At 27.3% G+C, this 72,089-nt stretch overlaps 1 protein-coding gene across 1 annotated transcript; it reads right to left on the bottom strand.

Moving 5' to 3' along the window:
- Positions 1 to 44,019: 44,019 nt before the first annotated feature.
- LOC145937439 (uncharacterized) lies at positions 44,020 to 49,976 on the bottom strand. The gene is made up of 5 exons (XM_083040457.1): positions 49,816 to 49,976; positions 47,316 to 47,570; positions 46,810 to 47,236; positions 44,760 to 44,883; positions 44,020 to 44,177 (listed from the first exon to the last, which is right to left on the bottom strand). Exons 1-5 carry the CDS (start codon positions 49,974 to 49,976, stop codon positions 44,020 to 44,022), a joined length of 1,125 nt encoding a protein of 374 aa, XP_082896583.1.
- Between the last annotated feature and the right edge of the window lie 22,113 nt (positions 49,977 to 72,089).

The following is a 72,089-nucleotide window of genomic DNA, read 5'->3' on the forward strand; positions in this document are numbered from 1 at the left end:
CTTTATATTGCGATGTATTTTGTTTGATTGTAAAAAGACTTCCTCTCAATTCGTTGCGATTTATCGTCACTCCAAGTCTCGAAAGTACCGTGTAATTATTTGCGCAATCATATCATATTATTAGTGATGGGATTAAGTATATATATTTTACAAGTAAGTTTGAATTTGTTTCCAATATTCGGTTTCGAATTTTCTATAATTAGTTCGAAAAAAAACAAAAAAAAACAGTATTTTCAAGTAGACTTGAACCTGATCGAGATAAGTTTGAATCCTTTAGTACTTCAAAAAATAAAAAAACAATACTTTCAAGTACATTCAAACCTGGATCAAGAATGTACCTTGAATTGAACCTTGTAATATGATATTATCAATTATTTATTGCTCAATTTCAATTATATCATCATTATATATTATATGTAAAAAATCAGATTATTCTTTAAGCTATTATTTAACTTCTTTTAGCAAGAAGAGCAAATCTATACTTAATCTAACTTAAGTAAAACTGTTTTTTATCTATTCAAGATACAAAATGAGAATTCAATATTTCTATTAAATTAAATCTGTCGAAATCATGTAGAATTTTCATACACGAAAAAATTGGAATTGAAAATAAGAGCAAAATTGCGACTCGTATCGATTAATTTACCTGATGGGACAGTGCATTCGTGATTTATGTCATCATTAATATTAAGAGGTTGCAACACTCGCTTTCGAGATGTTTTGTTAACGCAAAAAAAAAAAATAATAATAATATGGAAATGTTCGCGAAAATGGACTCGATTATTATTAGCAATGAAATCCGATCTGACCTGCTGATCTTAATGATTGGTCAATATATTGGTCGACTGCTATAAAATATTTATAATTGCGCGATAAAATCGTAATCGTGCGGAAGAGATATGAATTTCTTACGTCAATATTAAACAGCATTACACTTAATACAATAATTGATAAAGTCACACAGTTACTTTTTACATTTTCGATTTAATAACAATTTTAATTATGAATTTAATTATGAATACAGAAATATTACTGCATAATTATATTCAAATACGATATCGAGAAATTAATGAAGTTTACGACTCATAAAGCGGAGAGACATTTCACTTCTTATTTTGGGGAATTTAATATCACGAATAATTTTAATTATGTACTTTGCACATAACATAAAATTTCAAAAGACAAATTTAATATATAAAAAAAATTCTCTTACTTAAGTCTTATTATAGTCCTTTTTTAATATTGTATTCATCAAAATCGTAATAAGACTACGTCGATTTAACAGTGAAAATATATATATCTACGCTCTATAAATACAAACAGCTTCTCGATTGAGAATGTCCTTAAGCTCGATTTCTAAATTCGCAAAAAGATATGCCATGTTTGGTATCATTGTTCAAGATGGTGCAATTATTTGCACATAGTAGAAAGAAGAACAGTTGTAACAGCAACAACAATATTTTATACTATTATATTGCATGTATTTATGAAACTTATATAGAATGCTTTAACACGTATTTTAATTAAGTATATTAAATAATTTTATAAAAATATATTTATTAAAAATATAAATATATATTCTTTCTCTCTCTGAAATAAAACTATCCGATTAAAATAAAAACTAAATTAAAATTAAAAAATTAAAAAATTAAAATTAAAAAATTAAAATTAAAAATTAAAATTAAAAAATTAAAATTAAAATAAAAATTAAAAATTAAATTAAATTTAAATTAAAATAAAAATCTTATATTAAAAACACTAATAATTTACATCTTTTCTCTTATAATAATACTATCAATTAAATAAATGTATTGTAGATTTTTTGTCGCTGAGAAATAATTGTTAATTGTTTACGAGAAAAAAGAGATTTTCTTCCAACTTATGTAAAAATGCTAATTTATTGAAAGTATTGTCCCAATAAATACATAGATATTGACAATTATGGGTATTATACAATTCATATCGCGAATAAGTATACAACGTTGACAATTGCAAATAATCGTTCAGTATTTCCGATCGCGTCTCGTTCAGAGAAGAAACACCTCCTACGTCGTTTCTCTTTTTTATGCCGCTATCGAGCATGCTCGAGGATCGTGAAACCGATCGCTTGTAAAGACGAAATTACTTGCAGTCGTCGACTTTGTTGCGTATTAAGTGCAATGGCGTAGATTTTTCTTAAGTTGAACAGATCGGAATGGAAAATGATGATAAAAATACGAAATTTTCACGCGATTTAAAAGTAAAAAAAATTCTTTGCTGATATAACACTAATGTTAAAAATAAATTATTATTTTATCATTATTAACAATTTTTAAATTAGTATATTATGTAATCATTTTTCAAAATATTTCATTATCTGCATGTTTCATCGAATCTTTGTGTTTTTACTTTTGATGAACATCTTTTAAATATATAGCACTTTTTAATGTGTTTATTAATGCATTTTTTAAGAAAATCGGATTTTTCTTACACGGAAAATATGCAGCTACGCCATTGATTTAAATATGCTTTAGCGGAAGAAGAACATAAAACGCTACCGACCTCGTTGCGTCAATAAAATGTTTTTCAACATAGCAAGAAAAACCGCGACTATTAAATATATAACTCGTACGCGAAGAATAATAATGAATGCAACGTTGATTTTAATATTATCGCGTCAATCTATCGATTATTTCTAATAAAAACTTCTTTAATTGTTAATTTACACTGTTTATATTACAACGAACAGCACATGCCGTTATTTAACTTATTTTATGATCGACTATCAAGTTGACATTTCCGACAATTCAAGAATTTTTAGTATTTTTCCGGATTTTCATCAACATTCGTTTCATCATTGATGCAAAATAAAATTACGTTACAAAAATTATGTCTTATTTAAAAATTTCTAACTTATTTTCAGAATACCGTTTTAAAATAGGCGGCAAAAGGATGAATTTAAAAAAGGGGAATCTCCTAAAGATTAGTATTAGATATTCCTAATTTATAAAAATGTAGACGATTTTTATAAAATTTTTTTACATTAACAAAAAAGTACATTATTTACAAAATATACAGATCAAGAAAGTATAAATATAGTAGATTGAACATGAGGCATGAGATCTGTGTTCTGAACAATTTTTACAAGTTATGTTACATATCACAAACATTTCTCTTAAGTCGCTCAAGTCTTCTTTTTCAAGCCATTTAATTTCATTCATTTTTCTAATAAACTAAAACCATTCAGTGATAAACACTGCACTGTACTGTAAATTGCAACATTATGTAATATATACATTGCTGTAACAATAATCATATAATGTCCGCATAACTTTTGTTATTAATAAAGAATATTTTCTTAGTTTTAGAAGATATTCTAAAAACACTTAAAATATATTTGCAATATTAAAAGGAATTTTATAGTATATAATCCTCTTACTTTGAGTATATTTTTTTGGTATAGAGATTGTTTTTTTTTTTACAACATCATCGCTTACAACTGGAGTAATAAAGAGCGCAATAAATGTTACGAAAATATAATTCGCGTGTGTAACTTCTTTCGGTATCGCCTTTCCAATAAATTATAGTAGAGAAAAGTCATCGTTCTCGCGTGTCTTGAAAAACTGCGTACGCTTAACGTATCGTAATATAATTGTACACGTGCGAATGGAAAGCATTTTTTTCATATTGCTCGCGATAGCGGTTACACACACTTCTTCTACTTAATTGCAATTAATGACGCGATAATGGCATTATTATTTTGATTATTCGCATCTCAATCTGGTACCGGTATATCGATATTAAGAAACCACCCGATTACGTTGTACTAATATCGCAAGTATATAGTACACACCGAAGCGACATATTGCGCAAGGGAAAGATTTACGCAACGAAATATCTCTATTATAGCATCGCGCGCGCAATCGCGAAAAAAAGAAGAAAAAAAGAATAACGTAACGTATCATGAACGCGCCCCATAAATCACCCGTAAATGCATAATATCGTATTATTATTTGCGGATCGCGAGCAATCGCGTCGCCGCGAGCGCGTTTGTCGACGAGGGGGGTCGAGGGGGGTCGAGGGGGGTCGAGGGGGGTCGAGGGGGGTCGAGGGGGGTCGAAGAAATAGAGGAAGCGCGAGGCTTTTCAGGTCAGGAACATTTTTATCTTCCTGCCCCCCCTTCCCGAAGATGCGAAATTCCTTATCCTTCGAGCCGATTGCTTCCCCCCTCCCCCTCCCCTCCTTTCCCTTCCCCCCTTTCGTTCTCTGCCCCTTCACGCATCTTCGATTCAGATCGCGACTGGTTTTTCGTTGCGCGGCCGCGAGCGAGCGATCGGATGCAATATGCGTGTGTTTGTCCTCGCGGATGTCGGTTAGCAGTTTCCTGGGAGAGTCGAAGTGTCCTTGAAGCCGTTACACTCCCTTGCATTGCGGTTCTTGCAGAGATCTCGGACCTCGGGAGAGGAGGTTCGCCTCACCTCCTCACCGAGAGATACATCGCCGACACACCTCTACCTCGACACGCAAGTTTATAGTCGGGAATATCGGTCTCGTCGGATGTGTCTTGTAACAAGGAGTTTAGAGAGAAGATGTGAAGAGAAGAAGTAGTCTTTTTTTCTTCTTTTTCTTACGTAAACATATTAAATCTTAAACACTGTGAAAATTATTATTATTATATAAAATTATTTTTATTATTAGTAACAAATTATTATATTAATAAATTGTTATAATTATAAATTATTGTTCTTAATGTTAATGATGAAGCAATAATTTTTAAAAAATTATTCTTCAATTTAGCTATAAAATTTTACATAAATATTAAAAATTAATAAAAATTGAAAGAAATTGTAAAATAATAATTTTTTATTAAATAAATCCTTGCTGCTACTAATGTAAATGAATGAAGGAAAACAAAAACAGAAAACAGAAATTGAAACTGCGATAGCTATAGATAATCAAATAAAAGAGAGAATTTGGACTCTTAAATTAAAGTAATTAAAATACTTAATAAAATCAATTTATTATTAGTTAGTATTAATTAAGTAATTAATTAAATAAAAATATATTTTAAATCTATATATAAATATTATCTATTATATATCTATTATATCTATATATAAATATTATCGCAAATTATGCACGATGCTTTAAGATATATCGATTGATTAAAAAAATTTTTGTTTTTTAGGAAGTTTCTTAAATTTATTTTTATCAAAAAAATATTTCTCAATAATTATTTATTAAAGAAGCATTATCCTGTTTATTAAATATATTTGTTATATGTATATTTATCTAACGTCTTACTTATTTGTCGATTCATTTATTAAACTAAATTCCAAAGTATATACGATATGACTTGAACTGAGAGAATATAGGATGGGTTAAAAATTATTTTGTGATATTTTCTCAGATCTCCTTGATATGCATTGATATATATTATATTTAATAAATGTCGGATTTTAACGATTATCTCCAGCCGCGTGCAGTTTCTTCAGTGAAAGCACTAGAAAGAGGAAGAATAAAGTTACGGTGGACATTGCGGTACCGAAGAATGTGAAGAAAATGCGCCATTCTTGGGATTTTTAATGAAACACAAACACGAACAAGCTCGATACAATACGTGGCGAGAAAGAAGAACAAGCCGTACAGAAATGATTAGTATCGGATCATTAGGCAAGTCAGAAGATAAACAGATAATTGGGCAATAACCAAGAAAACGATGATCACGAGTTCGGCATCACATATGGGAGGATCACGATCGGTAACCAAGAAATGAGGTGCTTAAGATAATTATATAATGAACTGTAGAAAAATAAAAAAGGAGAACACAGCAATCTTCAGAAAATTCTATTATATTACATTTGCATCTTATAAACGTTGCAAATAGATTATCGATGAGTCAAAAACATCTCTGTCGTATGAAATTATATTCAATTATAACATCAGAGATACACTATATGAAATATTATTGTTTACCATTTGATATTATCATTTCATATATTCGTAATATTAATTAATAAATAAATTTTCGCAAATTTATAAATGTATATGATGAAACATGTATAAATTAATAATTTCTATATATTTTTCGAGATATTTTGTGTAACGTAATTATGTTAATGTTAACTTTCTGTAATACATATTTAAATTTCATCAGGTAAGTAAGAACCAAATGCAGATGTTAGTGCGTCAGTTTCAAGAAAGAATTAATCTTTATAACGTCTAAATTTCTATATTAATTAAGTTTGCTTTAGATATTCTATAATTTATGATAAAATTTGAAACAGAATTTTATATACATTTTATGTACTTATCTAACATATTGAAAAAAATTGCATTTTTATTTTAAGAATTTTCTACTTATTTTTTATATTTAGATAACTTGAAATAGGCATCTAAAGAATTCTTTACCTTAAGAAGGGAATTCTCTAGAGATTAGTATGTCAGATGTTTTTAATTTATAAAAAGATAGACGAAATGGACCAATATAGACCAGACATAAGGCTAGGATTGGTCCTGAATAATTAAATTAAATTGTAATTATATCCTGAACACTTCTTTTAGGTTGTTCGAGTCTTCTTTTTCAAGCCACTTATTAACTTCATCCATTCTTCTAATAAACTAAAAAAGTATTCAGTGAAAAATATACTGTAAACTGCAATACTATGATTTATAACGTCAAATAAACAGTTCGTAAAAACAAAACTTATGACCGTTTGTTATTAACAAAAAATATCTTCTTAGTTAGAGGAAGTTCTAGAAACATTTAAGAATATCTGTTAAGAAGGATTTTATACACATAGTCCTCTTTTTCGAGAACACAATTTTTTTGATAGAAGCTATTGAAGAAATAGGATTTGAAGAAAATGTATTTGAAAAAAATTAAAAATTAATAAGAAACATATATATTTATTAAAAACAAAATACATATTAGGATACACATCAGGATATGCAGCATGTATAAAATTACAATCAAACTTTTCTGTTTAAAATTTTAAATAATAAATAATTTAAAGTAGACTTTAAATAATTCGTTATAAATAATTTCTTTAAAAAAGAAAAATGTTTAATATATTTTTGTGCATTTTTATATAGTCTTTATCTGCGACGTTTGAATTACAACGAATGACAAGTCAAGACCCACAAAATCTCTGCGAAAGACGCAGCATCTTTCCAGCAAACTTTTGGATTCTTGATGCGATGATGGGACGTCAAATCTACTTTATCTTTTCTTTCCTCTGATTATGAGAGATCTGATTTCCTCCGTACAAATGTACAGCGGATATCGCGTTACAACAGTGCCGTATATTTATTCGCCGCGGTTTATGGCTTATATGGTGTCCCGGCGCGCGCCAAATGACTTCTCTTCGTGTAATATCGTACATCTCACCGACATTGAAAATTATACGGCATCCCTCTTAATGATTTCACCTGACCGCAAAGTCCGACAACAACGTAATCTCGCGTATTCCCGTAAGGACATGTTATTTCGCTGTTTTAAAATGCGCCTATGAAGCACTAAACGAATATATAATGCGCGAGAAAATTGACGATTATTATTCGTCTTAAAAGTTAAAGGCTTTTAACTTTCAGAAGAATAATTGCAAGTATTAAAACTTGGTCGACACTACAGAATTATAATTCCGAGTCGAGTGTTTTCGAACATTTAATTCTTGTTAAGGCTCCTGGCTCCTTGTCGACCATGTCAAAATCGTGACGTCAGAGGCGAGAAAACACACGCTAAAATTTCTTAGATGCAATTTCGAAATAAAAATATATTCGATGAAACAGCACTTCAGATGGCTTTAGCACACTCTTAAAAAACCCCGGAAAACTATCCTTTCCCCTTTATAATCAATCAACAGCTGTAAAATGTAATATTATGAAGCCCAGTCCGTCTGGTCTTTGCACATGCGCAGTCATTCCGCATGTCAAAGTCTGATATCTCGATCATTTTACAACTGTTGATTGATTATAAAGAGAAAAGGATAGTTTTCGGGGTTTTTTAAGAGTGTGCTAAAGCCATCTGAAGTGCTGTTTAATTGAAATATCTTTTCATTAAAAAATGGCATCTAAGAATTTTCAGCGTGTGCTTTCTCGCTTCTGACGTCACAATCCAATATGGCCGCGGTGAGCACCCAGGAGCCTTAATACATCGATTCTTTAAAATTAATTGACGCAAACGAAAAATGTACATATCTATAGAAATAAGTAATGTAAAAAATTTTGCTGTAGATTAGATATATAAAATTAATATTGTTTTATTTGTTAATATATAATTTTATATAAGTGTAATAATAATTATTAAAGCTGTTGATTGATTATAAAGGGAAAAGGATAGTTTTCGGGGTTTTTTAAGAGTGTGCTAAAGCCATCTGAAGTGCTGTTTAATCGAAATATCTTTTCGTTAAAAAATGGCATCTAAGAATTTTCAGCGTGTGCTTTCTCGCTTCTGACGTCACAATCCAATATGGCCGCGGTGAGCACCCAGGAGCCTTAATACATCGATTCTTTAAAATTAATTGACGCAAACGAAAAATGTACATATCTATAGAAATAAGTAATGTAAAAAATTTTGCTGTAGATTAGATATATAAAATTAATATTGTTTTATTTATTAATATATAATTCTATATAAGTGTAATAATAATTATTAAAGCTAATAAACACACATAAAAATTAAATTAAAAAATTAAAAAATAATATTTTGACAAATTTTTACAAGTAATACAAAATGTTCAAAAAAGTTGTTTATGTGACATTTTAGATAAATATTAGATTTGCAAGTAATATTTGCAAAATATATTTTTATAATACTGAAATTATTTACTTTAAAGCTAGAAGCTATATCTAATATTAGTCAACATAATTTTCTATACATTTTAAACAATGTATGTGTCACAACAATGCACTTGGGAACTTGTGTTATGATTAAATTGTCATCGTAGCTAGAAAAAAGAACTACGAACATAATTTACAATTAACATAAAATTATTTTTTATCAAAAATTTAAACCTATATTACACAACAAAATCTTTAAGACAATAATTGTGTTAATATTATATATTAATATTATATTTTTAATAAATTTGCAAAGAATCTTATTTTAATTTACACCTTACATTTAAAATTGTTTATAAATCAATATATCAATATAGGTATATTATGGATATATCGATATAAAAATAAAACGTATGTGTCATTGTATCTAGTAAAAAAGAATAAATGGTAATTAAGAGTTAATAAGAGTTAAAAAGGGTGAAAATTTAGTGACATTTAATAGAAAACACAAAAATTGCGTGTATATAATGCAAAACTAGCGCTCCACCTTTCCTATATATTATGTTTCGTTTTGCGCGATGATGAAGATGCATTTTCAGCATATTTATCAGTTAATAAACTGGAAGAATCAACAAGAGAGAAGGTCTGTGAAAAAAACGCGCTGTTGAGTGTTTTATCGCAAATAGGTCCATGAAATCCTTCTGTACAGGAAAAGAAAGTGCCGTAAACCGCGAAGCAGAAGAATTCCCCCCTATCCCCCTTTCCCCTTCACAGAGGGAGTGCGGAAAATGATCGTCGTTCTCGCATGCAATTAGCCATCGACGAAAAAAATAAAGTTCCGTAATTGCAACCTTATATCAAAGTAAAAAGAAGATTCGCAAAAAATGCAAAATACATTTTACGAGCGGAAGGATATCATCGTTCTCGCTCCATCGTAGAGAAGATTTTCACTTCTCGCGCGACTGCAATAAAAGCCGAGATATCTCATAGTCCTCTTTCCATCTACCATCTCTTCCATTTCCTTATTCAAGTGTGAGAGATTGATTGCGCTTAGTTATACGTTCCATTTATATACTCTCGATCTCATTAATTGTAAAAATATAGATTCACTTTGCTAGATAAACATCATTAGTCTCTTTAAATCATATATAGCATAATTTGAACTATTAAGATGTATTTTTTTATATATAAATATCTATAACACTAAAGTATGAAATAAATATAAATTAATCCGCATCAATAATATAATTTTTATAATTAAAAGATAACATCCTTATTTTCTAAAAAACAAATCTGTAGAATGTCGATTCATAAATGTAATATATATGAAAAGAATAATATTTTGCGATTAAAGAATATACATAGAAAAAAATTATATTCTCGAAGTAAGAGGACTATATACTATAAAATCCCTCTTAATAGATATTCTTAAGTTTCTAGAACATCCTTTTAAAACTAAGCATATATTTGTCATTAAATTTTAATTTATTAGAAGAATGGATGAATAAGTGACCCAAAAAAGACTTGACTTAAAACAAGTGTTTACGAGTAACATGTAACTTATTAATTTAATTGTTCAGGATCCAGGTCTCATATTCTACTTTCTTGTTAATGTAAAAATAAATTCCATTTTATTTACACTTTTTAAATTAAGAATATCTAATATTAATTTTTAGGGGATTCCCCTCTTAAAGTGAGAGAATCCTCTCGACGTCTATTTTAAAACAGGATGTCCTAAAAATAAATGCGAAATTCTTAAAAATAAAGATACAATTTTTTAAGTACATACATAAATAATATAATATAAAAATAATTAGCTTCTGAAAAGACACATATTTAAAATGCATGCTAAGAACATAAATTATCTGCAAATCATATTTCGCTCGATTTATATAATCTTGCGTGCGTGTTCAAACGTTTCTAAGGAAAAGTCTGCGTTTAACGCGCGATGGAAGATTGTAGAAATGAACTCGTAATTATAAATTCATTTGCCTCGCGGAATTTCAATTATAAAAGATCTCTGTATCACGCTCGCTAATTATAAATTATGCCCGATCGTAGCGTGCTATCTTCAATGTATTCGTTTTCCTCATCATACATACACATTCAAACACACACACACACACATATTTAGACTTGACACGTGCATTTATTGCGATCATTATAACGTATCGCCGGTAATAGTAATTACAAATATCTAATTGAATGCACGATATATTTATCATTGTCATATTAATATATCTGTAAGAAGCTAGAATATCATAAATTAACGATTTCAGAAATTGTGAGATACATATATCTGTGTTTAGATATACATTTTTTAAATCAAAGATATCTTCTGTCTTTCTTAAAAATTCTTTAATTAATTTAAAAACTTTTTCTTGGGACACTATTTTTTGTGTTTTATTAAAATAAATTCTCTTGGCCTATTTTCTTGCAATAAAATACAGAAAAAATTATCTTTTATTTTAAACTGTATTAAATTTTAAAATGCGATCATGAGCAAAAATTATGAATCACAATTAATAATTTATAAACAATAAAAATGCGAATATTAAGTATCATTAACGCTATCTATAGATTTAGGTGCGATAAACACAAGAAAAAATACCTAACATATTATAACATACATAAGAAATATATGCAAATGAATATCTATATATAATAATATATACAAATATACATATACCTAAAAATATATATAAATTAAATGTTTATATTCATAATTTGTCAATCTAAAAATAATCTTAAAAGATAGGAACATAGAAAAATTCGAATACAAAGAATATAATCCTCTTTCAATCAAAAGTAAATTATAAAATAAATAATTTTAATAACACAATTCAGTAGCTTATTTGATCTATATTACCTGTCAATCGTGCAACACATTATTTTAATCGTACATTACACGCTTGATTATTTCTTTTCTACGAAACTCTAGTCCACAATAAGACCATTACTTCCAAAAATATCTCACATATGCTCTTACAAATCAACTCCATTTTTAAAGCTAGACTGGCAGATGATGAATTTCGATCGACAGGCCGTATAAAGCGACAAACGATCGTCTTTCGCGGCGTGTTAGAGAGGCCATTAATTAGCCACGTTTAATTTTGGACGGACGTCGCAACAACGTGACGACTAAATGGACTTACTGTACTGTCCTCGTTCCATTCCTTATGGAACCACCTTTTATTCCTACTTCTTTTTTCTTTTAATAGATTTCGATAATTAGAAAACTACTGTATGGCGAAGGCAAGCTTGACATGCTGGAGAAATTGATGCCAATTGAGGTATGTTAATGAACTCCGCGATGTGTATCAATATATCATCTCTCATTGATCATCCTTTTATGTTACTAAAGTCTTAAAATATTTCAAAGCTCTTCACGATAGAAAGAAATATCGCAAACTTGATATATAATTTTTTATCTGTACTGTTTTGAATGAGAAAACATTTTAGTTCTCTCTTTCTTTTTGTATTATCGAACAGAAATTAATATTATTATATTATTAATTAATGTTAATATTATGTTGAAATAAAATTAATTATTAATATTTTTTAAATATTAATTTTATTTTGTATATTAATATTAATATCATAAATATTATAAATATTAATTTAATAATATTAATATTGTATTAATATTAATAATTATAAAAATAATATTAAATATCTTTGCTTTATTTTCATAGTATAAATTAATTTGTAATTGATATATTTAACAAAATATCAATATTACTTATTCATCACATAAAATTAATAAAGTCTTACTTTTTTTTATACAAAAACGCATTTGTATTTTTTTCCTAAACAATCCTAATCTTTCGTAATACTCAAGGAGAGAAATACTAATACTAATAATATTATAGTACAACAGAATTTCATAACGTGTATATGAATCCTGTCTTGTACAAATCCAGGCACCTCCGGAGTCGAACCTCTCCGAGCGCGAGGACGAAGATAAAAAAATAGGCCTTTCTCTCCCCTCCTCCATCTCACTCTTTCTCTCTTTCTCGGCGGGTTTTCGGTTGAAAGCGAGAGGAAGACGACGAGAGATGTGGAAGGAGACCAGGAGAGCCGGTGTTCACCTACTCGCGAGGGTGTGTACCAAGGCGTGTGCGGAGTCCGCAACGAAGAATTCGCTCTACACCAGGACAGCCGGCGCGAGCAGGCCTATCTACTATCCGCTTGTGCAATAGTGAATGTATAACGGATGTCAAACCACCGGCGCATGGATATCGCACACCCCGAGCGACCGCATCGCACATGCATATATGCGTGCGTCTGATGCCTGCGGGTGGACAACTCGCGTGCACAACTCGCGTTTCGTAGTCTTTCGCCACGAAAGTCGCTCCGTGTTCATGCAGGAGAAGCAAAAACTTGGTTTTTTCTCTTTCTTTTTCTTTCGATATCATTAGTGCGCATCTCAATCAATGCGGATTGATGAAGGATATCAATATAAGGATATTCGGCCTGTCGCACAAAAGTACAGCCAATAGGAACAAGGAATAGAAATATATGCATCAATAGGAACAGGGAATATAGAGGAAAATATGCTAAATCGTACCTCTACTACATTTCTTAAACAAAGTTAAAATATTTTAAGGTTAATTTTTGTATGTTAACGCTGTTGTGTCGTAACTAGCCTCACTGGAATGCCGTAATGTTTGTTTCTTTTTCAAACGATCCGTTGATGAGTGACGTTAATAAATTTATTTTGTGTAATTTTCATGTAATATTCGGCACCCCGTGCCTAAGCTATCACATTGAGAAAGATAAGCAATAAAATTGATGATTAAAGCATTTTTCATCTTATTTAATCCTGTATATACAAGCGTTGAAAAATCGGCAAAATGTTTTAAGATTAATTTTTTATTCACAAATTTGACAAAGCAATGGAAGTTCGGTAAAACGTACCACTAACTTTTCGCTATATCGTACTGGTACGATTTACTAAATTAATTGTTTTACTTAGTCATTAGTTTTTTCTCTTTATATTTAGATAGACAAGAAAATCAAGACTGAAGAAAATATTACTAAATTTTATAATTATATTGAGGTAATATTTATTTATATTTTTGTGTGATTTAAAAAGTATTTTTGTTAAATTTTTGAAGAAAATTTATGATTATAAATATGACATTCTTATAGATATGTTTTGTTGCAGACTGAGAACTTTTTTAGAAAATAAAATTTTATTTTTGTTACATTTTTTAAATATTATTAGAGATACGATTTAAAAACTCATGGGTACAATTTAGCAAATCGGTATTGTAAATCGTATCAAATACTACTTATTTTTAATTTACGATATAAAACTATGAAAAATTTGAGTTAATGTTTAGCGTTTATGGTTGACAAAGAACCATAGTTTCAATTGAATAAGAAAAGTTTGTTATTTCTTTGATAATTTTATTGCATTTTTAATATTTACTTTAGGGGGTACGACTTAGCATACTTTTCCCTATAAATATTAATAAAAAAGAATGGACAAAATATATATTATAAAATATATTATAAAATATATTAATTTTATTATAAATATAAATTATAAATAAATTATAAATTATTTACTTTATTTGTTACTTATTATTCAAATTTTATCCATATTATATAAAGATACATATTATAATGATGTAATAAAAACCAAGAATAATTGAACCGCGTTTCTCATTAAGCTGTCCTAGATTGTTCTGTCATTTGTTGCATAGTCGTGTCACATCTCTTACAATCGATGCAACTTGTTGAAAGCGTTCCTGCTGAATCGTATTTGTAATCGTTTTTGTAATCGCGTTTTTGCACAATCGATTTAACGATACTTTTGCTTCTCGCCTCTTGCAATTTACGTTTAGATATTCTATAACATAAAGTTGAGGGAAATGCATGCTCTTGGGAAAGAAAAATAATCCGCACAATGGAATAATATATTTCACGGGTGCAGATCACGAGATCGACCTTGGTCGGGCCGATCAAACATGATCGACATGCCGATCTCACAGTTATAAACGCGATATTATCGCGAACAAACTATCAACATGGCGCCTCGTATTTACAAATGTTATTACAATAAGTGTACGCGCTCCGGCACAAGGACTCATTGTTATATCTAAGCTGACTTGCACTTTATCGAAATTACTGATAGGCTGAGAAGACTCCATTCTCGCGACCTGGATTTCATGAAGGATGACTAAAACGCAATGAATTTCTTGTGCAATGTTTCAGTTATAAACATCAATAGTATGGCGAAAAAAAAAGATTTTTAAGTAAATAAAAGAGATTTCCCAAGTGAAAATTTTCCTCTTATTTTTAATCTTATTTTTTTACGTTTATGGAGATTTTAGAGGATTTTGAAATAGAGAATTTATATAGTAATTAATAATATATAATAATAATAATAATAATAATTTATACAGTAATGAATAATAAATAAAAACACGAACAATAAACTCATTCATGGAAAAAAAATTTCTAACCAATCGCTTTTCACTGTTTTTGAGATTTATGACTTTAGTTTTGTTCCAATGTTATTTCGTCTAAACTGTTGGTCGTTTCGATTGTCAGATTATATGTCTTTCCTTTTTAAAGGTAAATAGCTTTGCATAGGATATTATGAAATCGACAATTTTTTAAAAATATATATGTATATATAGATTTTCTTGAAATATTACATTTTAATTATAACCCTCTGAAATATTTTGCAAATTTTTTTTTTCAATTACTAATTTTTATACTATATTTTAATATATTCTTAATTTTAAGCTGAATCAGAATCAGAGAATGTGTAAAATCAGAGAACGTGTATATGTCAATATAATAATACTTAATTCAGAAAAATACTTAATCAGAATAAATTTTCCAAATTTCTTCCATTTACAGAATATCAAAATTATTTAATTTATAATATTTTTTTCAAAATTTTGCATTATAATTATTTTATTTTTAACTGCATATTAATAAATTATACACAAATTTCTAAAATATAAATCTTCTTCTAATATAGATTTAATCAAATATACAAAAAAAAATATCTTTCTACAATATTGTAAAAGATGTAGTGGAAGCTCAAGTCAATTTATTGATATGTCAGATTTGATTAGTTGTTAATAAATCTTAAAAAAGACCTTATTGCACATGATTTGATATAATTTTACATTTTTAATATTTTATAGTATTTTAATTTTATATTTTTAATTTAATTTTTTATATTACGATCTTATATATTTCTTATACATCTTATACATATATGCTATTTATCTTATATATCTTATTATATTTTTAATTCTGCTATATATTTCTAGAAAACATTATAAAATCTTTATAAATAACAATAAAAAGTTATTTTAATAATATAATTTATTCAATATTCAATTATTGTAATTTTAATACATTTATATTTTAAACTGAGCATTTTACAATGAAATATTAACTATTGATTAAAGAACTTTTGAAGTTGAGAAGTGCTGCGGTATCCTCTGGATATCGTTTTGCTTGGATTTCATTTGGTACGTAATAAGTACCTTCGAATTGAGAAAAATATCGTCCTATTTCTATATTATTGATCAATTTTGGCGAACACATCGATATAAGATCTAAAATAAAAAAACATATAGTTTACATTGTACGGACAAAAAATCTTAAAACATATGTTTATAAGAATGTCATCAATATTCATACCTTGTTTCACATAACATATTCTATTATTTTCAGTAAGAATTATGTAATGCGGTTGATTAAAATTATTTGACAATTTTTCACATTTGCAAAAGTGATAATATTGACGGCATTGACGTAAATATGGAAACATAAGAGTTGTTTGCATTTTATATTGGAAATTAGAATCACATTGAGTTTGCCATCCAACTATTACACCATTTTGATAATTTCTTTGTGTACTCCAAACGGACTCGCATAAATGTGTTACGATCATTCCAACTGCAAACTTAATTCTTTCTGTTCTTCTTTTTGATTGTCTTCTTTCAGATATAGTCTGTGCGTATGTAGAAAATATATTATATAGATAATTATATAATTAAAATAGTTACTTTTTATATTGATATTAATATGAATATTAAAATACATTTTACAATATGTAATGAAGTACCATTATTGTCTTTGTAATATTTCTGCATTCAGTTTCAATATTTATATTTTTTATTTCTTTCCTCATATACATTGGGTTAGAAAATTATTTAAGAAATTGTGGTTCCACTTGTAATATATATCTTAAAATTTTTAAGTCGTACAAGGAAATAACATAACATGTAACGTATTGATGATATCTAAAAAAAAAAGAAAATAAACATATCCCTTTTCTAAAAAAGGCATGTTATTGACATTGTTGTCGCTTTTCCGCGATACTGATTGGCTCTCTGTCGATTCGCGTTGTGTGTCATATATTCGTAGCATCGAAAGGCTGTCATCACGAGGGTTAGCAGTTAGCAGTTTGACAGTTAGTCCAAAATAAAATAAAATAAAATAATAATATGTTTTAAATAATATGTTATAATACTTTAAACTTGATTAATATTTTTGACATTCACGTTGTGTGTTATATTTGTAGCATGAAAATGCTGTCATCATGAGGGTTAGCAGTTAGGAGTTTGACAGTTAGTCCAAAATAAAATTAAATAAAATAATGACATGTTTTAAATAATATGTTATAATACTTTAAATTTTGATTAATATTTTCGCGGACAAGAGGCAACAATACTTGCGAGAATCGACTTAATATGTCTTTTTTAGAAAAAGACTAGAATAACACAAGCGCGTTATGCGCATTCCTCGATTTTATTAAAAAAAGTATGATGTATTTATATAATGATTTTGTTTAAACTCCATTAATATTTTTTGACAGAAATCAGATGATTAAAGCATTACATTGCCAATTAAATTTTAAAATAAAAATATGTTATAAAAATTACAATAATAATGTTATAAATAATATGTTATATTGCCTTATCTGCGATTAATATTTTTTGACAGAAATCAGCTGATAGCTGTTATAAATATTAATCGAGTTTAAGGAATTATATATTACATTATTTAAAACATACTATTTTAAATGTTATAACATATTCTTATTTTAAAAATTAATTAGCAAATAAACGTTTTAACCAGCTGATTTCTGTAACAAAAATATTAATCGAGGATAAGATATTACAACATATTATTTACAATATATTGCTATTTTAATTTTTATAACATATTATTATTTTAAAATTTAATTACCTCGCTATATTAATATCTTTTAATATGTTAATTTAATTAAGAAGTAATATATTTATTAAGTTAAGAATAGAAGTAAGACATGAATACAAATTTACATTTAAGGTTCCGTAGAGATAATTTTTAAAAACAATAATTATATCCTTAATTAGAGTCACAAATATATTTCGTCCGACACTTTTCGATAATCTTGATATAATTCGAATTCCGAATGCGCAATAGAAATGAGTTTCGACATATATTACCGCGATATATGCATATAGTCACGCATAATTCGTAATAATGTGCAGCCAATGTACTGTTAAAATATAACTAAGATTTTTTTTTGCACGTTTTAAAATATTCAAAATTAAAATTTTTAAACCGCAAATCCCATACGGCGCAGATTTATATTACGTATATTAGATCAAAAAAGTAGTACGCTGGTATGCTTATGATACCAAGATAATCTGCAAACAATACACTATTGAAATATATATACGAAATTTTGGCTCGTCTTAAAATATTAGAAATTGATACTTTCTTGCCGCTGACCCTATGCGACGCATCCTTATTTTATGTATATAAAATGAAAAGGTTTGTACGCTGGTGTCTGCGTGGTACAAAAAGATTCTGTAATCAATGTACTATAAAAATGTATAATCGATGAATTTTTGGATCGTCAAAAATATTAGAAATCGATACATTTTTGCTGCTGATCGTATGCAACGCATCCTTATTTTATGGATATCATATTAAAAAATTTGTACGCTGGTGTCTGCATGGTACCAAAAGATTCTGTAATCAATGTACTATTAAAATGTACAATCGATGAATTTTTGGCTCGTCTTTAAATATTAAATATCGATATTTTTTTGACGCGGACCCTGTGCGACGCATCCTTATTTAGTGTATATCAAATTAAAAAATATGTACGCTGGTGTCTGCATGGTACCAAAAGATTCTGTAATCAATGTACTAATAAAATGTATAATCGATGAATTTTTGGCTCGTCTTAAAATATTAATAGAAATCGATACTTTTTTGACGCGGACCCTGTGCGATGCATCCTTATTTTAGGTTTATCAAATTAAAAAATTTGTACGCTGGTGTCTGCTTGATACCAAATAATTCTGTAATCAATGTACTATTAAAATGTATAATCGATGAATTTTTGGCTCGTCTTAAAATATTACAAATTCATACTTTTTTTCAGCTGACCTTATGCGACGCATCCTTATTTAATGTATATCATATTAAAAAATTTGTACGCTGGTGTCTGCATGGTACCAAAAGATTCTGTAATCAATGTACTAATAAAATGTATAATCGATGAATTTTTGGCTCGTCTTAAAATATTAGAAATTGATACTCTTTTGCCGCTGACCCTATGCGACGCATCCTTATTTTATATACATAAAATGAAAAGGTTTGTACGCTGGTGTCTGTTTGGTACCAAAAGATTCTGTAATCAATGTACAATAAAAATGTATAATCGATGAATTTTGGCTGGTCAAAAATATTAGAAATCGATACATTTTTGCCGCTGATCGTATGCAACGCATCCTTATTTTATGTATATCAAATTAAAAAATTTGTACGCTGGTGTCTGCTTGGTACCAAATAATTCTGTAATCAATGTACTATTAAAATGTATAATCGATGAATTTTTGGCTCGTCTTAAAATATTAGAAATTAAAACTTTTTTGCCGCTGACCCTATACGACGCATATTTATTTTATGGATATCATATTAAAAAATTTGTACGCTGGTGTCTGCATGGTACCAATAGATTCTGTAATCAATGTACTATTAAAATATATAATCGATGAATTTTTGGCTCGTTTTAAAATACTAGAAATCTATACTTATTTGACGTGGACCCTATGCGACGCATCATTAGTTTATGTATATAAAATATAAGAGTTTGTACGCTGGTGTCTGCTTGGTACCAAAAGATTCTGTAATCAATGGAATATTGAAATGTATAATCAAAGAATTTTTAACTCGTCTTTAAATATTAATAGAAATCGATACTTCTTTGACGCGGACCCTGTGCGATGCATTCTTATTTTAGGTTTATCAAATTAAAAAATTTGTACGCTGGTGTCTGCTTGATACCAAATAATTCTGTAATCAATGTACTATTAAAATGTATAATCGATGAATTTTTGGCTCGTCTTAAAATATTACAAATTCATACTTTTTTTTAGCTGACCCTATGCGACGCATCCTTATTTAATGTATATCATATTTAAAAATTTGTACGCTGGTGTCTGCATGGTACCAAAAGATTTTGTAATCAATGTACTAATAAAATGTATAATCGATGAATTTTTGGCTCGTCTTAAAATATTAGAAATTAATACTTTTTTGCCGCTGACCCTATGTGACGCATCCTTATTTTATGTATATCAAATGAAAAAGTTTGTACGCTGGTGTCTGCTTGGTACCAAAAGATTCTGTAATCAATGGACTAGTGAAATGTATAATCGATGAATTTTTGGCTCGTCTTAAAATATTAGAATTCGATATGTTTTTGACGCGGACCCTGTGCGACGCATCCTTATTTTATGTATATCATATTAAAAAATTTGTACGCTGGTGTCTGCATGGTACCAAAAGATTCTGTAATCAATGTACTAATAAAATGTATAATCGATGAATTTTTGGCTCTTCTTAAAATATTAGAAATTAATACTTTTTTGCCGCTGACCCTATACGACGCATATTTATTTTGTGGATATCATATTAAAAAATTTGTACGCTGGTGTCTGCATGGTACCAATAGATTCTGTAATCAATGTACTATTAAAATGTATAATCGATGAATTTTTGGCTCGTCTTAAAATACTAGAAATCTATACATTTTTGCCGTTTATCGTATGCAACGCATCCTTATATTATGTATATCAAATTAAAAAATTTGTACGCTGGTGTCTGCTTGGTACCAAATAATTCTGTAATCAATGTACTATTAAAATGTATAATCGATGAATTTTTGGCTCATCTTAAAATATTAGAAATTAATCCTTTTTTTCAGCTGTCCCTATGCGACGCATCCTTATTAAATGTATATCATATTAAAAAATTTGTACGCTGGTGTCTGCATGGTACCAAAAGATTCTGTAATCAATGTACTAATAAAAAGTATAGTCGATGAATTTTTGGCTCGTCTTAAAATATTAGAATTCGATACGTTTTTGACGCAGACCCTGTGCGACGCATCCTTATTTTATGTATATCATATTAAAAAATGTGTACGCTGGTGTCTGCATGGTACCAAAAGATTCTGTAATAAATGTACTAATAAAAAGTATAATCGATGAATTTTTGGCTCGTCTTAAAATATTAGAATTCGATACGTTTTTGACGCGGACCCTGTGCGACGCATCCTTATTTTATGTATATCAAATGAAAAAATTTGTACGCTGGTGTCTGCGTGGTACCAAAAGATTCTGTAATCAATGTACTATTAAAATGTATAATCGATGAATTTTTGGCTCGCCTTTAAATATTAAATATCGATACTTTTTTGACGCGGACCCTGTGCGACGCATCCTTATTTAGTGTATATCAAATTAAAAAATTTGTACGCTGGTGTCTGCTTGGTACCAAATAATTCTGTAATCAATGTACTATTAAAATGTATAATCGATGAATTTTTGGCTCGTCTTAAAATATTACAAATTCATACTTTTTTTCAGCTGACCCTATGCGACGCATCCTTATTTAATGTATATATTATTAAAAAATTTGTACGCTGGTGTGTGCATGGTACCAAAAGATTCTGTAATCAATGTACTAATAAAATGTATAATCGATGAATTTTTGTCTCGTCTTAAAATATTAGAAATTAATACTTTTTTGCCGCTGACCCTATGCGACGCATCCTTATTTTATGTATATCTAATGAAAAAGTTTGTACGCTGGTGTCTGCTTGGTACCAAAAAATTCTGTAATCAATGGACTAGTGAAATGTATAATCGATGAATTTTTGGCTCGCCTTTAAATATTAAAAAACGATACTTTTTTGCCGCTGACCCTATGCGACGCATCCTTATTTTATGTATATCAATTTAAAAAGTTTGTACGCTGGTGTCTGCTTGATACCAAATAATTCTGTAATCAACGTACTATTAAAATGTATAATCGATGAATTTTTGGCTCGTCTTAAAATATTACAAATTCATACTTTTTTTCAGCTGACCCTATGCGACGCATCCTTATTTAATGTATATATTATTAAAAAATTTGTACGCTGGTGTGTGCATGGTACCAAAAGATTCTGTAATCAATGTACTAATAAAATGTATAATCGATGAATTTTTGTCTCGTCTTAAAATATTAGAAATTAATACTTTTTTGCCGCTGACCCTATGCGACGCATCCTTATTTTATGTATATCTAATGAAAAAGTTTGTACGCTGGTGTCTGCTTGGTACCAAAAAATTCTGTAATCAATGGACTAGTGAAATGTATAATCGATGAATTTTTGGCTCGCCTTTAAATATTAAAAAACGATACTTTTTTGCCGCTGACCCTATGCGACGCATCCTTATTTTATGTATATCAATTTAAAAAGTTTGTACGCTGGTGTCTGCTTGGTACCAAAAGATTCTGTAATCAATGTACTATAAAAATGTATAATCGATGAATTTTTGGCTCGTCAAAAATATTAGAAATCGATACATTTTTGCCGCTGATCGTATGCAACGCATCCTTATTTTATGTATATCAAATTAAAAAATTTGTACGCTGGTGTCTGCATGTTACCAAAAGATTCTGTAATCAATGTACTAATAAAATGTATAATCGATGAATTTTTGGCTCGTCTTAAAATATTAGAAATTAATACTTTTTTGCCGCTGACCCTTTGTGACGCATCCTTATTTTATGTATATCAAATGAAAAAGTTTGTACGCTGGTGTCTGCTTGGTACCAAAAGATTCTGTAATAAATGGACTAGTGAAATGTATAATCGATGAATTTTTGGCTCGTCTTAAAATATTAGAATTCGATATGTTTTTGACGCGGACCCTGTGCGACGCATCCTTATTTAGTATATATAAAATTAAAAAATATGTACGCTGGTGTCTGCTTGGTACCAAAAGATTCTGTAATCAATGTACTATAAAAATGTATAATCGATGAATTTTTGGATCGTCAAAAATATTAGAAATCGATACATTTTTGCCGCTAATCGTATGCAACGCATCCTTATTTTATGTATATCATATTAAAAAATTTGTATGCTGGTGTCTGCTTGATACCAAATAATTCTGTAATCAATGTACTATTAAAATGTATAATCGATGAATTTTTGGCTCGTCTTAAATTATTACAAATTGATACTATTTTCAGCTGACCCTATGCGACGCATCCTTATTTAATGTATATCATATTAAAAAATTTGTACGCTGGTGTCTGCATGGTACCAAAAGATTCTGTAATCAATGTACTAATAAAATGTATAATCGATGAATTTTTGGCTCTTCTTAAAATATTAGAAATTAATACTTTTTTGCCGCTGACCCTATACGACGCATATTTATTTTGTGGATATCATATTAAAAAATTTGTACGCTGGTGTCTGCATAGTACCAATAGATTCTGTAATCAATGTACTATTAAAATATATAATCGATGAATTTTTGGCTCGTCTTAAAATACTAGAAATCTATACATTTTTGCCGTTTATCGTATGCAACGCATCCTTATATTATGTATATCAAATTAAAAAATTTGTACGCTGGTGTCTGCTTGGTACCAAATAATTCTGTAATCAATGTACTGTTAAAATGTATAATCGATGAATTTTTGGCTCCTCTTAAAATATTAGAAATTAATCCTTTTTTTCAGCTGTCCCTATGCGACGCATCCTTATTAAATGTATATCATATTAAAAAATTTGTACGCTGGTGTCTGCATGGTACCAAAAGATTCTGTAATCAATGTACTAATAAAAAGTATAATCGATGAATTTTTGGCTCGTCTTAAAATATTAGAATTCCATACGTTTTTGACGCGGACCCTGTGCGACGCATCCTTATTTTATGTATATCAAATGAAAAAATTTGTACGCTGGTGTCTGCGTGGTACCAAAAGATTCTGTAATCAATGTACTATTAAAATGTATAATCGATGAATTTTTGGCTCGTCTTAAAATATTACAAATTGATATTTTTTTTCAGCTGACCCTATGCGACGCATCCTTATTAAATGTATATCATATTAAAAAATTTGTACGCTGGTGTCTGCATGGTACCAAAAGATTCTGTAATCAATGTACTAATAAAAAGTATAATCGATGAATTTTTGGCTCGTCTTAAAATATTAGAATTCGATACGTTTTTGACGCGGACCCTGTGCGACGCATCCTTATTTTATGTATATCATATTAAAAAATGTGTACGCTGGTGTCTGCTTGGTACCAAAAGATTCTGTAATCAATGGAATATGGAAATGTATAATCAAAGAATTTTTAACTCGTCTTTAAATATTAATAGAAATCTATACTTTTTTGACGCGGACCCTGTGCGATGCATCCTTATTTTAGGTTTATCAAATTAAAAAATTTGTACGCTGGTGTCTGATTGATACCAAATAATTCTGTAATCAATGTACTATTAAAATGTATAATCTATGAATTTTTGGCTCGTCTTAAAATATTACAAATTGATACTTTTTTTCAGCTGACCCTATGCGACGCATCCTTATTTAATGTATATCATATTAAAAAATTTGTACGCTGGTGTCTGCATGGTACCAAAAGATTCTGTAATCAATGTACTAATAAAATGTATAATCGATGAATTTTTGGCTCGTCTTAAAATATTAGAAATTAATACTTTTTTGCCGCTGACCCTATGTGACGCATCCTTATTATATGTATATCAAATGAAAAAGTTTGTACGCTGGTGTCTGCTTGGTACCAAAAGATTCTGTAATCAATGGACTAGTGAAATGTATAATCGATGAATTTTTGGCTCGTCTTAAAATATTAGAATTCGATATGTTTTTGACGCGGACCCTGTGCGACGCATCTTTATTTTATGTATATCATATTAAAAAATTTGTACGCTGGTGTCTGCATGGTACCAAAAGATTCTGTAATCAATGTACTATTAAAATGTACAATCGATGAATTTTTGGCTCGTCTTTAAATATTAAATATCGATATTTTTTTGACGCGGACCCTGTGCGACGCATCCTTATTTAGTGTATATTAAATTAAAAAATATGTACGCTGGTGTCTGCTTGGTACCAAAAGATTCTGTAATCAATGTACTATAAAAATGTATAATCGATGAATTTTTGGATCGTCAAAAATATTAGAAATCGATACATTTTTGCAGCTGATCGTATGCAACGCTTCCTTATTTTATGTATATCATATTAAAAAATTTGTACGCTTGTGTCTGCTTGATATCAAATAATTCTGTAATCAATGTACTATTAAAATGTATAATCGATGAATTTTTGGCTCGTCTTAAATTATTACAAATTGATACTTTTTTTCAGCTGACCCTATGCGACGCATCCTTATTTAGTGTATATCAAATTAAAAAATTTGTACGCTGGTGTCTGCTTGGTACCAAAAGATTCTGTAATCAATGGACTAGTGAAATGTATAATCGATGAATTTTTGGCTCGCCTTTAAATATTAAAAATCGATACTTTTTTGTCACTGACCCTATGCGACGCATCCTTATTTTATGAATATCAATTGAAAAAGTTTGTATGCTGGTGTCTGCTTGGTACCAAAACATTCTGTAATCAATGGAATATTGAAATGTATAATCGATGAATTTTTGGCTCGTCTTAAAATACTAGAAATCTATACTTATTTGACGCGGACCCTATGCGACGCATCTTTAGTTTATGTTTATCAAATTAAAAAATTTGTACGCTGGTGCCTGCTTGGTACCAAATAATTCTGTAATCAATGTACTATTAAAATGTATAATCGATGAATTTTTAGCTCTTCTTTTAATATTAGAAATCGATACTCTTTTGACGCGGACCCTGTGCGACGCATACTTATTTTATGTTTATTAAATTAAAAAATTTGTACGCTGGTGTCTGCTTGATACCAAATAATTCTGTAATCAATGTACTATTAAAATGTATAATCGATGAATTTTTGGCTCGTCTTAAATTATTACAAATTGATACTATTTTCAGCTGACCCTATGCGACGCATCCTTATTTAATGTATATCATATTAAAAAATTTGTACGCTGATGTCTGCTTGGTACCAAATAATTCTGTAATCAATGTACTATTAAAATGTATAATCGATGAATTTTTGGCTCATCTTAAAATATTAGAAATTAATCCTTTTTTTCAGCTGTCCCTATGCGACGCATCCTTATTAAATGTATATCATATTAAAAAATTTGTACGCTGGTGTCTGCATGGTACCAAAAGATTCTGTAATCAATGTACTAATAAAAAGTATAGTCGATGAATTTTTGGCTCGTCTTAAAATATTAGAATTCCATACGTTTTTGACGCGGACCCTGTGCGACGCATCCTTATTTTATGTATATCAAATGAAAAAATTTGTACGCTGGTGTCTGCGTGGTACCAAAAGATTCTGTAATCAATGTACTATTAAAATGTATAATCGATGAATTTTTGGCTCGTCTTAAAATATTACAAATTGATATTTTTTTTCAGCTGACCCTATGCGACGCATCCTTATTAAATGTATATCATATTAAAAAATTTGTACGCTGGTGTCTGCATGGTACCAAAAGATTCTGTAATCAATGTACTAATAAAAAGTATAATCGATGAATTTTTGGCTCGTCTTAAAATATTAGAATTCGATACGTTTTTGACGCGGACCCTGTGCGACGCATCCTTATTTTATGTATATCAAATGAAAAAATTTGTACGCTGGTGTCTGCGTGGTACCAAAAGATTCTGTAATCAATGTACTATAAAATGTATAATCGATGAATTTTTGGCTCGCCTTTAAATATTAAAAATCGATACTTTTTTGACGCGGACCCTGTGCGACGCATCCTTATTTAGTGTATATCAAATTAAAAAATTTGTACGCTGGTGTCTGCATGGTACCAAAAGATTCTGTAATCAATGTACTAATAAAATGTATAATCGATGAATTTTTGGCTCGTCTTAAAATATTAGAAATTAATACTTTTTTGCCGCTGACCCTATGTGACGCATCCTTATTATATGTATATCAAATGAAAAAGTTTGTACGCTGGTGTCTGCTTGGTACCAAAAGATTCTGTAATCAATGGACTAGTGAAATGTATAATCGATGAATTTTTGGCTCGTCTTAAAATATTAGAATTCGATACGTTTTTGACGCGGACCCTGTGCGACGCATCCTTATTTTATGTATATCAAATGAAAAAATTTGTACGCTGGTGTCTGCGTGGTACCAAAAGATTCTGTAATCAATGTACTATTAAAATGTATAATCGATGAATTTTTGGCTCGCCTTTAAATATTAAAAATCGATACTTTTTTGACGCGGACCCTGTGCGACGCATCCTTATTTAGTGTATATTAAATTAAAAAATATGTACGCTGGTGTCTGCTTGGTACCAAAAGATTCTGTAATCAATGTACTATAAAAATGTATAATCGATGAATTTTTGGATCGTCAAAAATATTAGAAATCGATACATTTTTGCCGCTGATCGTATGCAACGCATCCTTATTTTATGTATATCATATTAAAAAATTTGTACGCTTGTGTCTGCTTGATATCAAATAATTCTGTAATCAATGTACTATTAAAATGTATAATCGATGAATTTTTGGCTCGTCTTAAATTATTACAAATTGATACTTTTTTTCAGCTGACCCTATGCGACGCATCCTTATTTAGTGTATATCAAATTAAAAAATTTGTACGCTGGTGTCTGCTTGGTACCAAAAGATTCTGTAATCAATGGACTAGTGAAATGTATAATCGATGAATTTTTGGCTCGCCTTTAAATATTAAAAATCGATACTTTTTTGTCACTGACCCTATGCGACGCATCCTTATTTTATGAATATCAATTGAAAAAGTTTGTATGCTGGTGTCTGCTTGGTACCAAAACATTCTGTAATCAATGGAATATTGAAATGTATAATCGATGAATTTTTGGCTCGTCTTAAAATACTAGAAATCTATACTTATTTGACGCGGACCCTATGCGACGCATCTTTAGTTTATGTTTATCAAATTAAAAAATTTGTACGCTGGTGCCTGCTTGGTACCAAATAATTCTGTAATCAATGTACTATTAAAATGTATAATCGATGAATTTTTAGCTCTTCTTTTAATATTAGAAATCGATACTCTTTTGACGCGGACCCTGTGCGACGCATACTTATTTTATGTTTATTAAATTAAAAAATTTGTACGCTGGTGTCTGCTTGATACCAAATAATTCTGTAATCAATGTACTATTAAAATGTATAATCGATGAATTTTTGGCTCGTCTTAAATTATTACAAATTGATACTATTTTCAGCTGACCCTATGCGACGCATCCTTATTTAATGTATATCATATTAAAAAATTTGTACGCTGGTGTCTGCATGGTACCAAAAGATTCTGTAATCAATGTACTAATAAAATGTATAATCGATGAATTTTTGGCTCTTCTTAAAATATTAGAAATTAATACTTTTTTGCCGCTGACAATATACGACGCATATTTATTTTGTGGATATCATATTAAAAAATTTGTACGCTGGTGTCTGCATGGTACCAATAGATTCTGTAATCAATGTACTATTAAAATGTATAATCGATGAATTTTTGGCTCGTCTTAAAATACTAGAAATCTATACATTTTTGCCGTTTATCGTAAGCAACGCATCCTTATATTATGTATATCAAATTAAAAAATTTGTACGCTGATGTCTGCTTGGTACCAAATAATTCTGTAATCAATGTACTATTAAAATGTATAATCGATGAATTTTTGGCTCATCTTAAAATATTAGAAATTAATCCTTTTTTTCAGCTGTCCCTATGCGACGCATCCTTATTAAATGTATATCATATTAAAAAATTTGTACGCTGGTGTCTGCATGGTACCAAAAGATTCTGTAATCAATGTACTAATAAAAAGTATAGTCGATGAATTTTTGGCTCGTCTTAAAATATTAGAATTCGATACGTTTTTGACGCGGACCCTGTGCGACGCATCCTTATTTTATGTATATCATATTAAAAAATGTGTACGCTGGTGTCTGCTTGGTACCAAAAGATTCTGTAATCAATGGAATATGGAAATGTATAATCAAAGAATTTTTAACTCGTCTTTAAATATTAATAGAAATCTATACTTTTTTGACGCGGACCCTGTGCGATGCATCCTTATTTTAGGTTTATCAAATTAAAAAATTTGTACGCTGGTGTCTGATTGATACCAAATAATTCTGTAATCAATGTACTATTAAAATGTATAATCTATGAATTTTTGGCTCGTCTTAAAATATTACAAATTGATACTTTTTTTCAGCTGACCCTATGCGACGCATCCTTATTTAATGTATATCATATTAAAAAATTTGTACGCTGGTGTCTGCATGGTACCAAAAGATTCTGTAATCAATGTACTAATAAAATGTATAATCGATGAATTTTTGGCTCGTCTTAAAATATTAGAAATCTATACTTTTTTGACACGGACCCTATGCGACGCATCCTTATTTTATGTAAATCAAATGAAAAAGTATGTACGCTGGTGTCTGCTTGGTACCAAAAGATTCTGTAATGAATGTACTATTAAAATGTTTATTCGATGAATTTTTGGCTCGTCTTAAAATATTAGAAATCTATACTTTTTTGACACGGACCCTATGCGACGCATCCTTATTTTATGTATATCAAATGAAAAAGTTTGTACGCTGGTGTCTGCTTGGTACCAAAGGATTCTGTATTCAATGTACTATTAAAATGTATAATCTATGAATTTTTGGCTCGTCTTAAAATATTAGAAATTGATACTTTTTTCCGCTGACCCTATGCGCCGCATCCTTATTTTATGTATATCAAATGAAATAGTTTGTACGCTAGTGTCTGCTTGGTACCTAAAGATTCTGTAATCAATGGACTATTGAAATGTATAATCGATGAATTTTTGTCTCTCCTTTAAATATTAAAAATCGATACTTGTTTGACGCTGACCCTGTGCGACGCATCCTTATTTAATGTATATCAAAAAAAAAATTTGTTCGCTGGTGTCTGCTTGGTACCAAATAATTCTGTAATCAATGTGTTATTAAAATGTATAATCGATGAATTTTTGGCTCGTCTTAAAATATTAGAAATCGATACTTTTTAGACGCGGACTTTATGCGACGCATCCTTATTTTATGTATATCAAATGAAAAAGTTTGTACGCTGGTATCTGCTTGGTACCAAAAGATTCTGTAATCAATGGACTATTGTAATGTATAATCGATGAATTTTTGTTCGTCTTTAAAAAAAAAATAATCGCAGATAAAGTATTATAACAAAATATTTATAACATGTTACTATTTAATTATTATAACCTATTATTTTACAATTTAATTAGCAAATTAAGGCTTTATTCTTTTGACAGTAATCAGCTGATTAAAACGTTAATTTGATAATAAAAAAAATTCTAAAATAATATTATGCTATAAAAATTAAAAGAATAACATGTTTTAAATAATATTTATAGTTCCTTAAACTCGATTAAAATTTCTTGACAGTTATTAACTGATTTCTGTCCAAAAATATTATTACAAAACCTGTAATATATCATATACTCGAAATTCATCATCACTTGGCTCTTCCATTATATTATCGAATGCTTCGATATGGTTAAATGGTCCTTTGACAATGTTTGACGGATAAGGAAGAAGAGATTTTTCGTTCATATATAAACATTTTGTATATTTGAAATCTTCCGCATTACTAAAAATATAATAATAATAAATAAAATAATAATATTTATATAACAATGTATAAAAAATGGTATAAAAAAATATACATTTGTACATATTTATATACATACATGTATACATATATGTATGTATAAAGAATGTCATTGTAATCAATCCACGATTTGTCTAGAATTTGCAATAAATATAAGCTATTTAAAGAAATTGTAATTCTGTGTCACTTGAGCAACAAATTTCACTTTTAAAAATTATCACAGATTGACAGTCAAAAAATTTTATATAAAAAATTGTAAAAAATTGCCTAACATTTTTTTAAATATTAATTTTTTTTAAACATATTACTTTTATAATTTTGCCTATAAGGTCAATTTGTCATTTTGTACGTATCATCATAGAGTTATCAAAACATTATTAATATTTATCAATAAAATGTAATTTATAATATAAATTTTTTTATTAAAATATATGTGCTAAATCTATTCGAATTAATAATAAATAAGATAAAGAAGATAAAGAAGGTAATCACATTTTTATACAAACGCAATATTGCATTAGAAATGTAAAATTGTACATTTTCTTTAATACATATATGCACATGTACGTTTACAATTCCACATAATATATTTTATATCAAATTATAATTTATTTTTTGATATTTAAAATTTAGAATAATAAACACTTTGTAAAGTCTATATTTATATACTAATATAAATTAAAAATTTTATGTGAAAAAATTATGAAGTATGTCAACATGTCAAAATAAATTATAAGAAATATCAAAAACTGTTAATTTTTTTAATGAGTTTATCTAAATATATGAATGTGTTTATGTGTAAAACAAACAAGAAAGTGATTTTTGTAATAAATATATATTGTTCTATTATATTAAAAAATTTCAAGATGACACTTTGATCTTATGTCTAAAAGAAAGAAATTTTGATCATTATTCTGTGTGTGTGTGTGTGCGTGTGTGTGCGCGCGCGCGTGTGAATAAATTTAAATAAATTTAAATTATACAAAATATATATAGTCTGTCATAAAAGTTATGTACTTGATTTTCTCTTTTTATATGAAGCGTCACTTATGAGTGCATATATTTATTTGAAGCTTAAACTTTTAACTTGCAACTCAAAATATTCTATATCAAACGGACGGCTGGGTCATGAATTCTAGAATTCTAGAATTAATTTGATGGTATCTTTTGTATACGCGTCAGAAAAATATTATGGAGCAATGAACGCTACTATTTCGGGGTTCTCAATTGTCTGTGGGGCAAGATTCGTCGGGTTCGGTTAGAATACTGACAATGAGAGTAAGATCTTGGTCGTTGCTGCTCCGATAACGCTATGGGGCACAAATCAAAAATTATACACGTCTCCCCGGACAAGAAAGGAATTGTAGTTTATAATGACTATCCCTCATATTCACATTTAGCTCCCTGCGACTTCTGGCTATTCTCTAACAAAAGATGGCTATGAAAAAAGTATTACGACACGGTACCAAATATATCAAAAGTTTTGACCGACATTTTGAACGAATATTGTGTGTACTATTTACCCCAAATGAATCTTTAATAGTTTTATTTTAAATACACACACATAAACATACATATGTATATATGAGTTTTCATATACATATATGTATATGAAAAAATGTAAATACAAAAAATATTGAAAAAGCCCTTAATCTAAAATTATACATACTAATTCGGGTTCCATAAGATTTCAGTAGCATAATCTCTGTAATAATTGACATAATTATTTGGTATTAAATTGCAGTGTATGCCGAGTCTTCTGGCAACAATGTGAAATGTAACAGTTAGAAGATTCATTCGAAACACGACGAAACACTATACACATACAATATAAATTATCTTCTAATAGACTCTAATCGAATCTACAATAAAAATATGTATTTTTTACGATATTGTAAGAGGTGTAATAATAGCTCAAGTCAATTTATTGATGTTGGAGTTTGATTAGTTGTTAATAAAGTTTAAAAAAAGACTTTGGGGCAGGAGAATAACTTGTTTTGAAACAATTCTTAAATTTTATAATATTAATTATTATTATTATTTTAATTATGACTTGTCGTTAGCATGTATTTTGTTCTTATGTAAATGTAAAGTTATTTAATTAGATTAGTTATATATTTGATAAAGTTATAATACTTGGAGAGGATAAATGAAAGAGGATAAAAGAATGAGTCGATATAATTCTACATTTTTAATATTTTATATTATATTTAGTTCCATATATTTTTACAAAAAATTTTTATATTACGATGTTAATATTGTATGTTTAATTCTGCCATTTTTAGGAAACACTATAAATCTTTAAGGAAAAAATTATTTTTATAATTTAATAAATTTAATATTAGATTATTGTAATTTTAATACACACATTTATATTTAAGAACTGCATCTTCCACAAAGATACATGTATATAAACTATTGATTCGAAAACTTTTCCAGAAGTATATCGTTCGGATATTGTTCTGCTAGGCTATCATTTGGTACGTAATGAGTATCTTCGAATCTAGAAAAGTATCGTCCTATTTCTATATTATTGATCCATTTTGGTGAACATATGAATATATTCTAAAATAAAAAAAAGCTTTAGTTTACAATGTATAGACAAAAAAAATCATAAAAAATATGTGATTTATAAAAATGTCACTAATATTCATACCTTGTCGCACATAACATATTCTATTATTTTCAGTAAGAATTATGTAATGCGGTTGATATAAATTATTTGCAGATTTTTTACATTTGCAAATGTGATAATAATATTCGTAGCATTGACGTAAATACGGAAACATAAGGGTATCTTCCATTTTAGATCTGAACTTAGAATCACATCGAGTATTCCATCCAACTATTACACCATCTTGATTTTTTATTTCTCTACTATAGAATTTGCATAAATGTGTTACGATCATTCCAACTGAAAATTTAATTCCTTTTTTCCTTTTTTTTAATTGTTGTCTTTCGTCAGAAGTCTGTGCGTGTGTAGAAAATGTAATATAGATAATTATATAATTAAAATAGTTACTTTTTATACTATTATATAAATATTAAAATACATTTTACGATATAAAGTAAAGTACCTTGTAATATTTCTGTATTCAGTTTCAATATTTATATTTTCAATTCCTTTCAAACATTGGATTAGATAATTATTTAAGAAATTGACATTCCATATGCCATGTATTTTATGACGTTCAAGTTTTATACGAAAATGAATAACCATGTAACATGCTAATATTATCTAAAAAAAGAAACAAAATTTTGCTTACAGATAAAAAAGTTTATTATTGTTACTCATTGTAAAATATGTTGACTTATTAACTTATTATTAACATACCTGCAATTGTTCATGTTCGTTATCTTTAATAGTACATCTATAATTGGCAAGCGATAAATGATTTAATGGATTAATTGCACCGTTAAAGTTATAGTTACATGATCCTTTGATAATATTTGTTGGATAAGGAAGATGGAACTCTCTCTCTCCCTTGTCCCTCATATATAAATATTTTGTATATTCGAAATTTCTTGCATTACTAAAAACATAATAAAAAATAAAAAAATAATATTCATATCTAAAATATAAGAAAGATAATAAAAAAATATACATTTATATACATATATTTTATGTTATACATACATAGGATGTCCCAGGATTTACCCGACAAATAGCGAAAACATATTTATTAAGGCTCCTTGGTCCTCGCCGCGACCATGTAGTATTATGATATCAGAAGCGAGAAAATACACGCTGAAAGTTTTTGCATGCCATATTTCTAGATAAAAAGATATTTTGATGAAACACAACTTCAAATGGTTTTAGCACACTTTTAAAATATTCCGAAAATTATCCTTTTCCCTTTATAACCAATCAACAGCTGTAAAATGACTGTAATATAAAACTCAGTTCGTCTGATCCTTTGCAAGTGCGCTGTCATTCCGCATGACCGCATGACAACGTCTGATGTTTCAATTCATTTACGGTTATTGATTGACTGTCAAGAGAAAAAAATAGTTTTCAGAGTATTTTAAAAGTGTGCTAGAACTATCTGAAATTGTGTGTTTCATCAAAACATCTTTTTAGTAGAACATGAAATAGGCAACAACGAATTTTCCATTGCAAGAAACATTATTGAAACAATTTAGTAACGCATTTTAAAATATCGTTCTTGCTATAGAATACGATAGAATACGAAACTTATTGCAGTACAAAGAACTAATTCTAAAGTACTAATTCTATGTGAAATTGGATTTTGGTTAAATCAGCTGATTTTCTTATATGTTTTGTAGTTTATGATCTGCTGAACAAAAGATATAATAGCTTTATAGTTAAATAATGGACAGTTATTGAGTTACAGCTAGTCAAACAACTCGAGTTTTTCATGCTTTACTGTAAATCAGTACTGTCTATTATTCATCTTTAAGCCTATTATATTTTTTGTTCAGCAAGTCATAATAAGCTACAATATATATATAAAAAATCAGCTGATTTTATCAAGATTCAATATTATATAAAATTAGTGCAGGGTTTTTGAATCTAAATTTTGTAATAAAGCATTTCTCTAGCCAAACTTCAAATAACATTTTTTTCTTATTTTTATTAATAGAATATGCTCCCACAATTTGTCCGTTAAATCCTGAGACACCCTGTATAAAGAGTATTAATGTAATCGATTCACGATTTTTCTAGCATTTGCAATAGACTAAAAAATATTGTTTATAAATCTGTCAATTAAGCAAAAAATTTCACTCTTAACAATTATCAAAGATTTACAATAAAAAATTGTTTATATAAAAACAAAAAAAGTTGCCTAATATTTTCTTTATTCTTTTCAAATAGATTACAATTATAATTTTGTTAATACAGTCAGTTTGTTATTTTGTACCTCTTATCAAAGCGTTATCCAATAATTCATAATATTTCAATAAAATTTATAAAATATAACTTCTTATTAAAATATATGCTAAATCTGTTTGAAAAAATAATAAATATGTAGGATCGATTGATGATCATATTCTTATACAAACGCAATATTTCCTTAGAAATATAAAATTGTACATTTTCTTTAATGCATACGCACATGTACGTATAATTCTACATTCCTTATATGAATATATATAATATATTTTTTGATATCTAAAATTTAATAAATACCTTGTATAGAACATATTTACATACTAATATAAATTAGAAACTTTACGTAAAAATAAATTATGAGATATGTCAACATATCAAAATTAATTATGAAAGATATCAAAAATTGTTAATTCTTTTACTGAGTTTACCTAAATATATGAATGTGTTTATGTGTAAAACAAACAAGAAACAGTGATGTTTGCAAAATAAAATTATATTGTTCTATTTAAAAATTTCAAAATGACTGATTTCATGTCTGAAAAAAAGAAATTTTGCATATTCTTCTATATATATACGCGCGCGCGCGCGTGTGTGTGTGTGTGTGTGCGTGCGTGTGTGTTTATATGTATATGTGAGTATACATATATGTATATGAGAATGTATGAATATAAAAATAAAAACTAAAAAATTGAAAAAGCTAAAATTATACTTACTAATTCAGATTCCATAAGACAGCAAAATAACTACCCCTTAATATTGAAGTGCAGTGTATGCCGAGTCTTCTGGCAACAACGTGAAATGTAACAGGTAGAAGATGCCTTCGAACAAATTCTGAAATCTAAATCATAAATATTAAAAAAATTTTATTTAATATTTATAAGGTATAACACACTTGGTTATGCACTCGCCTAGCACATAATAATCTATGATTATATTTGACATAATTAAAAATAACTTACGCAATTTATATATTCGTCTTCCAGATCTAATGTATTCAATAATCGATGGACATCTAAATCAGAGAATATAAATTCTTCAAGAAGAGACATAATTTGCTCTACTTCTGTTGGATTCCAGAAATTGTCATAGATATTGTTATCTCTCCAAAAAGAAAATTGCTCATAAGATGTCGAACATATTGAATGCGCAGGATATTCATTTTTAAGGCGAGATAGTATTTTTTGAGTAACATTATGTAACCACGTTCTTATAACTGAATAAAACACATGTGGTCGAAAATATTGGGCCACAATGGTAAGCAGCTGTTCTAAAAGCTGCTTTTCCTTTGGCATGTTATAAAATTTGATTAATTTATATATAAATCGATATTGTTTTAGATAATAGGAAATTAGATCCAAGTAATATCTATTTGTCAAATTGTAATTGTGTTGTCTGCAAAAAAAATATATATATATATTTATATTTATATTTTATTAACTGTACGATTACACCGAATTATAATGTTAATAATAATATAGGTTATTGAATTCTACCGTGATAATTGGGCAGATATAATTCTATTCTATCAGTTCATCCAAAACAAAGTAATACATCATTGTATCTTTAGCTATGGAATGCAGAAGACGTTCTAATCCAATTTTTGTATTCTTTGTTAATATATTATCGGACATCAGAGACACATAATACTGCAGTTTTTTAATGCACTTTATACTTGCTTTTATTTTTTTCTCAAAATTTGAATGATCAAAATTTTTTATCTGTTTCTCTGCATTATATTTTTTTCTTGCAGTAGGACACCTAAAATTAAAATAGAAAATTCTAAATATTATATTAAATAACACACAATATCAGTAATGAACTTTATCTTTTAAAGAACATATAGATTTTTTAAATTAATACATACATTTTAATATTTAAAAAAATTATAGATAATAATACGGATCCACCTATTATCTATTTGATAGAGAAATATATATAATTATCACTTTACAAAATTAGTTTCTTTATTTAAATTAATTAATTTATCATTAATTTTTATATATATGATATAATATTATATATAATTATCAGTTTACACTAAATTAATTTTTTCATGAGTAATTTCTACTTTCAAATTGGACAAAAATCTATCTTTTTTGAAACATTTTCTTCAGAATTGTGATGGTAATTTAGATGATTACGAGTGGTGGAAGATGGATTACCGCATAGAGGGGTGCAAGTAATCGGAACATTATTACGGTTTTGTTGATACACGTTTTGTCAATATATTTTGAAAAACAATAAAAATTAACAGTACATCAACACAGCTTTAAAATCGAGGAGGCAAAAATTAATATAAAATAGAGTAAACGTATTATAATGATCGTGGTGTTTGACCTGAACGCGGTAATAGTTTTGGAAAGGCTGCCCTCAGAAAAAGGCAAGACGAGCGCCAGGGCGCTGTTTCGGGGGCATTGTTTTAAGGGCATGCGACGCATGTGTTTCGAATGTTTCGAGTATGTGTGAGGGTGTGTGAGTGTGGTGTGCGTAGGTCAGGGAAATTTGTATATATTTGTCAGCATCTCGTAATCTCGAACAAGAAGGATACATAAAATATGGAGATACGTCTTTTTTTATCCGTCCGAAATATTTCTTTGCTGTAGCTAAAAACAATAAATTTTTTGTGAAAAATAAAGGAATTGAGTCGTTCGCTCGAAGAACGACTTAAGTCGACTTAAATTTTTGCACAAAAAAATTGAAGATTCAACTAAATGATTCAATAAAATATTTTGCTACTCAGCAAAATAGGAACGTGTATATTAAAATATATAAAAGCTGAATAACATAATAATTAATAACTCGAATCACACAGTTGAATCTTTAATTCAATTTTTTTTGCAAAAACTTAAGTCGACTTAAGTCGTTCTTCGAGCGAACGACTCAATTATCAATTTTAAATTTGATTGTATATAATTATATTTATTGTAGAAATATTAAAAATTATTCATTTTAAAACTAATTAGACGAAATTTTATGAAAATAAAATAATAACTAGTTTAAGTTACAAGAAATTACTAATTCCTGCCAATTGTTATAAATAATTAATATATTAAATATTTTTTCAACAAAAAGTATATTTTAAAAAATTTTTTGAATAATGCTACTTTATTTTTATTTTATTTTAGAAGTATATATATATTAGTGTAACGCGTCGATTTTTTCGTAAATCTGTAGGAAGAATGTATAGTATGTTTTAAATAATATATAATGTTAAATATAATAAACATTATACAAATCATATTTCCGTTATTTTTAAAATTGTGCGGTTTTTTTTGTAAAGTAAATCATTGTAATAATGTATAATTTATAATTTTTTCTCTTTGTTCTAAAGGTTCAGAGTTTTTTCTCTGTGACGGATGCTATATCCTAGTAGTTTTTACCTGAGCAGTCCTAGGCCCATACTTTCTGCGCCACATGAACTTCTCGAACCTTAAATGATCTGACTTTGTTACATAGTCTTTATTTCAGTTTTACAGTTGAGTAGAATAGAAAATGCCTGTCACATTTTATCTTTTTGTTTCTGTTGAGTTTGAAAAAATTGTTACTTTAGCAATGTAAGTATATCTGTATACGTATATATAAGCAAATTAACATTTTCGCACAAATTTTAAAATGTAACATTTATAACAAAAATGTGATTTGCGTAATGTGGATTATATTCAACATTATGATTTATGTCATTCATATTTTATACATTCATTCTAGAAAGAATTTTCGTAGAAATCAAAGGGCTACTCGAACGAGCCAGTGACGACATCTCTTTTATTAAAAATATATACAAAAAAAAGATCATTGTTTCTCTATAAAATAAAAAATATGTACACTTTTAAAATAAATTGGAGAATAAAACAGCTTTATTTTAAAAATTTTACAAAATATATTATTTGATGAAAAGTTATTAAACATTTTAATTATTTATAACAATTGGAATTAGCAATTTCTTGTAACTTAAACAATTTATATAAAAATTTCTCTTATTAGCTTTAAAATGCGTCTTTAAATGTCTCTACGACAAATATAACTAGTAATTTATGTTTTTATAGTTAAGAATATTTTAAATTTTTATGAAAGTTTGTAATTTCTGCAAAAAATATTTTGGGTGAATAATATAATACATATTTCTTTATTTTATGTTTATTTTTACGTAAAAAAAGTTCCGATTAATTTAAATAATACGATTAATTTAAATAATATTAATGTTAAAAAATGTCGATTTTTGTCCAATTTGACTATTATGTATATTTTAATAATAAAATGTAGATAAAAAAAGCATAAAATTCTAATTCATGATAATAAGTCATGAGCAACGAGCAATAGCAAATTATTTTTATGAAACGTGCATAGCTTGGAATTGATCGACGTAACTTGTCGTGATCCATCATATTTTTGAATGCGTTAAGATTTGGGCTTTAATCCATACTTTATTATACAAATCTTTATTAAAATCTCAGCTCCTCATTACAATCGTATTACATTGTAATATTAGAAGCAACTTCGATGTGCAATAAAACAATTATAATAATAACAACACATAACTTCAATTTTATTTTTTTACTATTAGTTTTTTTTTACTTTTAGTTTTCGCAAAAATGTCTTGTTAAGTAAAAATTAAAGTTATAAAAAACATTCTTAAATTAAAAAAATTTATTAAAAAGTTATTAATTATATATAACAGAATAAAATAAATTTTTAAAATAAAAATGTACCTCTGGTAAAACTTCTTTTCCCAAAACTTATTATTGCTGCGTGTTATATGCTGAAATCTTTTACACGTGGAGGTAAAACTCTCGACATCTTCAATGCTGATGTTGTCGTTTCCCAAAATGATAACACTCACTTCGTCGGGCAAGGATGTTATTGCAGCCATCGAAAAAAATTCACAACCAATCGACGAAAAATCTCACAACGTTATTTAGTGTGGTTTTGTATCACTAATTTTATTTATATACTTATGTATATGAATATAAGAGCACAATATTTACTCCACTGTGATGCGTCAGCCACGAGCAGTGTCTCTTGTGTGAAACCTAAAAGGACCGTAGATGCACTCGCCTTCGAGGTACAAAGGTTCCAAACTATTTGATTTTGTGTGTGAATGTGTGTGTGTATGTTTTGTGTTGTGTTGTGTGTGTAAACGATCATTGCAGTAAAAAACTTCTCTGCTCTTATTGGTCAATGTGAACAATAAGTCACATTCCAAAAATTCCTTGAAAAATTTTCTATACAATCGCTTTTCACTGTCTGCGAGATTTGTGATTTTAAGGCTCCTGGGTGCTCACCGCGGCCATATTGGATTGTGACGTCAGAGGCGAGAAAGCACACGTTGAAAATTCTTAGATGCCATTTTTTAATGAAAAGATATTTCGATTAAACAGCACTTAAGATGGCTTTAGCACACTCTTAAAAACCCCCGAAAACTATTCTTTTCCTTTTATAATCAATCAACATCTGTAAAATGATCGAGATATCAGACTTTGACATGCGGAATGACTGCGCATGTGCAAAGACCAGACGGACTGGGCTTCATAATATTACATTTTACAGCTGTTGATTGATTATAAAGGGGAAAGGATAGTTTTCGGGGGTTTTTAAGAGTGTGCTAAAGCCATCGGAAGTGCTGTTTCATCGAAATATTTTTTTATTTCGAAATGGCATCTAAGAAATTTTAGCGTGTGTTTTCTCGCCTCTGACGTCACGATTTCGACATGGTCAGAAAGGAGCCAGGAGCCTTAAGACGATGATTATTATTTTTCATGACTTTCTATATTATTTTAAAGATAAAGGCCATTTTCATCAGATAAATATTTTATGTATGTATGCGTTATCTGATTTTTATCTAAATTTAAATGTTACGCGATTGAGTCATAATTTTTAAGAATTTTTGTAAATTTTCGTTACCTTAGATTGACGGTATATAATAATTATAAAATTATCTTCTTGTTCCTCTGTATTATTCTTCTCTCTTTGTTTAAATTTTTTTGTTTTAATTTCATATAATAATTTTTAATATTTTGCATATATGTATACTAGACGTCTTAAAATAATTATTATAATATTATAATATAAAATGACAACATGAAAAGGCGATTAAGTACGAGGATAGTGTTTAAGGTACAAATAAGAGTTTATTGACTACATGTGAATCGAAGCCGATGTAATATAAAAATCTATATAAAAAATTTTAATACGGACACATAGTGAGACATTTCTGCCATTTTTTTGGCTATCCTCAGCGCATTATAATTAAAATTAAAACAAAATGTAAAATATACTGGACGCTATTGAATAAAATTAAAAAATTCTTAAAAAATAGGAGCCGGGAGGAAAATGTACAAATTAAATGTAAAAACCGGAATGTGTTTCTCAGGCCGATAATCCATGCTGACAAGTAATGCCATTGAAAGTATCTCAAACATCTCTAGATGAAACTCCGGTTGGGGACAATCGAAAGCTATAGATAAAAGAGTGTCGGGAAGCCGGAGAGAGAGCATTGTAATGTGAAAAGAATCCGCTCAGGTAAAAATTATATAAACGCACTGTACACATCCCCAATAAAAAAGGAAAAAACACAGAAAGGACATATCTTAAACCAATGACGGATTTAGAGACAATATCGAGCGTTTCCGAATGAGGAAAGGACTGCGCTGAAAACATCGAGCGGTCATAAAAATAATAATTGTAATATTATAATATTTTAAAATAATTTTGGATGGAATGGAAGACGCTCAGTGTAGCGAGAAAAAAATTGTGAATTAAATCCAACTAATTTGATACTCACTGTGAAACACGGTGGTGGTTCAATGATGGTATGGGACTATATATGAGTGCTAAGGAGGGATTGAAAAATTACAATTCATCGAGGATATAATGAATTATGAAACATATATTGCCATTATGAAAAATAATCTATATCTGCCGTGCCAGTGCGGAAATACTCAGACTCGAAAATCAATAATTTCTTACAAGACGACGATCCGAAACAAACAGACTATAATACCAAAAATTAATTCTTATATTAAGTTTCCCGACAATTGCATACTCCTTCACAATCACCGGATTTAAATTCCATAGAACATTTGTAGAATATTTTCAAAAATGCGAGGAAGAGGCAAACAACAAATCGTGTAGAATTTATTAAAATTTTGAGCCGAAATTTTCCTATAGTAAAAATTCTGTCCCAAAATTTCGTCCCAAACGAAAAATCTCGTTGATTCTATGTCACGAAAACTACAGACAATAACTCCAAAAGTTACCCGATAAAACATTAATTTTTGTGTTTATTATTAAAAAAAAATCAGGTTGTACGAATATTTTATATGTGCTTTCGAATATCATTATTTTTTTATTATATTGTTTTGAATTTATAAACATGTTATTTCTATAATTTTTATAGTTTTTTATATATTATTAAAAAAAAAAATAGAGTTTATAATATGAACAAATAATTACTTGTTTATATTATATAAACTCTATTTTTCTTTATTTATTTCATTATTTATTATCACACAGAAATAAATTATTTTATGTTAAAATTCCTAGTATACGAATACTTTTGATATAGACGACTTTTCAAAATTCTACATTTATACGTCGCAGTATTTTTCATATATAGATCTTTTTGAAATGTTGCATTTTAATTATAATGTCTTAAAATAAATTACAAAATAGTGCATTTTTAAAGCGCAAATTTTGATGGTTTGCTAATTAATTTGTTTTACTACAATTTAATATATTCCTAATTTTAAGCTGGTAGTAAAATCATATAAAACATGTGTATATGTTTATATAACAATATTTATTTTTGCAAAAAAATTTTTCTTAATCAAACTCAAGAGAATTTACAAAAATAAATATATGTATATATATATTCTTTTATGGCGTTGAGAAGCGCTGCGAAAGTTCAAATCAATTTATTAATGTCAAAGTTTGATTAATTGTTAGTAAATATTAAAAATATTTAATGGCACCTAATACAATATAATTCTATATTTTCAATATTTTATAATATTTTTAATTCTAAACCTTCAATTTAATTTTTTATATTATGCCCTTAATATTGTATTTTTTAATTCTGCGATCTCGAAGGAAAATTCGAAAATCTTTGAAAAACCTAGAAAATCTTAATAATAAAGGTCAAAAAATTATTTTAAAAATATAATAAATAAATATAATAATTTCAATAAATAATTAATGTAATTCTAATTAATTAATTTTATATACTGTATATTTTACAATAAAATATAAATTATTGATCGGAGAATTTTTTGAGAAGTGCAGCGAAATCGTTTGGATATCGTTTTGCTAGACATTCATTTGGCACATAATAAGTACCTTCGAATCTAGAAAAAAATCGTCCAATTTCTATATTATTGATCAATTTTGGTGCACCTATCGATAAACCATCTAAAATAAAAAAAAAGAAGTAGTTACATTATACAGACAAAAAATAATAAAAAATATGTTATTTACAAAATGCCATTAATATTCATACCTTGTTGCACATAACATATTATGTTATTTTCAGAAAGAATTATGTAATGCGGTTGATTAAAATTATTTGAAGAATTTCGACAGCAACAATAGCACACGTGATAATATTCTAGACATTGGCGTAAATATGACAACATATAAGAATTGTGTAATGTAGATGTGCACCTAGGATCACATCGAGTATGCCATCCAACTATTACACCATATGGATTATTTATTTCTGTACCATGATGGAAAGTGTCTAAATGTTTTACGATCATTCCAACTGCAAACTTAATTCTTTTTGTCCTTCTTGGTTGTTTTTTTTTGTCAGATATAATCTGTGCATATGTAGAAAACATAATATAATATAATTATAATATACCTAATTATAATTAAAATAGTCTCTTTTTATATTATTATATAAATACTAAAATACATTTCATGATGTGTAATAAACTACCTTAATTGATCCTGTTATATTTCCGCAATCGTACACTTTCTCAATATTTATACCTTTAATTTCTTTGAAACATTCGATAAGAGATTGTATTAAGAAATTGGCATCCCAATTGCGATGTATATTATGATCTTCAAATTCAATTCTAAAACAAGTGACCATGTCAACTGCTAATCTTATCTGAAATAAAAACACACACATGTAAACAAAGTTTTGGTTACTAACAAAAGTTCATTACTGTTACTCATTGCTTATAAAATATATTGATTTATTAACTTGACGTATTATTTTCAAAAGACCTGTGGTGTATTATTGTCGAAAACTTTAAACATATAACTGATGAAAACACAATTAATATTTAATGACCTATAATGTTCGGTCAATTCTTTATAGGTACATGAATCTTTCACAATGTTTGTCGGATACGGAAGATGAGATTTCTCTTTCATACGTAAATATTTTGTATATTTGAAATCTTCTGCATTACTGAAAATATATTAAATCATTTTTTTAATAATCTTTATATACAAAATATAAATAAAATAAAATAAAAAATACACATTTATATTAATACGTAGTACATATATATATAAAAAGTGTTATTGTAATCGATTCAAGATTTCTCTAGCATTTGTAACAAACTACTTAAAAATTTTGTATGTTAATCTATCAATTAAACAATTTTCATTTTTAAAAATTAACAATGTTTGACAAAAAAATTGTATATAAAATATAAAAATAGATGCCTAACATTTTTTAAAATTAATTTTTTTTTAATTGATTACATTTATAATTTTGCATATAAAATCAATTTGTCATTTTGTACGTGTTACATCATAGAGTAATCAAAAAATTAATAATATTAATCAATAAAATATAATTAAAAAATAAAATTTTATTAAAACATTTTATTAAACATTTTATTAAAATATGTGCTAAATTTGATAATTGACCGCTTTCGCGGTGAACATGAACATGAACATTAGCATTGGTTTTCGGGTTTGAACCGCGTAGACATTTTGTTTGATTCCAATGTTTTGTTAACATTTCGGTTTATTTCATCAGGAAGGAACAACCTAATACTGATACTAATAATAAAATGTCTACACGGTTCAAATTCGAAAATCAATGCTAATGTATATGAACAAATAAAATCATAATTTATAATCGTACTCTTATACAAATGCAACATTGCCTTAGAAAAATTGTATATTTTCTTTAATACATACGCATATGTACTGTGCGAAATTGTGCATTTCACATAATATTTTTTATATAAATTAATATAATTTATTATTTGATATTTAAATTTTATTAAAATAAACACTTCATATATATTACACACACACACACTAATAAAAATTAAAAATATTATGTGACAATTAATTATAAGATATGTATGTCAAGATATCAAAATAAATTATAAAAAATATCATAAACTATTAATTTTTTACTAAGTTTATCTAAATATATGAATATGTTTATGAGTAAAACAAACAAAATAATATTGATTTTTGTAGAATAATTATATTGTTCTGTTTAAAAATTTCAAGATAACTTTGATCTTATGTCTAAAAGAAAAGAATTTTGATTATTCTTCCATGTGCATGCGTGCGTGCATGTGTGTGGGCGAGTGTGCGCGCGCGAGTTAAAGATTTTGTTTAACGTTTGAAAAAGATATATTTTTAAATATAATGTTTTATTAATTTATAACAGAAATCGTGAATAAATTTACAATAAATTGTGTATATATGTATATATATATATATATATATTTATATATATACTGTGTAAATACATTAAAACCAGAAATATTGAAAGGACTCTAAAGCTAAATTATACTTACTAATTCGAATTCCATAAGATTCCAATAAATATTTTAAGATTATCAATTGGCACTAAAGTGCAGTGTATGCCGAGTCTTCTGGCAACAACGTGATATGTAACTGTTAGAAGATGCCTTCGAACAAATTCTGAAATCTATATCATAAATATATTTAAAAAATTTTATTTAATATTTATAAGGTATAAAACACACAGTTATGCTCTCGCCTAGCACATAATAATTTATAATTATAATACTTGACATAATTAAAAATATCTTACGTAATTTATATTTTCCAGATTTAATGAGTTGAATAATTGATGGATATCTAAATCTGAGAATATAAATTCTTCAAGTATAGACATAATATTCTCTACTTCTGTTGGATTCCAGAAATTGTCATAGATATTGTTATCTCTCCAAAAAGAAAATTGTTCAAAGGACGTCGAGCATATTGAATGCGCAGGATATTCATTTTTAAGACGAGATTGTATTTTTTGAGTGATATCATTCAACCACGTTCTTATGACCGAATAAGACACATGTGGTTGAAAATATTGTACCACAATAGTAAGCAGCTGTTCGAAAAGCTGCTTTTCATTCGGCATATTTAAATATTTGATTAATTTGTATTTAAACCGATATTGTTTTAGACATTGAAAAAATAGGCCAAAGTAATATTTACTTGTCAAATTGGAATTGAGTTGCCTAAAATAATTTATGTATTAATTGTACGATTACACTAACAAATAATGTTAACAACAACATAGTTTATTGAATTCTCTACCATGGTGCGGAAATATTTTTATTCAGCTCATCCAAAATAAAGTAATACATCATTGAATCTTTAACTGTGGAACGCAGAAGATGTTTCAATTTTCTTCTTTGGTTTTTTCTTAAGTTATTATCGGATATCAGAGACACATAATACTGTAGTTTTTTGATGCACTTTATACTTGCTTTTATTTTTTCCTCAAAATTTATATTGTCAAAATTTTTTATATGTTTCTCTGTATTATATTTTTTCCTAGCAGTGGAACACCTATAATTAAGATAGAAAATTCTAAAAAATTATATTAAATAACAGTATGAGTATAAGATAAACTTTGAACACTATACACTTTTTAATTATATACCTTTTAAAATACATAATAATATAAAATATATACTTTTCATCATAAAATTAATGCCTTTTAAAATACATATAAATTGTTTAATTCCATATTTACATTAATAATAAAGAAATTATAAATTATAATACTGATTTGATCATTTAATAGAGAAACATAATCATCAACTTACAAAATTAAATTTTTTATCTATATTAATTAATTAATTTTATATAAAATTAATAATTAAAAAAAATTAATTTCGTGAAATGTGATTATTTTTCAGATTGCACAAAAATCGAACAATTTTGACGTCAACCTTTCTAAATCAATAGATATATTTTTTATCAAAAATGTACATATAAAATATGCAGATATGTATTTCATACATTCAAAATATTTTTCAAAATGCATATTAAAATTGAATTTTAGCAATGTATGTATATTTGCATTAATTTAAGTAAATCTTCTATACCGCACATTTTTTAAAATGTAACATTTATAATGATAATGGGATTTGTATAATGTGAATATATAATGTGGATTACATTCAACATTATAAATTACATCATTGATACTGTACATTTTTCCTACAAAGAATTTTCGTAGAAATCAAAGCAACTTGGTCAACGACAACAGTCAGCGACATCTCACTTATTAAAAATATAAAAAAATTGAATTTCTTGTTTCTCTATAAAATATATAATATGTACATTTATAAAATAAAATGTAGAATAAAACAGTACTATTTTAAAAATTTTACAAATTGTATTATTTGATAAAAAAATTATTAAACATTTCATTTTTTCGTAACAAGTGAAATTAGCAATTTCTTGTAAAAAAATATTTATATAAAAAAATTTCTTTTAATTATTTTAAAATCTTTATCTCTACGACAAATATATAATTGGTAATATTTATTTTTTAAATTCACTATTTTTCTATTTTTTAAGAAAATTTTATTGTTTATATTTTCAGCAAACAAATATATTGGTTGAATAAATAAATAAATACAAATAAATATTTTCTTATTTTATGTATATTTTACGAGAAAAAAAATTTACGATTAATTTAAAAAATACAAGTACACAGAATATCGACTTTTGTCCGATTTGACTATTATGCTCATAATTTAATAATTAAGTCTAGACAAAAAAAGTGTAAAATTTTAATTTATGATAACATGAGTCACGAACAATAGCGAGCTTCTTATCAAATTTGTATCAAACACGCAAAGTTTAGAATCGATAGACGTAACTTGTCACGACTCGTCGTATTTTTAGATGCATTAAAATTTTGGCTTTACTCAATATTGTATTAGGTACAATCCTTTAAAAAATTTTAGATACTTATTACAATCGTTTTTGTTATAGCTCGAAATAGCTATAACTACTTATATTACATCCGCTTGACAACGCGCTGGCCGCGAAGAAACCACATTTGCAGCGAGACACGCGCGAAAGCTAAATGTTACAAAAATGCAAGCGAAGCGAAGGAGACTTCGAATTTTCTTCGCTTGCATCCGGGACTTTGACCAAGAGGGCCTGTTACCAGGCACCCCCTCCGATCAAAAGATTCCAAAATCCGGCTATAAAACCGAACAGTAGACGCGCTCGCAGTAGTCGCAAATTAAGAACCGAATTACGAGTAACGCCATCGCTAAGATATTAACATACCTATGTACGCGAACCGCCGAATGTTCTAAGTTGTACCAACGTCGCCGAGCGACCGTAATCCTAAATCATTCGAGGATACGACGCGAGCGCGAGTACTCTAACGAATACAGGAAACAGAATAAAAGTGTAAAACAAGTTGAAATAAAATAAGTGTATTAACAAAGAAAAACTACAATCTTCTTCATCCCGGACCGGACCATCCTGACGCCCACGGATTCCTACCCCAAATTCGACGCGACCCCTGTGCCTTACTCGAGGCACACAACATATTAGATTGTAATATTAGAAATAAGTTGGATGTGCAATGAAACAATAGACGCTATTAGTATTGTAACAACACAATAATTTTAATTTTACTTTTTTGACTATTAGTTTTCGCAAAGATATTTTGTTAATTAGAAATTAAAATTAATATAAAAAAAATTTTTAATCTTAAAAAAAATTTATAAAATAATTTATTAATTAAATGTAACCAAATAGAATAAATTTTTTTTAAATTTACCTCTGGTAAAATTTCATTTCCCAAAACTTATTATAGCTCCGTGTTATATGCTGAAATCTTTTACACGTGGAGGTAAAACTCTCGACATCTTCAATGCTGATGTTGTCGTCTCCCAAAATGATAGCAGTCACTTCGTCGGGCAAGGATGTTATCGTAGCCATCGGAAAAAGTTCAGAATCAAAAGATCTCGCGACGCACGTTATTTAGTGTGGTTTTGTATCACTAATTTTATTTATATACTTATGTATACGAATGTGAGAGCACAATATTTATTCCACGCGATGCGTCAGCCACGAGCACTCTATCTTGTGTGAAACCTAAAAGGACCGTAGATGCACTCGCCTTCGAGGTACAAAGGTTCCAAACTATTTGATTGTGTGTGTGTGTGTGTGTGTGTGTGAGTGCGTGCGTGCGTGAGTGCGTGCGTGCGTGCGTGTGTGCATGCGTGCGAGCATGTGCGCTTGCGCGCCCGCGATGTATGTGTGTATGAGTTGTGTTGTGTGTGTAAATGATCAGGAAAAAGAACTCTTATTGGTCAATGTGAACAATAAGTTATATTTCAATAATCCCTTGAAAAATTTTCTATACAATCGCTTTTCACTGGCTGCGAGATTTATGATTTTAAGACGATGTATATTATTTCTCATGACTTTCTATATTATTTTAAAGTTAGAGGCCATTTCAATCAAATAAATATTTTATGTATGTATGCCTTATCTGATTTGTAATTGTATCTAAATTTAAATATTACGCGATTGAGTCAAAATTTTAAAGAATTTTTGTATATTTTCGTTAACTCAGATTGACGTAGATAATAATTATAAAATTATCTTCTTGTTCCTCTTTATTATTCTTATCATTTTGTTTAAATATTTTTTTTATATTTTCATATAATAATTTTTAATATTTTGCATATATACAAGACGTTTTAAAATAATAATTATAATATTATAATATAAAACGACAACATGAAAATGCGATTAAGTACGAGGATAGTGTTCAAGGTACAAATTAGAGTTTATTGACTATACATGTGAATCAAAGTCGATGTAATATAAAAATCTATATAAAAATTTTTAACACGAACACATATAGAGACGTACGTTTCTGCTATTTTTTTGGCTATCCTCAGCGCATTATAATTAAAATTAAAACAAAATGTAAAATATTCTGGAAGTTATTGAATAAAATTAAAAAATTTTTTAAAAATAGGAGCCGGGAGGAAAATGTACAAATTAAATGTAAAAACCGGAATGTGTTTCTCAGGCCGATAATCCATGCTGACAAGTAATGCCATTGAAAGTATCTCAAACATCTCTAGATTAAACTCCGGTTGGGGACAATCGAAAGCTATAGATAAAAGAATGTCGGGAAGCCGGAGAGAGAGCATTGTAATGTGAAAAGAATCCGCTCAGGTAAAAATTATATAAACGCACTGTAGACATCCCCAATAAAAAAGGAAAAGACACAGAAAGGACATATCTTAAACCAATGACGGATTTAGAGACAATATCGAGCGTTTCCGAATGAGGAAAGGACTGCGCTGAAAACATCGAGCGGTCATAAAAATAATAATTGTAATATTATAATATTTTAAAATAATTTTGGATGGAATGGAAGACGCTCAGTGTGGCGAGAAAAAAATTGTGAATTTAATCCAACAATTTGATACTCACTGTGAAACACGGTTGGTGGTTCAATGATGGTATGGGACTATATATGAGTGCTAAGGAGGGGTTGAAAAATGGCAATTCATCGAGGATATAATGAATTATGAAACATATATTGCCATTATGAAAAATAATCTATATCTGCCGAGCTAGTGCGGAAATACTTAAACTCGAAAATCAATAATTTCTTAGAAGACAACGATCCAGAACATACAGCTTATAATACTAAAAATTAATTCTTATATAACGTTTCCCGACAATTGCATACTCCTTCACAACCACCGGATTTAAATTCCATAGAACATTTGTAGAATATTTTCAAAAATGCGAGGAAGAGGCAAACATCAAATCGTGCAGAATTTATTAAATATTTGGGACGAAATTTTCCTATAGTAAAAATTTTGTCCCAAAATTTCGTCCCAAACGAAAAATCTCGTTGATTCTATGTCACGAAAACTACAGACAATAACTCCAAAAGTTTCCCGATAAAATATTAATTTTTGTTTTTATTATTAAAAAAATATCAGGGTGTACGAATATTTTATGTGCCCTCGAATATCATTATTTTTTAAATATATTGTTTTGAATTTATAAACATGTTATTTCTATAATTTATAAGTTTTGTTTTTGATTTATTATTTAAAAAAATAGAGTCTATAATATAAACAAATGATTACTTGTTTATATTATTTATATAAACTCTATTTTTCTTTATTTATTTCTTTATTTATTATCACACAGAAATAAACTATTTTATGTTAAAATTCCTAGTATACAAATACTTTTGATATAGACGACTTTTCAAAATTCTACATTTATACGTCGCAGTATTTTTCACATATAGATCTTTTTAATATGTTGCATTTTAATTATAATCTCTTAAAATAAATTACAAAATAGTGCATTTTTAAAGCGCAAATTTTATTGTTTGCTAATTAATTTGTTTTACTAAATTTTAATATATTCTCAATTATAAGCTTGTAGTAAAATCATATAAAACATGTGTATATGTTTATATAACAATCCTTATTTTTGCGAAAAAATTCTTAATCAACTTCAAGAGAATTTACAAAAATAAATATATGTATATATATTTTGTATATATATTTTTTATGGCGTTTTGAAAAGTGCTGCGAAAGTTCAAATCAATTTATTAATGTCAAAGTTTGACTAGTTGTTAGTAAATATTAAAAATACTTGATGGCACCTGATACAATATAATTTAATATTTTCAATATTTTAAATGATTTTTAATTCTATATCTTCAATTTAATTTTTTATATTATGCCTTTAATATTGTACTTTTTAATTCTGCAATCTCTAGGAAAACTCAAAAATCTTTGTAAAACCTAGAAAATTTTAATAATAAAGGTCAAAAATTATTTTAATATTATAATAATTAAATATAATAATTTAATAAATAATTAATGTAATTTTAATATATTTATTTTATATACTGTATATTTTACAATAAAATATAAATTATTGATCGGAGAATTTTTTGAGAAGTGCAGCGAAATCGTTTGGATATCGTTTTGCTAGACATTCATTTGGCACATAATAAGTACCTTCGAATCTAGAAAAGAATCGTCCTATTTCTATATTATTGATCAATTTTGGTACACCTATCGATAAATCATCTAAAATAAAAAAAAGATGTAGTTACATTATACAGACAAAAAATAATAAAAAATATGTAATTTACAAAATGCCATTAATATTCATACCTTGTGGCAAATAACATATTATGTTATTTTCAGAAAGAATTATGTAATGCGGTTGATTAAAATTATTTGAAGATTTTAGACAATAGCACACGTGATAATAATGTAGACATTGGCGTAAATATGACAACATATAAGAATTGTGTAATGTAGATGTGCACCTAGGATCACATCGAGTATGCCATCCAACTATTACACCATATGGATTATTTATTTCTGTACCATGATGGAAAGTGTGTAAATGTTTTACGATCATTCCAACTGCAAACTTAATTCTTTTTGTCCTTCTTGGTTGTTTTTTTTTGTCAGATATGATCTGTGCATATGTAGAAAACATAATATAATATAATTATAATGTACCTAATTATAATTAAAATAATCTCTTTTTATATTATTATATAAATACTAAAATACATTTCATGATGTGTAATAAACTACCTTAATTGATCCTGTTATATTTCCGTACTCGTACAAAGTCTCAATATTTATACCTTTAATTTCTTTGAAACATTCGATAAGAGATTGTATTAAGAAATTGACATTCCAATTGCTACGTATATTATGATGTTCAAATTCAATTCTAAAACAATTGACCATGTTAACTGCTAATCTTATCTGAAAAAGAAACACACACATGTAAACAAAGTTTTGGTTACTAACAAAAGTTCATTACTGTTACTCATTGCTTATAAAATATATTGATTTATTAACTTGACGTATTATTTTCAAAAGACCTGTGGTGTATTATTGTCGAAATCTTTAAACATAGATATGAAAACACAACTAATATTTAACCACATATAATGTTCGATCAAGTTATAGGTAAATGACTTTTTCACAATGTTTGTCGGATACGGAAGATGAGATTTCTTTTTCATACGTAAATATTTTGTATATTTGAAATCTTCTGCATTACTGAAAATATATTAAAACATTTTTTTAATAATCTTTATATACAAAATATAAATAAAATAAAATAAAAAATACACATTTATATTAATATGTAGTACATATATATATAAAAAGTGTTATTGTAATCGATTCACGATTGCTCTAGCATTTGTAACAAACTACTTAAAAATTTTGTATGTAAATCTATCAATTAAACAACAATTTTCATTTTTAAAAATTAACAATGTTTGACAAAAAAATTGTATATAAAAAATAAAAATAGATGCCTAATATTTTTTTAAATTAATTTTTTTTTAATTTTTGATTACATTTATAATTTTGCATATAAAATCAATTTGTCATTTTGTACGTGTTACATCATAGAGTAATCAAAAAATTAATAATATTAATCAATAAAATATAATTTCAAAAATAAAATTTTATTAAAACATTTTATTAAACATTTTATTAAAATATGTGCTAAATTTGATAATTGACCGCTTTCGCGGTGAACATGAACATGAACATTAGCATTGGTATTCGGGTTTGAACCGCGTAGACATTTTGTTTGATTCCAATGTTTTGTTAACATTTCGGTTTATTTCATCAGGAAGGAACAACCTGATACTGATACTAATAATAAAATAAAATGTCTATACGGTTCAAATTCGAAAATCAATGCTAATGTGCATGAAAAAATAAAATCATAATTTATAATCGTACTGTTATACAAATGCAACATTGCCTTAGAAAAATTGTATATTTTCTTTAATACATACGCATATGTACGCACAATTTCACATAATATTTTTTATATAAATTAATATAATTTATTATTTGATATTTAAATTTTATTAAAATAAACACTTCATATATATTACACACACACACACTAATAAAAATTAAAAATATTATGTGACAATTAATTATAAGATATGTATGTCAAGATATCAAAATAAATTATAAAAAATATCATAAACTATTAATTTTTTACTAAGTTTATCTAAATATATGAATATGTTTATGAGTAAAACAAACAAAATAATATTGATTTTTGTAGAATAATTATATTGTTCTGTTTAAAAATTTCAAGATAACTTTGATCTTATGTCTAAAAGAAAAGAATTTTGATTATTCTTCCATGTGCATGCGTGCGTGCATGTGTGTGGGCGAGTGTGCGCGCGCGAGTTAAAGATTTTGTTAAACGTTTGAAAAAGATATATTTTTAAATATAATGTTTTATTTTATTAATTTATAACAGAAATCGTGAATAAATTTACAATAAATTGTGTGTATATATGTATATATATATATATATATATTTATATATATACTGTGTAAATACATTAAAACCAGAAATATTGAAAGGACTCTAAAGCTAAATTATACTTACTAATTCGAATTCCATAAGATTCCAATACATATTTCAAGATAATCAATTGGCACTAAAGTGCAGTGTATGCCGAGTCTTCTGGCAACAACGTGAAATGTAACTGTTAGAAGATGCCTTCGAACAAATTCTGAAATCTATATCATAAATATATTTAAAAAATTTTATTTAATATTTATAAGGTATAAAACACACAGTTATGCTCTCGCCTAGCACATAATAATTTATAATTATAATACTTGACATAATTAAAAATATCTTACGTAATTTATATTTTCCAGATTTAATGTGTCGAATAATTGATGGATATCTAAATCTGAGAATATAAATTCTTCAAGTATAGACATAATATTCTCTACTTCTGTTGGATTCCAGAAATTGTCATAGATATTGTTATCTCTCCAAAAAGAAAATTGTTCAAAGGACGTCGAGCATATTGAATGCGCAGGATATTCATTTTTAAGACGATATTGTATTTTTTGAGTGATATCATTCAACCACGTTCTTATGACCGAATAAGACACATGTGGTTGAAAATATTGTACCACAATAGTAAGCAGTTGTTCGAAAATCTGCTTTTCATTCGGCATATTTAAATATTTGATTAGTTTGTATTTAAACCGATATTGCTTTAGACATTGAAAAAATAGGCCAAAGTAATATTTACTTGTCAAATTGGAATTGAGTTGCCTAAAATAATTTATGTATTAATTGTACGATTACACTAACAAATAATGTTAACAACAACATAGTTTATTGAATTCTCTACCATGGTGCGGAAATAATTTTATTCAGCTCATCCAAAATAAAGTAATACATCATTGAATCTTTAACTGTGGAACGCAGAAGATGTTTCAATTTTCTTCTTTGGTTTTTTCTTAAGTTATTATCGGATATCAGAGACACATAATACTGTAGTTTTTTGATGCACTTTATACTTGCTTTTATTTTTTCCTCAAAATTTATATTGTCAAAATTTTTTATATGTTTCTCTGTATTATATTTTTTCCTAGCAGTGGAACACCTATAATTAAGATAGAAAATTCTAAAAAATTATATTAAATAACAGTATGAGTATAATATAAACTTTGAACACTATACACTTTTTAATTATATACCTTTTAAAATACATAATATTATAAAATATATACTTTTCATAAAATTAATGCCTTTTAAAATACATATAAATTGTTTAATTCCATATTTACATTAATAATAAAGAAATTATAAATTATAATACTGATTTGATCATTTAATAGAGAAACATAATCATCAACTTATAAAATTAATTTTTTTATCTATATTAATTAATTAATTTTATATAAAATTAATAATTAAAAAAAATTAATTTCGTGAAATGTGATTTTTTTTCAGATTGCACAAAAATCGAACAATTTTGACGTCAACCTTTCTAAATCAATCGATATATTTTTTATCAAAAATGTACATATAAAATATGCAGATATGTATTTCATACATTCAAAATATTTTTCAAAATGCATATTAAATTTGAATTTTAGCAGTGTATGTATTTTTGCATTAATTTAAGTAAATCTTCTATACCGCACAATTTTTAAAATGTAACATTTATAATGATAATGGGATTTGTATAATGTGAATATATAATGTGGATTACATTCAACATTATAAATTACGTCATTGATACTGTACATTTTTCCTACAAAGAATTTTCGTAGAAATCAAAGCAACTTGGTCAGCGACAACAGTCAGCGACATCTCTTATTAAAAATATAAAAAAATAGAATTTCTTGTTTCTCTATAAAATTAATAATATGTACATTTATAAAATAAAATGTAGAATAAAACAGTACTATCTTGAAAATTTTACAAAGTGTACTTTTTGATGAAAAATTATTAAACATTTTATTTATTCGTAACAATTGAAATTAGCAATTTCTTGTAACTTAAATTATTTAAGGTAAGGGATAAAAGGCCAATTGAGAGCTAAGCGCGGTAATTGATGCGTTAATGTATTGTGGTTGATTAAAAGAAATTTATTTTACGTTTCGGTCCTCAATTTTTGGACCATCTTCAGCATCTATGGAATGTACAACAAGTTTTACAAAGTAGATTATTACAAACAAAAAAAGTTGTCGTTTATACATACTTGATTTTAATATCAAGAAAATTCTAACGAGTACAAGGGACTATCACGACCAATGTCCGCATCCTATTCCGGTAGTCGCCGAGAAGGAAACCGAACATCTGTCGAACGAGGCACATGTACGACGAGAAAGAAACGATGATCGAAATAACTCATATGGTCGTTTATATATTAGTGTGTCAAAGTCGCGACAAAAATACCAGTCATTATTAATGTAAACATTGTGCGATAATATTTTAGCGGAGTCATTACAAAATAATACAATAATTATGTTTGTTTTTTTCAGGGAACATCTATTTAAAACGTCGCGTCGGTAAAAAATTGAAATTAAAATTATATTTTTGGATTCTCCACTATATTGAGATACGCATGGTGCAGGCTCTCCGTGTCACTTTGTAAATTAAGACTGTTAATTTGTCTTTTATGAAGATCATTTCGGACATAAGACGTTTTCCATAGACACGCTGCTCATCCAATATTTCCACCCCATCCCAGGCGAACTCATGGTTTATTAGCCTATGATCAGTAATCACTGAATGTTGATTTCTTGTAATATGATTACGGTGTTCAATAATGCGAGTTTTCAATAATCTGCACGTTTGTCCAACATATGATGCATTGCAATCGTTGCACGAGATTTTATATACGACGTTGTTGCGCATTTCATTATGTACTCGATCCTTTAGCACATGTATGTATTTTGTCATTTTATTTAAGCCAGTATATGATAATTTAGCTTGTACATCACGAACCACAGGTCTAAATTGTTCAGAAAATGCTGGATTATCAGAGCCATATATTTATAATATTAAATTATTTATATAAAAATTTATTTTCATTAATTTAAAATCTCTGTCTCTACGACAAATATATAATTAATATTTATTTTTAAAGACACAATTTTTCTATTTTTTACGAAAATTTTATTGTTTATTTCTTTTGCTAACAAATATATTGGATAAATAAATAAATAAATACAATTAAATATTTTCTTATTTTATGTATACTTCACGAGAAAAAAGTTTACGATTAATTTAATAAATACAAGTACACGAATGTCGACTTTTGTCCGATTTGACTATTATGCTCATAATTTAATAATTAAGTCTAGACAAAGAAAGTGTAAAATTTTAATTTATAATAACATGAGTCACGAACAATAGAGAACTTCTTATCAAATTTTTATCAAACACGCAGTTTAGAATTGATAGACTTAACTTATCACGACTCGTCGTATTTTTAGATACATTAAAATTTCGGCTTTACTCAATACTGTATTAGTTACAGTCCTTTATTAAAATTTTAGCTACTCATTACAATTATATTAGATTGTAATATTAGAAATAAGTTCGATGTGCAATGAAACAATAGACGCAATTAGTATTGTAACAACACAATAATGTTAATTTTACTTTTTTGACTATTAGTTTTCGCAGAGATATTTTGTTAATTAAAAATCAAAATTAATATAAAAAAAATTTTTAATCTAAACAAAATTTATAAAATAATTTATAAATTAAATATATATGTAACCAAATAGAATAATTTTTTTTTAAATGTACCTCTGGTAAAATTTCTTTTCCCAAAACTTGTTAGTGTTCGATAGTAAATGCTGGAATCTTTTACACGTGGAGGTAAAACTCTCGACATCTTCAATGGCGATGTTGTCGTCTTCCAAAATGATAACACTCAATTCGTCGGGCAAGGATGTTATCGCAGCCATCGGAAAAAGTTCACAATCAAAAGATCTCGCAACGCACGTTATTTACTGTAGTTTTGTATCACTAATTTTATTTATATACTTATATGTATATGAATGTAAGCGCACAATGTTTACTCTATTAGCACTGCGATGCATCTGCCACGACCACAGTCTTTTATGTGAAAGCTAAATGGACCGTAGATGCACTCGCCTTCGAGGTACAAAGGTTCCAAACTATTTGACTCTGTGTGCGCTTGTGTGTAAAAAAGGAAAATTCCTCTGTTCTTATTGGTCAATATAAACAGTAAGTTCACATCTAAAAAATCCCTAAAAAAACTTTCTATACAATCGCTTTTCACTTTGTTTGTGAGATTTATGACTTTAAGACTTTGTTTTAATATTATTTTAAAGATAGGTCGTTTTCACACTGTCAGGTAACTATCTTATATATATCTTATCTTATTTTTATCTAAATTTAAATGTTATGCGATTTAGTCATAATTTTAAAGAATTATTATAAATTCAGGTTACCTTAGATTGACGATTGACAGTAATTATAAATTCAACTTCTTGTTTGTTTTTATTTTATTCTATCATCATACAATGACTTCAATATTTTACATATTTACAAGACGTCTTAAAATAATAATTACAATATTATAATATTTTAAAATATTTTTGGGTTGAATGAAAGACGCACAGAGTGGCGAAACAAAAATTGTGAATTAAATCCAACTATTTTGACACTCATTTATCATTATAGTAGGTAGTTCAGATTGTTGATACATTGTACTTTGAGTTACATGTGTTTCAAATATTTTGACTGATTAACCAGGACAAAAAGGACGAAGATTTCTTTATTTCGCGGTCATGAATACCTGTAATGAATAAAGGCACGAAAGATAAATTCTTGGAAAAACAATCTTTCTAAACAATCGTTCTTCATTGTTTTGGAGATTTATGATTTTATTGTTTATATTTCGTCCGATGGTCGTTTTGATTGTCAGATCATATATCTTTTCTTATTAAAAGTTTGAATAATTTATCACCGAATCAACAATTTTTCAAAAGTTTCGTAAATTTTCGTTACCCGAGATCGACACAGTAAACGATAATTTTAATTTTATAAAATACATTTAGTTTGTTCCAATTTTCTCCCTTTTTTTAAATTTTGTTATTTTACAATTTCTCTTTTATCTTGATGTAAAAGACTTTTCGAAATTCTACATTTATATACGTCGCAATATTTTACATATATAGATTTTCTTGACCCAGATAGCAAGTTGCCGATCAATTTACTTGAAATTGCTTTGATTAAGTTGTTTTCAATGTTGAGGAAAGCGGCTTCCGATTTTATCTATTAAATTGTCGATTGTTATTGCTATCGACAATTGTGAGCAACTTGAGAGCAACAATTGCTTTCTTAATAAAAAGTTATTGGAAATCACAGAGCAACATGACGAAAACAATTTCCACCTAAAATTTTAACAACTAGTGTAGGCAACTATTGTTCGTATAATGCCTTTATGTTAACCTAAACGAAATTCTATTATCTCGATGATAGCAACATAATGACAACTGAATGAAAACTTGTGTCAAGCAACGATTTTCTTTCTTATGCCAAGGAACGCTTTCTGGGGAGAAATGATGCATTTTAATTATAATCTTTTGAAATATTTTACAAAATTGTACATTTTTAAAGTGCAAATTTCGATTGCTTGCTTATTAGTTTTATTATACTACATTTTAATATATTTATAATTTTAAGTTAAAAGTAAAATCAAAGAATGTGTATATCATCTAAGGAGGGATGGGGAGAGAGAGCAAAAATTATTATTCATTTTCATAAAATATTACAAATCTTTTATAATTATAAATAGTTTTTGATTATACAAAACATATACTCATTGTCAAAAACTTTGACTTGATTTGTTAAATTTCGTTAATTGTCTTATATACATCAAATACATTTTTTTGACTTTTTTAAAATTATTTCACTGTTTCGGGAGGGGGAGGGGGCAAGTCTTCCACTCTGCCCCATTCTAACTATTCCCATGTTTGTATATGTCTATGTAATAATAATCTTTATTTACGAGACAAAATTTTCCAAATTCCTTCGATTTTTTTTCACAGAATATCAAAATTATTTAATTTACAATAATCTTTTCAAAATCTTGAATTATAATTATTTATTTTTTAATCGCATATTAATAAATTATACACAAATTTATACAATATAAATCTTCTTCTAATATAGATTCAATCAAATCTACAAAAGAAAAAATATTTTTTTATGATATTGTAAGAGGTGTAGTTGAAGCTTAAGTTAATTTATTGATGTCAGATTAGTTGTTAATAAATTTTTCAAAAATTTAATGGAACATAATTTGATATAATTCTACGTTTTTTTATATTTTATAGTATATTTATATCTATATTTTTAATTTAATTTTTTATATTACGAGCTTACTATTGTATTTTTAATTCTGCTATCTCTAGAGAACACTATAAAATCTTTATAAAAAAGGTTAAAAAATTATTATAATAATATAATAAACATACACACATAATATATATAGTTGTTATAAATTTAATATAGTTTTATTTTGAACTGCATATTTTACAATAAAATATAAACTATTGATGGGAGAACTTTTTATTATGATAATACTTAGTTCCTTTTTTAATTTTCTTTTGTAAATGGCACCTAAACAGTTCCTAGTTCTTTGGGGCGCTTATGTCGTTTCAGTTGGTTATATTTTTTCTTGTCAGCAAGGTCAGTTCAAGTGAATGGATATAATCCACTCTCCCGCGATAATATTAGGAAGAGGTGTTTTCTTCTTGTCTTTAGAGTATATCAGCTTTCACATGTTTTCTCTCGTATAATTATATAAGAATTGTATCTACAAAGTTCTACTTTGATCTCTCAAAACCAAATTCATTCTCTGCCTTTTTTGTACTAACATAATTAGTGTGTGTTTATTACATCCACTTGTAACACTTTTTTTGAAGTGCAGCGGAATCATCTGGATATTGTTTTGCTAGGCTTTCATTCGGCACGTAATAAGTATCTTCGAATCTACAAAAGAATCGTCCTATTTCTATATTATTGATCAACTTTGGTGAACATGTCAATATACGATCTAAAATAAAAAAAAGAGATTTAATTTACATTGTATAGACAAAAAATCATAAAACACATGTGATTTAAAATAAGAATGCCACTAATATTATTCATACCTTGTTGCACATAACATATTTTATTATTTTCAGAAAGAATTATGTAATGCGGTTCATTGTAACTATTTGAAAATTGATTATATTTGCAAATGTGATAATATTCGTAGCATTTACATAAATATGAAAGCATAGAAGTTTTATTCAATTTTTTTTTGAACATAGAATCATATTCAAAATGCCATCCTATTATTACGCCAGCTTGATCATTTCTTGCTGCATAATTGAATTTGCATAAATAATGTGTTACGATCATTCCAACTGCAAACTTAATTCTTTCTGTTCTTCTTTTTGATTGTTTACTTTCGTCAGATGTAGTCTGCGCGTATGTAAAAAATATAATATATAGATAATAACATAGATAGAAAATATAATATAAATATAATATAGATAATTATAATTAAAGTTATCTCATTTTGTGTTACCTTATAATTATTACAATACATAATACGATGTAATATACTACCTTTATTGTCTGTGTAATTTTTATGTATTCATTTTCAATATATTTATTATTCATTTCGTTCATCAAACGACATAAAAAATTGACATCCCATTTATTGTAATGTGTGTTATGCCTTATCAGTTCTATATCGAGATCCAAGACTATGTCATTTATTGATTTTATCTAAAAAGAAAAACGGACATGAAAACAAAATTTTGGTTACAGATAAAAAAGTTTATTAATTATTTTACTTTATTGCTTATAAAATATATTGAATTATTAACTTGATGTATTATTTACAAGACCTGTAATTGATATAGCTGCATTACGTAATATAAATGCATGTTTCTCATTTTGTTATATGACCCACTGACAATGTTTGACGGATAAGAAAAATGAGATTCCTCGTTCATACATAAAAATATTCCATATTGGAAATCATTATTACTGAAAATATAATAAAAAATTAAAATATAATATTTATACATAAAAGATAAAAAAAATAATAAAAAATATACATACACGTACAATTTAAAATTTATACATTCATATGTGTGTATATATATATATATATATATATATATATATATATAAAGAATGTTAATTGTAATCGACACACGATTTCTCTAGCATTTGTAATAAATTGTTTAAAAATATTGTTTGTAAATCTACATCAATTAAGCGACAAATTTAAAAATTAGCAAAAATTGACAATAAAAAAGTTTTTTATATAAAAAATATTAAAAAAGTTGCTCTCATTTTTAATTTTTAATTTTTAATTTTTTAATTTTTCTGTGATATTCTAATGACACCTTCAATCTCGTTCAACATCTATGTGATCAATTTTTTTTAATTTAAATTTATTTGAAAGATATATTGATTTATAGATTAAAATAAGGCACCCCGTATATATATGTGAGTATATATGTATATACATGTATATATGCATACATGTGTATATGAAAATGTGTGAATATATAAAAATAAAAATTAAAATATTTAAAAAATCCTAAAGCTAATATTATACTTACAAATTCGGATTCCAGGAGATTTTTAAGGGCACATATATGTCCATGCCTGTTTTTACGTTTACAAAGCAATGTACGCCGAGTCTTCTGGCTACAATGTGAAATGTATAAGGTAGAAGACACCTTCGAAAAAATTCTGAAATCTAAGTCATAAATTATATTAAAATAATTATATTCAACTTATATATATATATAAGATATAAAACACATAGTTATGCTCTCGCTTAGTGCTTAATAATCTATAATTATAATATGATATAATTTAAAGTAACTTACACTCTTTATGTATTCGTCTTCAACGAGATATAATGATATTAATAATTGATGGACGTCTAAATCAGAGAATATAAATGTTTCAAGTATAGACACAATTTGCTCCACTTCTGTTGGATTCCAGAAATTGTCATAGATATTGTTGTCTCTCCAAAAAGAAAATTGCTCAAGGGACGTCGAGAATATTGAATGCGTCGGATTTTCATTTCTAAGGCAACGTCGTATTTCTTCAGCAATATCATCTAACCACGTTCTTATGACCGAATAAGATATATGCGGGTGAAAATATTGTGCTATAATAATAAGCAGCTGTTCTACAAGCCGCTTTTCCTTTGGCATATTATAAAATTTGTGTAGTTTGTACGTATACCGATATTGTTTTAGAAAGTGGAAGAGTAGACCAAAGTAATATCTACTTGTCAAATCGTGTTGCCTGAAAAAATTTATATATTAACTGTACGAATATATTAATTTATAATGTTAATGCCAATATAATATATTAAATTTTACCGTTCTGATTGTGCATTAATATTTTTATTCAGCTCATCCAATATAAAGTAATATATCATTGAATTTGTAGCTATGAAACGCAGAAGACGTTCCAATTCATTTTTTTTGCTTGTACACAAGTTATCGGACATAATAAGGGATACATAATACTGTACATTTTTGATACATCTTAAACCTTCTCTTACTTGTTCTTCATAATCTAAATGGTCAAAAATTCTTTTCCGTCCCTCTGTGTTATATCTTTTTCTCGCAATAAAACATCTAAAATTAAGTTAAAAAATTCTAAGAAAATTATATTAAACAATTCCATATCAGTAATCAATTTTGAACAATATAATTTTTCAAATATATATGAATTTTTAATATATATATAAACACACGTTAATATTTAAAAAAATTATAAATATTAATACGGATTTATCTATTTAATAAAGAAGTATAATTTTAGAAAATTAATTTCTTTATCCAATTTAATTTATTTTTATATAATATATAATTTGTAACTTAAAAAATTAATTTTGTTACAATAAATATGTTTTAGCAATTTATACTTTTTTAAAGTTTCTTATATCTTTTGCTAACAAATATATTGGATAAATAAATAAATAAATAAATACGATTATATATTTTCTTATTTTATGTATATTTCACGAGAAAAAAATGTTTACGAATAATTTAATAAATACAAGTACAAAGAATGTCGACTTTTGTCCGATTTGACTATTATGCTCATAATTTAATAATTAAGTCTAGACAAATAAAATGTAAAATTTTAATTTATGATAACATGAGTCACGAACAATAGCGAACTTCTTATCAAATTTTTATTAAACACGCATAGTTTAGAATTGATAGACGTAACTTGTCACGACTCGTCGTATTTTTAGATGCATTAAAATTTCGGCTTTACTCAATACTGTATTAATTACAGTCCTTTATTAAAATTTCAGCTACTCATTACAATCATATTAGATTGTAATATTAGAAATAAGTTCGATGTGCAATGAAACAATAGACGCAATTAGTATTGTAACAATAATTTTAATTTTACTTTTTTGACTATTAGTTTTCGCAGAGATATTTTGTTAATTAAAAATTAAAATTAATATAAAAAAAATTTTTAATCTAAAAAAAATTTATAAAATAATTATTAATTAAATATAACTTAATAGAATAAATATTTTAAAAATGTACCTCTGGTAAAATTTCTTTTCCCAAAACTTATTATTGCTCCGTGTTATATGCTGGAATATTTCACACGCGGTGGTAAAATTCTCGACATCTTCAACGCCGATGTTGTCGTCTTCCAAAATGATAAAAATCACTTCTTCCGGCAAGGATGTTATCTCAGTCATCGGAAAAAGTTCACAATCAAAAGATCTCGCAATGCACGTTATTTACTGTGGTTTCGTATCACTAATTTTATTTATATACATATATGTATACAAGTGAGAGCACAAAATTTACTCTCTTGGCACTGGGATGCGTCTACAACAAAGACTATCTTTTATGTGAAGCCTATGAAAGAACCGTAGACGCATTCGCTTTCGAGATACAAAGGATTCAAACCATTTGACTTTGTGTGAGTATGTTTATATGTGTATGCGTGTAAGCGAATCACCAGGAAAGAAGGACAAAAATTCCTCTGTTCTTATTGGTCTATGTGAGCAAGAAAATTACATCCCAAAAGTTCCTAGAAAAGACTTCTATATAATCGCTTTTCACTGTTTGTGAGACTTTAAGACATCGTTTCAATATTATTTTAAAGATAGACTGTTTCTAGTGTCTTATCTTATTTTTATCTAAATTTAAGGGCCACTTTGACCAACTCTGATTAACTTTAATCTCTGGTTAAACTATATCTTTGTCTCTTTTCAGATACGTTCTTAAAAAGAGACATAGATATGATTTAATCGAAGGTTAAAGTTAATCGGAGTTGGTCGAAGTGGTCCTAAATGTTACGCGATTGAATAATCGTTTTTAAGAATTTTTGTATTTTGTTAGATTGACAGTAATTAACAGACAATAATTAAAAATATAACTTTTATTTTTTATTTCTTCTCTCTATGCTTAAATATTTTTTTTACTTTCATATAATGACTTTATAAAAGTTGCATATTTATGAGACATCTTAAAATGATAATTATAATATTATAATATAAAAATAATAATGATAATATTATAATATTTTAAACTATTTTTGGATCGAATGGAAGACACAGAGTGTAACGAAAAAAAAATTGTAAGTTAAATCCGACTGATTTGATACTCACTATAAAACAAGGCGGTGGTTCAGTGATGATATGAGGTTATATAAGTGCTATGGAGGGGTTAAAAAATTACAGTTTATTGAGGATATATTGCATTATGAAACATTTATTGCCATTTTGAAAAATAATCTAGCCGCCGCGTAAAAAAACTTGCATTCGAAAATCAACCATTTTCCACCAAGACAACAATCCAAAGCATACAGCCTATAATATTAAAATTTGCTGTTGTATAATATAGACCTTTGTTTTCCCTCCAAAATTTTCATTTTGGAGGGAAAACAATATTTATGACAATTACTGGAATCCAACAGAAGCAAAGCAAATTATGGGTATACTTGAAAAATTTATATTCTCTGATTTAGACGTCCATCAATTGATATCATTAGATCTAAAATCTAAATGAAGACGAATATATAAATTGCGTAAGTTATTTTGAATTATATCGAATATTATAATTATTTAGATTATTATGCGCTAAGGCAGAGCATAACTGTGTTTTATATCTTATAAATGTTGGATATAATTTTTCTAATATATAATTTCTAAATATTTCTATATATGCTAGTTTCTATATATTTTTTAATATACAGGGTGTTTCTAAATCTATGTCAGAGATTTTAAGGGTGTATTCTAGGGATTATAATAAGAAAAAAAGTTCCTATAAACCAAAAATGAAAATTAACAGCGTCCCATATCTCCCTTTTAAAATCAGATAAAATTGTCAAAAGCACATATAAATGAAGGTCACTATTAATTATTACGCTGTGCAAAATTTCAATAATCTGTGAAAAAGTCTCCGAGAGCTATAATACATTTTTCGATTATTTCCTCCAACTTTAGAGGTTATAACTCGGAGGAGAAGCATTTTATGACCCATGTTTATGCGAACATTTTTTCTAATTTTGACCCCTAAAATACGCCCTTAAAATCTCTGACATAGTTTTAGAAACATCCTTTATAATTTATGACATAGATTTCAGAATTTGTTCGAAGGTATCTTCTAACTATTACGTTTCACAGTGCAGCCAGAAGACTTGGTATACACTGCGTTGTAGTACCAAGTGATATTCAATTTCGTTCTATTGAAATCTCATGGAATCCGAAATAGTAAGTATAATTTTAGCTTTAGCAGTAAGTATTATTTTAGCCTTTCAGTATTTCTGGTTTTTATTTCTGATTTGTATTCATATTTTCTCATATACATTATATAAATACTCTCATAAAGATTTGATTATACAGGGTGTCTGACGTAAGGTGTCACACCGAAAATATACAAGTAGATCTCGTTAAACTGAGTCGAAAAGTCCTATACCATTTTGCAAACAACCACGTAAAATTTCGAGATATTAATTAAAAAAGATCGACCAACGAGCGCGCGAATTACGTCGGGGCGGCCCGCTACATGCTAGGCGCGTGTTGCCTATAGCGATACGGCACGGTACACCGCTTAGCGGGCCGTCCCGACGTAATTCGCGCGCTCGTTGGTCGATCTTTTTTAATTAATATCTCGAAATTTTACGTGGTTGTTTGCAAAATGGTATAGGACTTTTCGACTCAGTTTAACGAGATCTACTTGTATATTTTCGGTGTGACACCTTACGTCAGACACCCTGTATACATATTAATATATACATATGAATACACACACACACACAAAATAAAGTTCACCATGTAGAGGTTGTACAATTGGATTTGCGCTTTGGATGAAGCTGATGTCGATGGTATTTTTGGAAATTATATGCAACTTTAAATTTTCTAAATTTTATGTTGAGGTAAGTTAAAATATTAGAGATAATTTTTCTGCTACAGATTTTACTTTAAAAAATTTTTTTATCAAAACAAATCAAGTTCTTTTAACATATTGTACACATCGATCATTTTGAACATACGGATCACTATAAAGAAATTATCACAGCAAGTCTGTGATTTTTTGTCAAGTTTGGAGTACTAACAATAAGAGACACAAAAATTTCAGGCGATAAAAGTTTTTTGATTCATTTTGCGTAATTTTTTTTCGAAGTTTAAACAAAAAAGAGCAAACTCGCGAATTTTTTCGTTATTTTCACCTATTTGTAAAAAAGTTAACAAGTTAAAAAAAAATTCGGCTACTATAGAGCAAAGATTCAGCTTTCTAGTTTTAAAATTGATGTACAATGATTTTTAACGGAGTTATAAACAATCAAAGTGAAAATGACCGCTTTGTCTTCAATTCTCGATAATTTGATATAAGAAAAAATCGAAATTTAAATTTTAAAAAACGATTTTGCAGGGAAAACTTCAGGCTTTAACGTAAAAAAGTCAAAAATTTTTTCAAATATTTCTGTGCATGTGACACGTCTACAAAGTGAGAAGAAAATATTTCATTTCCTTAAGTTCGTTTTCTGTATATAAAAAGTACGAGAATTGAAGAAAATGAAAAACAGTTGTGACCTTTTGAAAGTAGAGATTTCAAGCTTTAAAACCTTTATTTAAAATTTAAATTTTTATTTTTTGAAACAAAGTTACAGCTATTTAAAATTTGCCTATTTTTTAAGCAATTTTTTATTTTTTACAGAAAAAATTTTTTATTGTCACATCTCCGATAAATTTATAGAAGTGCTTGTTGTTCAATTGACACAGATTTACAACAATATTTTTCAAAAATTTATTACATACAAACGCTAGAGAAATCATAGATCGATTACAATTAACACTCTTTATGTATGTATATATGTATATGAATATATTTGTTTCTTTATTGCAGTAATGCAGAAGATTTTAAATATACTGAATATTTATTTTATCTATATATAAATATATTTAAAAAAGTAATATGTATTATAATTATTATATTATTAAAATAATTTTTTAACTTCTTTTATAAAGATTGTTCTTTATAGAGATCGCAAAATTAAAAATACAATATTAAGATCTTTTATGAAGAATGTTCTTTATAGAGATTGCAAAATTAAAAGTACAATATTAAGATCTTAATATAAAAAATTAAATTGAAAATATTGAATTAAAAATATTATAAAATATGAAAAATTCTAAAAATATAGAATCATATTCCTTTAAGTCTTTCTTAAGGTTTATTTTAACAACTAGTCAAACTCTGACAACAATGAATTGACTTGAACTTTCACAACTCTTCTTACAACACTTCTCAATATTGTAAAAAATAAATATATATTTATTTTTGTAGATTTGATTGAATTAATTAGAAGGATTTGTAGTGTAAACATTTGTATATATATATGTATATGTATATATATATATATGTGTATATACATTATATAATATAATATATTAATATGTAATTAAAATTAAATAATTATATAATTTTAAAAAGAATATTGTAAATTTAATAACTTTGATATTCTGTAAATAAAAGACTTTTTTTCTCATGAATAAAGATTATGTTATATAGACACATTCTGTGATTCTACTTTGAGTTTAAAATTAAGTATTTATTTAAATATAGTATAATAAATATAATAAAACTCATAAGCAAGCAATCAAAACTTGCGCTTAAAAAATGAGAATTATTTTTCTAAATATTTCAAGAGATTATAATTGATACACAATATTTTAAGAAGATCTGTATATAATATTTTGTGACGTATAAATGTAGAAATTCGAATGTCTCTTATATCAAGATAAAAAGAAATTGTAGAAACAAAAAATTTAGAAAGAAAGCAAAGTGAAAACAAATTGAAGATATAAAATTAAAAATGTTGTCCATTGCCAATCACAAATAACAAAAATGTACAAAACTTTTGAAAAGTTGTCGATTCCGTGATATCCTATTCAAACTTTTAAGAAGAAAGATATACATGTGTATGATCTGACAATTAAAACGGCCATCAGTATAGAAACAACAATTGGAACAAAACTATAAAGTCAAAAACTTCAAAAACAAAATGAAAAGTGATTGTTTAGTTTCTTTTTCAAGAATATATCCTGCCTTTATTTATTATATTTATTATTACATAAATTATTATTATTAATTACAATATAGATTAAATTTATTTCAAATTCCTCTAAAATAAACATAAGAAAAATGAGATTGAAAGTAGAAGGAAAATTTTCGACTCGAAATCTGTTTTATTATATTGATATTGATATTGATGTGTATAACTGAAATATTGCACAAGAAACTTGCGTTTCAGAAATCCTTCACTTTAAAAAAGTATAATTAAAATGCAATATTTTAAAAATACTTTATTTAAATATAAAATATAAAATTTATACTTTATTTAAATATAAAATTTAAATAATATTGAAACGAAATTTTAAAATCAAAAATCTCACAGACGCAGTGAAAAGCGATTGTCTAGAAAGTTTTTCCAGCAACTTTTGGGACCTGACTTTATTGTTCACATTGTTCTATAAGATCAAAGGGATTTTTGACCTGCTTTTCTGATCATTAACACACACACACACAGAGTCAAACAGGTTGGGACTTTTGTCTATTGCACTGTGCATTTACAGCCTACCTCCTCCATTGGCTGTATTTGGTATTTGATTGCTGCGTCTACAAATTAGGCATCTATGCCTCGAGGGTGAGAGTATCTACCATTTTTCCAGAGGCTTCACATGAAAGGCAGTGTTCGTGGCAGACGCATCGCAGTGCTAGTAGAATAAACTTTGTGTGCGCTTACATTCGTATACATATAAGTATATAAATAAAATTATATGATACAAAACCACCGATGGCTACGATAAAATCTTTGCCCGACGAAGTGCGTGTTATCATTCTGGAAGACGAGAACATCAGCATTGAGGATGCCTTGAGATTTACTTTCACGTGTAAAAAATTCCGGCATTTACTATCGAACAATAACAAGTTTTGGGAGAAGAAATTTTACAAGAGGTACTTTTCTATATATTTACAAAAATTTATTTCATGTAATCGTTTTTTATTCAAAAATTTTTATAAGATACTTAATTTAAAAGTTTTTTTTTATATTAATTTTAATTTTCATTCAACGAAATATTTCTCGAAAAACTAATAGTAATAAAAATAA

This window comes from Prenolepis imparis, unplaced genomic scaffold (genome assembly GCF_030444845.1).
Source record: "Prenolepis imparis isolate NDT839.2.m4 unplaced genomic scaffold, iyPreImpa1.0 SCAF_6, whole genome shotgun sequence".
NCBI classification, from domain to species: Eukaryota; Metazoa; Arthropoda; class Insecta; order Hymenoptera; family Formicidae; genus Prenolepis; species Prenolepis imparis.

Excerpts from the sequence above, each read along its gene's own strand:
- LOC145937439 (XM_083040457.1), bottom strand. The coding sequence starts at position 49,976 with ATGGCTACGATAACATCCTTGCCCGACGAAGTGACTGCTATCATTTTG. Across the intron at positions 47,571-49,815 it reads GAAATGAAATTTTACCAGAG|GTGTTCCACTGCTAGGAAAA; the intron begins GTAAATTTAAAA and ends TCTTAATTATAG. Across the intron at positions 47,237-47,315 it reads AAAAATATTTCCGCACCATG|GCAACTCAATTCCAATTTGA; the intron begins GTAGAGAATTCA and ends AAATTATTTTAG.